At 40.2% G+C, this 71107-nt stretch overlaps 5 protein-coding genes across 8 annotated transcripts in view; 2 read left to right on the top strand and 3 right to left on the bottom strand.

The window, feature by feature from the left end:
* Positions 1-5898, bottom strand: part of LOC115042209 (phosphatidylinositol 4,5-bisphosphate 3-kinase catalytic subunit alpha isoform-like) — a 21727-nt gene extending 15829 nt beyond the window's left edge. Inside the window, exons 1-8 of the mRNA XM_029500279.1 lie at positions 5587-5898; positions 5071-5146; positions 1953-2056; positions 1684-1852; positions 1302-1428; positions 641-850; positions 230-324; positions 1-86 (exon numbers count right to left, since the gene is read on the bottom strand). The exon at positions 1-86 is cut by the window's left edge and continues 70 nt beyond it. Coding sequence (XP_029356139.1) covers positions 1-86; positions 230-324; positions 641-850; positions 1302-1428; positions 1684-1852; positions 1953-2008 — 743 coding nt within the window. The 5' untranslated portion in view covers positions 2009-2056; positions 5071-5146; positions 5587-5898. The remainder of the gene's footprint in view (positions 87-229; positions 325-640; positions 851-1301; positions 1429-1683; positions 1853-1952; positions 2057-5070; positions 5147-5586) is intronic.
* Positions 5899-8599: 2701 nt separating this feature from the next.
* On the top strand, positions 8600-18389 carry zmat3 (zinc finger, matrin-type 3). The gene is made up of 6 exons (XM_029500168.1): positions 8600-8717; positions 13784-14487; positions 14587-14727; positions 15237-15403; positions 16018-16109; positions 18181-18389. Exons 1-6 carry the CDS (start codon positions 8600-8602, stop codon positions 18387-18389), a joined length of 1431 nt encoding a protein of 476 aa, XP_029356028.1.
* Positions 18390-24887: 6498 nt separating this feature from the next.
* ankmy1 (ankyrin repeat and MYND domain containing 1) lies at positions 24888-35050 on the bottom strand. 4 transcript variants are annotated; one of them, XM_029499814.1, is made up of 23 exons: positions 34756-35050; positions 34152-34298; positions 33863-34057; positions 33609-33659; positions 33282-33520; positions 32962-33178; positions 32653-32814; positions 31970-32100; positions 31327-31774; positions 31056-31237; positions 30765-30936; positions 30483-30623; positions 30241-30348; positions 29778-29885; positions 29549-29671; positions 29104-29205; positions 28651-28816; positions 28447-28552; positions 28144-28292; positions 26886-27880; positions 26739-26788; positions 26527-26643; positions 24888-26379 (listed from the first exon to the last, which is right to left on the bottom strand). In XM_029499814.1, the coding sequence occupies exons 1-20, from the start codon at positions 34996-34998 to the stop codon at positions 27678-27680; spliced, it is 3393 nt and encodes a 1130-aa protein (XP_029355674.1). In that variant the 5' UTR covers positions 34999-35050; the 3' UTR covers positions 24888-26379; positions 26527-26643; positions 26739-26788; positions 26886-27677. The 4 variants fall into 4 exon arrangements, with proteins under 4 accessions (XP_029355674.1, XP_029355673.1, XP_029355675.1 ...); XM_029499813.1 differs by having other exon boundaries at positions 26739-26791; XM_029499815.1 differs by lacking the exon at positions 26739-26788.
* A 2134-nt stretch (positions 35051-37184) lies between these two features.
* On the bottom strand, positions 37185-47144 carry stxbp3 (syntaxin binding protein 3). Its single transcript, XM_029499685.1, has 19 exons — positions 47064-47144; positions 46127-46176; positions 45787-45868; positions 45584-45660; positions 45335-45407; positions 45084-45184; positions 44504-44649; positions 43875-43968; positions 43558-43682; positions 43337-43435; positions 43195-43252; positions 42996-43061; positions 42294-42374; positions 42038-42173; positions 41084-41190; positions 40844-40942; positions 39253-39338; positions 38628-38776; positions 37185-38179 (listed from the first exon to the last, which is right to left on the bottom strand). The coding sequence occupies exons 1-19, from the start codon at positions 47107-47109 to the stop codon at positions 38076-38078; spliced, it is 1779 nt and encodes a 592-aa protein (XP_029355545.1). The 5' UTR covers positions 47110-47144; the 3' UTR covers positions 37185-38075.
* Positions 47145-49087: 1943 nt separating this feature from the next.
* Positions 49088-57096, top strand: LOC115042131 (fibronectin type III domain-containing protein 7-like). Its single transcript, XM_029500177.1, has 13 exons — positions 49088-49110; positions 49684-49895; positions 50334-50594; positions 51720-51980; positions 52790-53053; positions 53354-53608; positions 53705-53962; positions 54867-55121; positions 55670-55924; positions 56019-56279; positions 56552-56581; positions 56709-56746; positions 57065-57096. Exons 1-12 carry the CDS (start codon positions 49088-49090, stop codon positions 56738-56740), a joined length of 2367 nt encoding a protein of 788 aa, XP_029356037.1. The 3' UTR covers positions 56741-56746; positions 57065-57096.
* The last annotated feature ends 14011 nt before the right edge of the window (positions 57097-71107 follow it).

Consider the following 71107-nt stretch of genomic DNA (forward strand, 5'->3'; position numbering starts at 1 on the left):
CCCTGGTATTCCTGAACACACATCTTTAGCTGCTCCGGGGATAGCAGCATGCTGCGTGTCTTCTTACGAATGGCCTCTGCGATCACCTTTAGTAGAGGGATCCAAAAAGAATGGAAACGGTACATAGCTTTTAAGTGTCCTATCATTTCCTCATATTGAATTAACAAATTAAATATGACATTTTGCTCCCATGAATGATTAAATTAGTTTTCTTTCATTTTATGCTCACCTGTTCTGGTACACAATCATGGTTGATCTTTAGTGTATACTTTTGTTTGTCATTGTTTGGAGAGACGATCACCCAAATAACAACAATAATCTGACCTGCAGAAAGAGACAGAGAATTAGAAATCGAGGCTTTTGTATTGAGAACCATACCACTTCAAGTATTGTTTTACCGTAATCGCATCACACTGTCAGCATTTTAATCAATACATTGATTAAAATATTCATGAGTATAGTTTCTATCCATTGTATATCCCTGGCTAGCTGACATTCGGTACTGTACTGATGAGAAGCTTCTTACTTCCATGACATCCTCCAGTTATTTTTAAGTGTATAGTTTCTCAAAAATATAGTAATAAAGATATTGTGATATTGGTTAGATTCAATGACAAAGCAGGCTGAAGTTTTCACTTACCTTTGTCCAGTTTGCTATAAATGTGTTTGGGAAGTTCCTGTGTGGATTCCACATTGGGTGGGTAGACGTACAGAGCTCGACTGTGCGGCCCACTAGCATCTCTCAGCTCTACAGAGTCTTTACAAACATTCAGAATGTTTCTCCTAAAGTCCTGAACTTCAGGGTCCTTCACAAGATCAAACTCGCACACTGGCATACCGATGGCAAACCCTGGCAGACCACAAAGCAGAGTCGTTGTTGTATTTGATCTTTTAGGGGAATTTTGACCAGATGTGGTAATTTAAAGAGGAAACAAGATTATGTTTTCTTCCTGTATCTACTGTATTTTCCTAGAACACATCAAACAATACTCCAAAAACAATGTTAAGTAACTTTTCAATTCTGCTTTTATACCCCAAAATAAAAAGCTCAGAATTCATCTAATAACATTTAGAGCTACTAAATATACTATTGAATTTGAAAATAGTTAAAAAAATATATATATTTCAGCTTCCGTTTAACAATATCTATCAAATTGTAATGAAAATTAGAATTAATATTAACCATTAAAATTTGTCATTTTCCAAACAAACACCAAGCAATCCACATTTTTTCAACTAACCAAAGTAATAAAACTTAAACAACCCCTGCCTGCAAGAGTACCAATTGAAGACTATCTTACCAATCTCTCTGTTGAGGATCTTTTCCTCTCTGTTGCCAACTGGCTCAATGACCTTGAGGAAAGGCTGGAAAAGTCTGAGATCACATAGCCTACGAGTCTCATCATAGAACTCCTCTCGCTCTGCTTCCTGCAGAAAAGAAAAAAGGAAAGAGACGAAAGAAAAAAATTAGGCTGTGTTCAATATTGGACTTTGCTTTCTCCCAAAGGGTGACTGGGTGTAAGAGCTGACAGTCAAGGATTCATTACAACAAATTCACGTTTTAACAAAACACCCCTGCCAGGGCAGTTTCTGTTCCATCGATATACATCATTAGATTTTCAGTAAATGATTTCTGTAGATGTCTTCAGATCAGACATTCAAATTCAGATTAAAAATTCTTACCTGTGTAACACTGACAAAGATGTATGATGTCTCCTCTTGTAGGAGGTGATGGAGGGGATATTTCCTGGCTTCCTTGAACAGCTCATGTTTGATGGTGATGAGCGTGGCCTCACGGAGACACTCCAGAGTCAGAATCATCCCATTGGGCAGCAGACAGTCGACAAGAATCCTGCAAACGCATCCACCATTATTATATAACATTCGTGACAAACTTCATTCTCTACTTCTCACTGAGCTTCTAATAAATAGACAGATCAAGTATGTCATACCTGGGGGGCATCAGGTGGATGCCCCATAGCTCCCCTGAAGACGGCCTGGGAGGCATCTTCTCTGTCTCCCAGCTCAGTCACACAGTCAAGCTGCAGACCACAACCTGAAAGACCACAACATTTAAAGGAGGTTCCGGCCCTCATAGTGTAAAATAAAGACTGAGGGACTTGTTCCATTCAGAGGCGATACAAAGAAAAAAATAGATGAATAGCAGCATGTTTATTAAACACATTTTAATTAATGCTTCTTTTCAGACCTTCAGAGTATAAGTAAATTTTCCAACTCACACACAGTTCTTATTAGTTCATCTATGAGTCCAAGGGAATGTTTGTGCCAAATTTGAAGAAATTCCCCTGAGGCATTGCAGAGATTTTTTTTTTCATGTGAATAAAACAGATTGACGTCTTACCCCGAAAGCCTAAGGCCTCTGGCCACGGCTGTCGCCACTGCATGGTCATAACAAAACTCTTCAGTATAATATCACTCTCTATTGGGGGTTTGCCAAAAAAAATAAAAAATCGATTCATATAAGAATCACAATTTTCATATACCACGATTCAAAAATGTCCCAAAATCGATTAAAAAAAAAAACTGCAGGCTGTCTGCCTCCATTTTGTAGGTGGGACGTCCTGACGTCACCACAGAGCCGGTTCTGGAACATACGCATGCATAGTAAGCACCAAAACACTGTAACCCTAACCCTATTTTTTCAAAAAATTAAATCAATGTCAAACATCAGAATGTTTTACACCAGCGTTTTTAAATACAAAAATACTTTATACCGAACTGAACAATTAACTGAAACAATAGAATCAGTCTCCCAGGGGCTTTTCAAAAGAATAACTTCTCACTCATTCCTCAAACAAGTCTGTTTGCTCCCACAATCTGATATCACAATGAACTCTATATTATGTCTTGCATTTTTTTGTTGTTCTAGCATAATGTTATAAAAATGACCAAGCTGACAAAATTCTATTAATAGAAAGTTTACAACTGAAACTCACTCACCCTGACTTCAGTGTACAGATCCAGATGCTGGTCTTCAGGGTGATTAGTTAAGTTTGATTTGAAATACTCTTTCGCATGATTTGCATACTGGCTTTTGTTCATCCTCACTGTCCCTGCTGATCCGCCTAAAATGCAAAATATGCGCAAAGAGGCTTGGTGGACCTGTTGCTGTATCCTCACTTATTGCAGCCATTCAACATGTTCTTATTGCTTGCCTGCAATTCATGTTTTCAAGTTTGATGTCATGACAGATTACTTAATGGCCATCATGTGTTTTGAAGTATTCAACTCATATTTTATTATTATTTTGACATTTACATTTCGCAATGAGCAGGAATTATCAGCCCATAAGCAGAAAAATAAGTAAACAAAAGTGCTTATTCTCAGTAACTGTGCTTTTATCAGTTAAGATTAGATCAGGATTGTGTCATCAAAGTCTTTTGGGACTTCACTGACAACTATTTTAGAAAGATATCTCATGTCCAAGACTCACAAACACAAAACAACACAGTGAGTCAACTGCAGATTGTAACACAGTGATGTGAAACTATGCATTTGCGTGTCTTCAAGGAAATTCCAACATTATAACTTCAGATGAAGACAGTCCATGGCCATAAACAGAAAGAATCAAAATGAGAAGTAAAGCAAAGTATTACTTAATATTCATTGGGGCAATAACCATCTCTTATTCATTCAGTGGACATCTAATCAACTAATCACACATATCCCTGGCAACATAATGAAATGCTTAAAAAAAAATAAACACCACTTGTTGACAGTGAATACTGGGAAAATATCAATAGCATATAGCATAAGAATATCAAAAACTGGCTTTGTACCACGTACCAGGAAACACCCAACAATATTGGGCAGTAGCACCTAGAATCCCATCACTGGGGTTTTATGCACTTTAGCCAGTTTACAAACTGTTGATTCACTGTCGACAACCCAGAATTTCACAGATTCAAATTGAACTGCCACTGCTGGCTTTAACATCTCATTTACCCAGCTGGAAATATAACTTTCGGGTTTCTGGATAATATTAAGAACAGGAAAGTCATCTTCCTGTGTTTGAGCTAGAATAATAATGCCTCCAGATAATTGTAGCATATCATATGAAGCTGGAGAAGTTACAGGCACTGCTGTATACATCATTTAAAGTTGCCTTGTACATGGCAGCTTTTAAATATGCATTTGTGTTTGACTAACATGGCAAACAAACCAACACTAATGGCAATTCACTCTGCTTATCAGGTCGAGGATCCCTCAGTGGGAGCCCCAATGAGCGAGAGGAAGCTGGTGAGAAAAAGGACAATGCCCGGCCAACACTGCTTGCCCTGCTGCCAAAACAATCCTGACCAGGATAAACATCGAGTTGTTGAATGGATAGAGAACTAACACAATGGGCAGGGAGACCAAAGTGAGTATAGTAAACCCTCTGAATTCTGACATTAATCCTCCAACTGGCAAAAAAATCATTAAAACATATAAAAGTTTAGTTATAACCTCGAGAGTAAGAAATACAGAGAACAGAAAATAAGAATCTGGGAAAAAAAAGAGTGTGCAGTGAACCATTGAACTTCATGAAAAAAAAAGTATTGAATACATACAAAAAAAAAGCTAAAACTGAACACCTTGAGTAAGAACAAACCACCCATTGAGTAGTTCTGTGATCTGTGACCCTGATCAGGATGCAGCTAAGCACTTTAGGACAAAAGAGGAAGCTTCCTCAAAACACAGGATGTGGGGAGTGGGAAAACAGTGGCCTGGACACAAGCTTGCTTTGAATACTGAAATACAACTGCACAATTTGTTGTGTGGGCAAGATATAACAGGCTGCTGGGATTAAACACATGCTCAGTGTGTACATCACAATTTATTTGTGGTTCAATGCAGTTCAGTCAGTTGGAGCACATTACACAACAATGTGGGTTTTTTTTTTGGGGGGGGGGCATTTATGTTACAATAGTACATTTCAATGTAGCTTCCTCCATTAAATTACGATAGCTCTGTAATTACAACAGTCACTTCATAACAATCTCATCATTGATACACAACGACTGCTGGACAGTCAACAGAGGGATGGAGAGGTGTATTTGTGCAGCTTACCTCAGAGAGAAGTCCTCTTATTACGAAGATGGGATACTTCTACCCTTCATCCTTCAATCATCCCCACACTGAGTCACTAAATATGTGTATGGAGGAGATTTGATTAAATTAAAAACACAAACAGCACACACAGTCATCACTGAGGCAGTCCGGGTGATCCGGGCTTGCTAGCTGCAGGTTAGCTAACGTTGGGTGCTTTGGGATGACAGCACAGAGATGACAGACACACAACACCGTAGGGTCCATACATATGTATGTGTGCGCTTGTAAGAATGACCAACCCCAGATAATCTGTTAACCCGTCAAACTGTGGGGGTTTCGCTTTAATACAAACATCTTTTTTTATTAAGTCCACCACTTTGGGAACGGTTGATGTTAGCTAGCGCTCCTGTTCACTAGCTAACGGCTAACGCGGAGCCTGTCATCACCTTGTTGGAAAATGTACCACCAACATCCGACACGAGCCGTTTGTCCACTGAAAGGAGAAACAAAGCATCACTAATTCGGCATACTGACCTACTCTGGGCGTCAACACGGAGATGTGTCTGGGGATGCTGTTCCTGGCTAATGCCAGTTAGCTACCCTTCCCACCCCTCCGGCTCCCAGCGGCCGGTTGGTGGTTCCCGGCGCCGGGCAGAGCAGCCTGTTATCAGTCGCCCGTCAGCCTCTGCGCCCGGTATCTGTGGCGGTACCCGTTATTCCACACCGACAACAAATCCTCCCGTCGTGGACTGCGAACTGAATATCTTTAGACGACGAAGGCAGACCCCGCATGTCCGGTGGGAAAGGCTGGACCTGAGGATGTTGCGAGCGGCTGAGCTGCTGGCGGACCGGACAAGTTGCCTCGCTGCGACAATGCAGCCACGCTGTCTGTCGGGGGGCCCTCCTCCCTTCCTCTAACACACACACACACACACACACACACACACACACACACACACACACACACACACACACACACACACACACACACACACACACACACACACACACACACACACACACACACACACACACACACACACACACACACACACTGGGATTAACAGGGTTGACAGATCGGCGGTGTAACATGTTCATACGGTTTCATTTAGGACGACACATCACATCTTCACTCTGAACAAACGATTGGATACGAGATGTTTCTCTGAACAGATGAGAAAATAAAGAAGAAGTCGCTCTCCAGGGAGGGAACTTCACCGTAAACACAGTCTAAACAGTGTAAACACAGGACAAACGGAGCAGCGCAGATTTAAATAGAAAATACAATACAAATGTATGGTAAAAATGGAGATTTAAATTTACACATTTCCAAGTCCCCGTATGTGTGTTGAGACAAATTGTGTTAGCTGTGATCACCTTTTGGATGTTTTTGGCCTTTTAAAAGAACTCCTTCTATTACAATGTCAGTGACAGGTGGCCAAACACAAAAGGGTCGAAACACAAGGACATATTAGATTGTGACAATGTTACTGTGAAAATTACTCCCGTTCTCGATTGAGCCGACATTAATTCAGTGTTTATTGTGATTATTGTGGATATGTTTTGGTGCTTTGGTGCTTTTGGATTATCTCTTAGTCAACCGATGACTCCCCTCTGTACAATTTAAAGTATTATTTAAATATGACAACATCTGAATGACATTTTCATAAAATGTCTCCTTATAATTTCAATCCAATCCCTCTGCCATCTAGTGAAAGTCAATTTGTGCAAGGACACTGCTTTAGTACACGATGGGAACAGGAAATGACACAAAACTGTCACCAGGGACTTTGGTTCAGTCCAAACAGAAACTAAAAGTTTTGTTTCAAATTTTACATAATCTGAAATATCATTGGGTTTTGTGTTTTTTTCACCATCAGAACCATGGGAGACAAAAATCCACAATCCTGGTCCTTGTATAAGATAGGAATATCTTCAAAAATGTATTTGGACAGTCTGAGTTGATGTGAGTAATCAAATCAAGTGGGTATCTTGTGCATCTATTTTATCATTTAAAAGCAAGAAGAACCTTCTAGTGTACATTTGAATGTTCCATGACAGACTTGAATGGCAGTAAACATAAAGTGAAGATGTGTTCCAAAAATCATGCCATGATTGTTGTTATGGATTGAAGTACACACAATTTTTCTTACTCCCATTCCTTTTTGAATTTAGGCTATTTTACAGTTTACAGTGTCTTCATGTAACCCCAGCCCTTGATGAGACAAGGGCTCTGTGGGCGCCAACCATACAGACCAGACCTGCAGTTCCCAGTTCCCATATTTGTGATCACACAGGCTATACAGTAAATTTCCTAACTAATTAGTTGTCTTGTAGATAAAAGTTCATTGATGAATAAGAAACTACACTGCCTTTACATAGTTAACTACATCCAATCCAGCCATTCATTTGTTCCTTTTTTAATATATATACAGTACAGGCCAAAAGTTTGGACACACTTTCCTATTCATTTGTATGAGAAGGTGTGTCCAAACTTTTGGCCTGTACTGTATATTTGGTTAATCATAATTTTTAGCAATCCAGTAATTTATGAGTCACATTAATGTCACACTACATGTCCTAAGGTTATAATTAACATGAATAATCAATCTGATAAATGTAATTTATGTGGCTGTATAGCACACTACAATGTGTACAAATATAAGTGATGAGTGAAATATTGTTCTTCAACAACAATAGCTACCCCTGCGGGCTTTTTATAACGAGGCCAGTTCTAACAGTTAACGAACACTTAACTTCAGTACAGCTACAAAATGCATTGTATTATGTTTGACCATTTACTTTTGTTTCTATATTGCTGGAAGCGTCAAATAGACTGTAAATATATAGCAGTGACATTTGGAGAAAGGTGTGAAAAATCTAATAATAGTAATACTAATGACTATTATTCATTCATGATCTACCGCTTATCCTTGATTATTGTTCTTGTTGTTGTTGTTATATAATTACCTATAAACTAACATCTTTCCATGGGCTAAATTTAGGCGCTTTTCTATTTTATTTTCCATGTTCTCTCATCATTTCGAGCAGGAGCGGCTGTTTTCCCCGCAAATTTGAGACTCATAAATAGCCACCTCGGCTGCTCTGAGTACACCACAGAGGTGTAACATATCTGTTCAATGTGTCATGATTGCCACCCATGCAAACCAGCAGCGGTGGTATCGGAAATGGACTGTACCAAAAAAAAAATAAAAAGGGGGGGGAGGCGGTGCTGGGGTAACCTCGGCAGGAATGTTTTTTTTTTTTACGTAAAAATAATAATAATAAAAGAAATCGCAAAGTGGCATCACGTTTATCGACATCTCACTGTGAAACAGTGCAGAGTGTTTTAGCAGTTGTGATTGAAGGCGTCCAGGTGCCCGGCTGTCCCTGTCGCCCCTGAACCCCCCCCCCCTCTCCCTCCGCTAGGAGCCACGGTGTGGGAGCGAATGGTACGGACTCTCATCCTGCTCAGCCGCCTGGCTGGGTTTTTTTTTTTTTTTTTTTTTTTTTTTTGGAGAGAAGTTGGCGAAGGGATGTGACTGCGATGATGCAGCTGAAGAACGGGGATGCCGCGTATTACCACAGCGCAGAATACTGCAGGAATTACACTTCGCCGCCGGTCAGCTACGGGGACAGCAGCCATTATCTCGCCCGACTGCCAGGTAAGCGGGCAGGCTTATAGGGATGATGACTGCCAGCGGTCCCGTGCGCGCTAGTGTGCGGAGATGGAGAACATTGCATTTCGCAGATGGTACAGAGGAAAAGAAGGTGGTCCTCATGCTGAAACCGGTTGCTCCGGTGCCGCTGCCATCATCATCATCATCATCATCAACACCATCATGTCATGTAGACTGGGGGGGGGGGGGACCAGCCTCCATTCCGGTCATCTTACAGAGCATGGATGCGGGGATGCAAAATCTGAGCTTGTTGGAGAGAGTCTAATGGGCTCCCGCACCGGCTTTGGGCTCAGATCGGTCTGTAATTTGAAACAGCACATAGCCTCGATGCAATGTTCACTTTCCTCACCCGCGCGTGGCAGCCGATCAAGTGATCTCTCCAGTAGGAGCAGGTGAAGAAATAGAAACTGAACGGGTCGCTCCAGCATTTTGAACAGCTCGCACAGCTGATGGTGACATGGAGCAGTTATACACCAAGTGTTTCTTCGTAGCACCTGCGCGGTCTCTCTGGCTTTAGGGACACGAGACCAGCCTGTGTCACGGATTCAGATGAGACCTGCTTGGTAATATCAGACCTCAGCCGTGGTCACTATCACATGGCATTAGTGAATAAAAGCAGTTATTGTGCAATATAACGCATGTTTGGCTGGTAAAGGACTGGATAAAGGGCTCAACCAATAGAGGAAATATGACATCTCAGGTCATGTTATAAGCACAAAATATTTAAAAATTTCTTTAAAATTTGCCCAAATAAATATAATGAAGATTTTTAAGGTGATAAAACTCTCATAATTTGGACACTGGCTTTCGTCAGTATCTCTAGAGACTAAATGGTTACACAAAAGAAACAATTAGTAGATGACAGTAGTTGTAGTCCTAAATATGCACATGCTTACTTCCCAGTAAGACATGGACCTTTTCAGAAGCTAGATATCTTGTGCTGCAGTTGTTTTCCATGAGATATGGATATTTTCTAATCAATATAGAAATAGCAACTTAATGCATAGGCTATTCACTGTATGTTAATTATTAAACCTAAGAGCACAGTGAGGGGCAGCTGCACTGTTAGGAACTCTTCTTAAGTGGAGGAGTTGGGTGAATGAGAGTCAAACCTTCAGAGCTACAGAGATATAAATGTGGACGCTCGGCTGCACTGTTCTAGCACAAAACATAAATTGCAAAGGACAGAAAGACGCATCTGGTCTTTGCTGCTCTCTGCACTTGTCCACTGCCCAGTGAAGCAGATGGAATAAGTGCAGGAGGCATGTGCTTCTCATTGCTCTATAATTGATGTGACACAACAAAGTAAGGCAAGAGAAACTCTGGAGAGAAAGAGCACTTGGCCTATTTAGAGATTCTCAATGGACGGCCGTGAGATTATCAGGCCCAAGAGCGGACGTTTTTCTGCGGTTTAGCTTGAAACCCACAAAACCAAGAATTTTTGGATCCAGGTAAAAGAAATTTGTCAAGTTTGGACCTGAAGAATAATTCCCAAGATAGTTTCCAGTGAGGCATTTATTTTTCCCCAGCTTTTAGGACTTTAACAACAGTATTTCTTTAAAATTGTGATGGACACTGCCTGGTAGTGACACCAGCAATCACTTGCAACCAGCTGGCCTGTGCTTCAGAGCAATGCTACGTAAACACAGTTTTGACTGTCAGTGTTGATTCTGAAACCTCAAATGCAAAAAGTTTGGAGTTTTCTGTTTTGTTTTGTTTTTGACTTTGCAGTAAAGTCCACCGCTGTGGACATGTACTGTATATGTGCTGCTTCTCTGTAGACTGCATTATGTGGGACTGGAAGTGGATCTGTGAGGAGCGAAGGAAACTGTCCTTGACCTATCTACATTCAGATCTAACAACCAAAATGGGTTCAAAAAGGAAATTGGAGTTTTCTGACACCTTTGCACTTGCATATCAAACAAGGACCTAAAGTCAAGGTATGAAATTCTTTGTAAAGGCCAAATGCAAACGTTAGTGTATAGTAAAAGCCATTTGGAATTCGTACACTAATAGCTGTATAGCAGTGTCTTTGTAGCACCGTCAAAGTGTCCCCACAAATAATAAGGTTAGGTTAGGTAAGGTTAATACCGTTATAGTAAACCTTTTCAGGACCTGTGGGAAAGGAAATGTGATCACAAGTGTATTTTAATGAAGCCCTATTTCCCACAGGCCCAATCAATCATTGTTCATGATACATATATTTTTTAATATTTTCATAGAGGTTCCCACCTGTAGTCTGATGTGTGTAACAGTTGCAGAGCTCTCTTGTTCTTGTAGTTCATTCCCTCTTTTTGGCTTTCAGGTAACGAGGAAATAATTGTACTTAAAATAACAGCAAGAACAAGGAGTCATTGGCAAATGATTTCTTTTTTTTTTTAATTCTCTTTAGTTCAAACCCAGATACTGTTAGGGTTTTTGTCATGTGATCATATTTAAGAGTTTGCTGTTGATGGAACATACAAGTGTTGGCCTGAAAGTCAAGATTGTAGAGAAACAAACTTGTGAAGCAGAAATGTGGCACTTTTAAATCGATATAAATCTTTAGGGTTTTGAAGAGGAACCTCTTTGTATTGATCACATCCAGCCGGCAAAATCAGCCTAGTTAGTTTCCTCTTGGCAGCAATCGCTATCATCTCATGATGCAATATTGTTTTCTCAGTAAATGCATGTTGTGGTGTCAACAATATGTTGAAGGGAGGCAGATGATCATAACAAGCCCAGCTTGATCCAACTGACATGCAGTGAATGCACATGTGGCAGCGCAATGTGCTCTCTGAACTGCTTAATGGATCGTGTGAAGAAAAAAGGGGTCAGCTGTCCTGCAATGATCTTTCCAAACTGCTGTGCAGGTCGTCTCAATAAGTTCTCCTGAGCCTGCTTGCTGCCAGCAAGATTAATGATGTGCAGCGTGCAGAGCCCGAATGGTGTAGGTGGAGATAATAGTGATTGCTGAACAATTTTTATGTTGGTTTCTTTTAATTGCAACCGAACAAATATAGAAGTTTAAAGTAGAAATCCACTGAAAATGTTCTTATCTAATAGCATTTTGTACCTATTTTAAATCTAAATGTCCATAGTGTTTAACTGTATAGTCATCACTATGTTTTTCTTACATTGTCTCCATCTCTATTGCGACAGCTGTCATAGCTGCGGTGGTGTTTCAGCACTGCATTTCACGCAGATCATTTGACAGAGAAAGAGCGCCCTAAGTGGTTTGGTTTATTGTTTTGTCGACGAAGCTTAAGTATGTGTTATGTATGTGCTTTTTTTGCGGTTTTAGTGCTGACTCGGTCCCTCTATTTATTACAAATAAGTGTTGCTCGACTCAAAGGATGCCAGAAAAAAATTCCATAAAAGGAGTTCCCAAGGTATGCAAATTTATTTCATGAGCTTTCATGAGTAGGAGCAGCAGCTAATAAGTAAAAGAAAACTTCTATTAATCAAAATGAAAGAATTGAAGTAATTGTTTTATTAATATATTGGCCACACATGTAACTATACCGACTCTGTCAGAGTCCCATTTTGCAGTTGTCTGTAGTAGTGAGCGAATCAGTGCCCTGTCCAGCATACCTATGTCCTGAGGTCAACCAGGCCAGGTGACAGACAGGCAGCCAGACAAACTGAACTGGCTGACAGCATGCAGCAGTCGGAAACACAAACACTCTGGGGTGTTATTTTGGGTGTATGATTCAGTCCCATTGGGTATCCAATCGGATTCCAGATGAAAGCCTCCACCACAGTGAGTTCTGAGACAGCTGTTGACCTATTACTGACCTGACAATATATGCAGTTACAAACACAGCGACACAGTAACATAAAGTGGAGCACGAGAATGGCACAAATGAACACACACTTAAGCAAAGCGCAATTCCCAATATCACCTTCTTCTTTTCAGTTTTTCTTTTGCAAACACCCGCACCCAACACATGTACACAAACATAAAATACTCTGTAATGCTTCTTCTGCCTATTCAAGCAGTCAAACGTCAGGCTTTGATCACCTCTGATCAGAGGGGCTTGAGGATTTTATTGTCACTGTCTCAGTTTGTGTGCACACACATGCGTGTCTATGCGATGTCCCGCATGCATGACTGCTGGCGCTGCAGGCTCAGCCTAATCTTTCTGATGCCCACTGGAGTGTGAAGTTCCTCTGTCCGAGAGTGTGTTTCCAGTCGCCTGTCTCTTTACATTTGGCGGCCTCGGGGCTCCAACAAGTAAATGCCTTCTCTTACTGCCACAGCACATGGGTCATTGGCTTTGTGTAGTGGGAGTTTGATGATCATAATTGCGAAGGAGTTTTCTCTTGTCCACCTGATGAGTAACTGAGTCAGGTGGAGGGGTCACATTGAGCTGCAGCAGTAAACCTTACAGGCCTTGAGACACAGCTGTGGCTGGAGCCCAAGCTGATAAACACAGACCTTGGATGGTCAGTAACAAGTAGCTCAGTGTACTAAGAATCAGCAATTGGTCAAATTTTTTCCATGCGTGTGGCTAATGAAATAATAGTGTAGTCGCACATCTCTCTCTGATATTTTCTCCCTCTTCCTGGGCTATTTGAACAAATATGGAGTGTAAACCATCTACAATTATCTCTTCAAATATATAAAACTATCCTCGGTCACCTATTCATATTTGAGGTGACATTGTGCAAAGAAGACTATATTGACAAATCCTCCTTTCTCCTCAGGCTTCAATAAACATCCTCAACATAAGACATCGTGGACTCCAGCACCTGCACTTGATAGATGATAGAATTTCCCCTAACAATAATATTCACTTATATTTGCAGTGACATAGTCAGTCTAAGCCACCAGAATCGATAGATACCTACTGCAATACAAGTTTATTCTTTTCTAAGCCGAGAAAGTGAGAAAGTGGGATATCTCCATTGCATTTACAGTTTTCTTCCAATTAAATTGAGTGTAAAGATGAGCAACACTGGACCAATTGCTCATGATAGTCAGCAGATACAGCACTAATAGTTGAATATTTGTATTGTGATGCGGAGCCATGTTAAGATGACCAGTGTTTGTGCTCTGATGTCAACAGGCCCAGAGAGCATGTTGAAGCCTCCTCTGAGTCTCTTCAGCCATCCTCAGCAGCCTTTCCAACACATGGACTCTCTGCACCAGCTGGGACCCCCACCAATGGCACCCACACAGCCTCTGGGACCTCCACCAATCTCTCTGGCTCAGTCGATCGGACCCCCAACGATGGCTCCCAGCCAGAATCTCGGGCCACCTCCCATAACTGCTTCTCACACATTGAGGCCACCACACAGCTTAGGGCCCCCTCCAATGGCGCCAGCTCAGCCACTGGGGCCTCCACCAATGCCACACACTTTGGGACCCCCACCTGTAGATCACACACAAGCAATAGTGCCTCCAACCATGGGCCTCACCCAACCATTAGGGCCTCCACCTTTAAACCCTGCACAAGCACTGGTGCCACCCCCTGTAGTGGCCCCCGGAGCGGGCCGATTCCCGCTCCCACCTAGCCCACTCTCATCTCCCCCAGCTCCTGGACCAGACCCTTCACAACTGCCCCCACGACCCCCAGGACCAAGCCTCATCCCAGGTCACCTTCCAGGTCAGTCAACCCCTGCTGGTGAGCAGACCCAAGACGAGGGCTTCCCGTTGGGGGTGGAGGAGCAAGAGGACTCTCTGGGACTGGAGGAACTGTGTAAACCTCTGTACTGTAAACTCTGCAACGTTACCCTCAACTCTGCTCAGCAGGCACAGGCGCACTACCAGGTCAGTTTAAGTACACAAATCATCACATACAGTGCTGAATATTAACACGTATCCGTACATTCTGATGCATACATTCAATCCTCTTATCTATCTTTATAGGGGAAGAACCACAGTAAAAAGCTGAGAAATTTCTATGCTGGCAGCCAACAGCCACCAGCCATTAGGATTCCCGAAGTCCTTGACGTGGCAGGCCAGACAACCCTCAGCTCTGGATCCAATGACAATGACGCAGGCAGACAGGTCAGGCTCAAATGCAACACCAGCCGAAATATTACGGTTGTGTAGGAGGTGGTTGTCTGCAGCTGAAGAGACCAATCTGCTGATGGAGGTCATTTCCATCTCAGGAAAGAGGGAACTGCAGAGTCATTGTGCTGCATTTAAACAGCAGAAGCTAATCACCAACATCATCCTCTCACCACCGCACAATTTACTGCATCTTCTAAGTTTGCACACGGCTGAATGTACCAAAGGCTCTTCAAAAGGGTGAAATGATACACAAGAGGACCCGCAGTTGTCTTCTAAACATGTCAAATCTATAATTTTGACTCTAGTTTATGGTTTTGTGTGTTCTTTCCAGAATCAATACATTTCATCAGTGTATATACAAATAGTGCAAGGAATTTCCATCCCTCCTCCCATCAACATTAAACATTTCTTTCTTTCCTTCTCCTCTATTTTCTCTTTCTCGCCGCTTACTCTCCAACGCCTCTCACCACAAACACAGCACTGCTTTGTCCATGTGTCTGCAGGCGCTGTATAAGGGGGCGACCAGGGTCATCTTGGCCACAGAGAATGACTATTGTAAGCTGTGTGATGCTTCCTTCAGTTCACCGGCAGTTGCACAGGCCCACTATCAAGGCAAGAACCATGCCAAGAAACTCCGGCTTGCTGAGGCCCAACAGAGCTCCAATAACATGTAGGTTTGGGAAAAGAGACTTTTTGCTGTAGGGGCTTTAGACTCTATCCACATCCTGCTCGACACACTGTAATATGTATAAGGGAATCAAATGAGAAATGCAATATTTGTTACAAGATATAAATTAAAGGTCTTGGAAATTATGAATCAAATTAAGTCAAAGTTCATTTGTAGCCTGAGAAGAATCATGTAAACTGTCAATTCATCTATTCATCCATTATGTAGACCTCTATTATGTAGTCCTCAATGGGGGGGGGGGGGGGTCCTGAAGCGCCTGAAGGCATTCGCACAAGCAAAAGGTGAACCCTAGAACCCTACACACAAAGGCCTCAGGCCCTGGGTTTGAATCTAGAACTACTGCTAACCACTTGCCCAGCTCATTAATATTACTTAATAATAATAATAATAATAACAACAACAACAACAACAACAACAACAACAACAATAATAATAATAATAATAATAATAATAATAATAATAATAATAATAATAATAATAATAATCATAATAATAATAACAATAATAATAATAATAATAATCAGGATTCATTCACATTGAGGACCAAACTGATGTGCTTTTGATTCTTGCTCTGCCTGTTACAGAGATGGCACCAGTGAAACCGCCCCAAGAAGAAACAGGAAAGATGGCAGCGAGTACAGACTGGTGAAAAACCGCCGCAGCCCACAGCTACCTGCCTCCATGCCAGGTAAAATATGAACAAACGTGAAATCAAAAGTCACTGTGCACTTTGGAGTTTAATATGTAGAGGATATTCAAACTGGTAAAACGAATTCTGAAGTAAGTTTAGTTAGCGATTATTAAGCAACGTCTGGTGTTACAGGAGAAGCTGAAATGTAGTAAGTAAAATTCAGATTACAGGCTGGACCACCTTAGGGAAACTGAACCGGACTCACCTGCAAACCTCTGATCCATTATGAAATTGTCAATGAGTTTCCAATTTGCAAACTTAAAAACTGGCTACAGTAGGATTTCTATGTGCAACAACACATCATTAACCAATAGTTATACATTAGCCTTGTTATGTAGTCTTGTAGCCTTGAATTAACCTCATTACATAATCGCAACCACGGTAATTATTACAACTGACCATATAGGAAGAATAATTTTAGATTATGTATTCAATAAAATGTGCCATCTGCAGTTAAATAGAAATGATATATCATGATTCATCGTGGCCTGAGGGAGTCACCCCTTCCTTTGTCACTGTGTGTTTCCTTTGAATTATCTTCAAAGAAAATGTTTCCCCACCTCACACTTCCTTCATGGTGAGTGCACAAGCTCAATCTAACGCTGCTGCTGTGCAACTATTTGCCTTCTAGTTAGAATAAATTAACAAAGAGCATAAGGAACGAAATGTATTTAGGTGTAAAAGAAAATTAATTCAACATTGCTTTATTGCTTTGTCACCTTATATTGTGTTGAGTGCAGCTTACCTATGCTATTCAATCGCTATCTTGGCACAGACAAAAACCCATGGCCACTCAGTTCAGTACAAAACAATATAAATCATACAGCAGAGCCAATTCCCTTCCCTCTCCCTCCTTCTCTCTCTCATCCACTCTCTTGTCACTCACACACACACACACACACACCCACTCTCCGCAATGTTCTGCTGATTTAATCAGCTTTCTTGATGGACAAACCCCAGAATAGCTGCGCTCGCTCTCTCCTGCAGTTGGGCTCTCGCTGTCATTTTATCTTGCTCCCTACCTCCTTGTTTTTCTGTCACATTAACACCCCCCCCCACACACACACACACACACAAATAACACCAAATAATTTTTTCTTAAATATCCACCTGGATGATATTGTGCATTTCTATCTATTTACTATAATTTCAGTGACAGTGATACAAGTCAGTGATACAATTAAAAGATGCTGTAAAATGTTGTCAAATATAGCGTTGGGTGTGTTTTTATCTTCACATTAATGCTTAAATTATTACCGATGAATTCATTTTAAGAACCAGTTAAGCAACAAGAATCTACAGCCATGTTATTATCTGTGTGAGGCATAACAGTATTCTGAGTTTATGCAAAATTATCATGCAAACATGCTCCAATTAAAAATGTTAACATTTGAATAGGAGGCAGGTGTGGCGTTTATCTTTTGCGTGTCAGCATTAAGTAGGTAATTACCATTGAACACAAAATACAGCTGGGTCTGGTGAAAAATGCTGCTAGTTTTAGAGCTAGTTCATCCTAACTGATCCGATGGTGTCATCAGATGCAAAGTCAAGCGAACTGGGAGTTACTATCATTCATTCTCAGGAGAATGTGATACCAGTACCGGATTTCATGTCAGTCTGTGCATAATTGAACTCAAAATCTGCATATGCTAATGGAAGCTTTTAGAACACAACTTTTAATAAGTAAGATTCATTCTTTTGGGGCCACAAATGTCTGGTCAGAATTCAATGACAATCCCGCCAGTGTGACTAAGAAAGCCAAGTATTTTCTTAGTTAGTTCAATTTTGGGATATTTTGGGACTGATGGCCAACAAAATAACCTTCTAAAAGATGCAACCTTAGCTGTGATGTGGACTCACAAAATTGAGAAGGTTACTGACTAAATGCGAAAAAGACGATGGAATCAACAATCTGTAGTGAACCTTCATCACACACAATCTTTGCCAACCAATAGCAATACAATGGCCAATTCTTCATTCATAGGTCTTTACAGAATGAGCCTCTTCATATGTGACTGTTCCTAACTTCTTTTCTCTTCTACTTTGTCTTGTCTCTTTCTCCATCCAGGGCCGTACTATAATCCCAGACCAAGGCAGCGCATCCCCAGGGATTTGGCCATGTGTGTGACGCCCAGTGGACAGTTTTACTGCTCCATGTGCAATTGTGGAGCTGAACAGGAGACGGACTTCAGGCAGCATCTGGAGAGCAAGCAGCACAAGGCTAAAGTGTCAGAGTTGAGATATCGCCACGAGATGGAGAATCTCGGATACAGCTAAGGAGACCAGTGGCGGGGGGGCGGGGGGGTGGGATTAATCAGATGGGAAGAGGATACAAGCTTATTCGGGCTATTGGGAGATGCTTGATGGTTCACAGTGATCCAACGAAGAGAATGTGAAATGTGAAACATTGGTGGTTGCAATGAAAGGCTGGAGACAAACGTAGTGGCCAACACTTATGGTCTGATTGAGGCTAATCACTGAGGATTTTAGTTTGAGCTTTTTATTCCACATCTTGTGTGTGACTCAGCCCCAGAGCCTATTTTTTTACAGGTCCTGCAACAGGACCACTAAGTGAATTCAACATCTTTCTAACCTGATACAGGTCATAAAATCCAAGGTACTATTTGCTAATTGAAGACAAAGCACAACAAACATCACCTGGTAGAAACAGTGTTACACAAATCTGTTAGCCTTAGCCAACCTCTAACTGGTCCTTCGGTGTGTGTCAGGCGAAAGGCTAAGCCCGGGCTAGCCTTGTTCGTGCCTTTAGTGGAAATAAGGCTAAAGAGTCAGCTTTGGCAAGCCATTTGGCAGTATATCAGAAACCTATCTGGGTTTTTCTATATCCTGTATTACCTTTCTTCTTGTAATAAAGCTACACCAATCGTATGTAAATATCCTCAAATTATTCTATGTGATAATTGTAAATATAGTATAACATACACAAATTCACCTGATTCTTTGGTTAATGTTAGCCTAGTATATACTGTAAATGTCCATAATCTATTTGATGAGTATCAGGAATCTTGTACAGAGTGTGCACTGACTGAATGTCGACCTATCCACCCTGTATGTTTGTGTGTGGATTTAACTGTAGGCCCTCCGCAGCACTCGTGGCGGTGCCTTTGTCCCTTGGTAAAGTAACTCCGGTACCATCCATCTGTAGTTAGAGGCTGTTAGTCTAATCGTGTTCTGACTGTGCAGGAGGACCGTATGCCAGAGGAGGCTGCTTCTGAAGCTCAAACCTCTTTACACGCTGAATCTTTGTCTTGACAAACAGCCAAACGGGCACTGTGATGGAGAAAGGCAAACACATCAAAAAAAAAAAAAATAAAACCCTCACAGTGACGCACGCAGCCAAAAGCATTTAACTCCGAACATCTAATTAGTCTGCAAATTGCATATGAGACTGCACAGGGCTTATGGACGTTTCAGACATATCATTTAATTGTCCTGGTCGAGTTTGATTCCCAGGAGGGAGGTAACCAGGTTTTACTCCAGTGTGAAAAAGCCGCAAAGGAGTGACATGGTTTCTGTCGGGATTAGCAGACAGATCAGTTTGTTTTTGTGTGTGTGTGTTTTTTTTTTTACCTTTGATTACCCAGGTCTAGCTGTTTTTCAGTGGTGAGCCCGTCCTTAAAAGACGAGTTATGTAATTTGAATCAAATTAGATTTTCTCTGTCTGTTTATTTGAGTTTCTGTTGCAGGTGAGTCGTGCTGAGCTGAACACAGCGCAGAGTGTTTGAAGTCACACACACAGTACACTGTAAATGAGCAAAACTGTGCCTTTGACTTCAATTGCATTCAAATGTAACAATGGCGGGGTCAAGATAGCGTTGTATGGATTTGGTTTTTTAAATAGTTATTTATAAATGACAATTATTTATTGCTTTGAATATTTATGCCTCAAGAAAACATCTTATGTAGCAGTTACCAGCTCAATTTTCAGATTTTAACATATTAAATCTATACAACATACAAGAATGTAACAGATCGGCCATTCCTGCCTCACTTTAAGTTTGGTTTTCCAACTTCTCAAGCTGAGCAGCATACACACACATTCCCATATAACTGAATTACTCAAAGGCCTAATCAGGTGGCATAATTACGTGTGTGTATGAAAGCGGTATCCTGGCAGGCATCAGTTCGTCCAGATGTTGTGAGGAGCGGCAGCTGTTTACATCGTGCATGTGTCTCCAGAGCACAAACACAGACCTGATCACACACACGAGGACACTCAGGAGAATAGCACTGTGAGGACAGAGTACCGTGGCGTTCAGGGATTTAAACAGAGAACGAGAGGCAGAGAGGAGATAGAGAAAGGGACACTAACAAAAAGAGAGAAAATTCAAATGCTCGGCTGTTTCAGTAGCCCACTGTGCCCTACGTTTTACTCAGAGCAGAACAAAGAGGGGCTGATGAAAGCAGAGCTGTAACCAAAGCTGCCAGCGGAGGAGATCTTCCTGCAGTTTGTTAAAAGCACTCCTCCACCTCCTAGAAATAACAGGCTTTGTCTTGCATGAGAGTAATGGTGGCATAACCTTCTATTATGCTGACAGGCTGCTGGATTTCTAACAGGAGTCACACTCCAGTGCTGCTACCGAACACCTTCAGCGAGTGCATGAAATAATAAAGTGAGAAGGAAATGGAGGAAATGAGGAGATGATAGGAAACAAACCAGCTCCCACACACAGACTTGAGGCTTGAACGGTGTTTGAGGTGCAGTAGGTGGCAGTCAGCTGTTTCTGTTTCTGTTCAGTCAGCTGTTTGGGGCCTTTAAAGCAGCGGGTCTCTAAGTTTTCTTGGCTTCATCAATCCTAAAAATGTGCCAACCAGAGACTCCTCGTCACAGGTTAAGGTCGACATGTGGACATGAGTTATAAAGAGCTCAACCAAAGATTTATAACTCTACCAGGTTCATCTGAACAAGACAATTACTATCTGGGCAAACTGTGCCAATCCCACTGGTTTCAAATATCAAACATGTTTTAGTTGATACTGTGCTAAGGTGCACACAGAAAATCCCATATCCCATAATAAACACAATACCTGCACATGTGCCGAATGTCCACAGGTAAAATATATGCAGATACAAAATAAAACACATGATTAAGACCCATTAGCAATTGGAACTATTTCAGGTACTGACAAAGTGCATGCAAATGTTAATAAAATATATATGCGTCCGAAAGCCTTTCAATATTTTTTTGTATACAGTCCAAAAGTCTGACACCAATTTCTCAGATTTACAAGTTAAGCATTAAAATGAAGAAGAAACACCTACATGGACATAGAATTTATATATATATCTGTACGTTTAAATAACATTCTTCATACATTTTATAATACATTTCATATTTTGTTATATTTCTACATCTAGAGGATGAGCATGTGATAATAACATTGGCCCTATAAGGCAACATCATTCACTTGATATGGACATATGTATGTCATATATTACATTTCTGGATGGGAACATTTGAGATTGTCTAGTAAATCAAATGAAAAGGGTCAATGGGAAATGAAATAGTTTTTTTTAATAAAATAATCCCTCTTGATTTAATAAAATCTTAAACTCAGGCTTTAATTGAAAAGAAATGAAAAGAACTGAATTGGCATAGGAAGCCCGATTTTTAGTGAATGGAGTGGAACCCTCCAAATCAGTGCTCCTGTTGTAGGAGGCTATTTTTAGATGCACGCTGTTACAGCTACAGTGGGCGCACAAAGAGAGCCATCAAAATCAACAAACCGCTGTGGTAAAACTGGCCAGAAACTGTTACAGGTTAAATATTTTGGTAATGAGCAAATCTTTGGTTTGCTCTGACATTGAAGACTGTAGACTCAGTTCAGCCTTATACTGAAATAGACAGGTTACTGCATCTGTTTGCTCTGCTCTAACTGGTCCTACTAATACTGATTTCACTGTTTTAACCAACGTTTGTATCTGAACGCTGATGAGTCTCAGCACTGTGTTACTGGGAGAACTGCTGCATATCACACTGTGGAAATTGTATCTGATTTATTTTGTGCATGTCACGCTTAATAACTGCTGAAAGATTTTTACTATGGAAAGAAAATGTGACAGTGAAAATCCTCCTCAGTTATGTTTCAGTGAGGTTTGAATGACTGCTCGGCCTGAATCGTCTGTATGCTGTGCCCCAAAATCTCCAAAAGGGCAATGGGAAAAGAAAAAAAAAAAAAAATCTGTGATTTCGTACTGAAAACGAAAAAGACACTGATGTTTATAGAGAAAATGATGCTCCCATACGTGTAGTCCAAGTGCACACTTGTTTCTGTTTATTTGCCATGTTTACAGGGCGGGAAGTTGAAGCTGATCTGGATCTGTATCATACACGGTATTCTGTGTTTTATCTGCGAGTTGCACTGTTGGACTAATCAGACCAGGATAGATGAGTGATGCTGAGAGGTTAAGTAGAAAATAAAAAAAGTTACACTGCAAGCTGTGAAATTAAGATGATTGCCCCTGAAACAAAGGTTAGCAAAGAGTCTATAAAGTTTTTGAAGGAGCGAATTCAGCGTATGGCCGGAGTGCACTCGTGTGACAGAATGGCAGCTACATTGGTTTCTGATGTTTCTGATGCCTCACATGAAGGCTCATGTATCCTGGTCTGCAGAATGTGTCAGTCCAGTATGCTGACAGAATTCAACCCCTTCCAACTGCCATCACCACCTCCATCTACAGTCAGCCACCCCAAACCCCCTACAGGACAGTGTTTATATATATATATATATACACTCCTGTGTGTTTTGTGGAAACTTCAGCACACTTTCAGTGCCTCTGAACAATCTTGCCAATATACCACTGACTGGCGGATATTCTGATATCTGAGCTTGTCTGTGTGTGTGTGTGTGTGTGTGTGTGTGCGTGCGTGCGTGCGTGCGTGCGTGTGCGTGCGTGTGCGCGCGTGTGTGTTTGCGTTTTCTGACAGATGAATAAACACACAGATGATATAAAGAACCGGGCTGCGTTCACAGTTATTACAGTAACTGTACGTGTGCACTCTTCTCCACAGCTCAGCTCACACTGCTCCGGGGGAAATAAGCGTCCTTTCAGCTGATGCCGTTATTGGCTCACAGGGAGAAGGCAATCTCCGTAGCCTACTTTCCACCGCACTGATAACCAGGATTTACTCATTAGAGCTGTTATTACTTCTGCCAAGAAAGCTGCTCTTGTGCCCCTGGTTGTTTCTTTGCCTGTCAGCAGGATATCTCACGAATCTTATGAACAGATTGCTGGAAATGTGGTGTACTGGCCTCAGGTTGAAGTTATCAGTTTTCAGTGATGGTCCCCAAACTTGGCTTACTTCCACAGAAATCAGTGCTTGAATTTGGGATATTTGGGTTTGACATCTGCCACGTTTTAATGAATGCATATGTGTAATAAGGGCATATACAAACAATGAAAGGAGGTAAATACATTTTTGCTTCAAAAGCCTATTCTTTCTACTCTAGAAAAAAATGAATATTCATCACAATTTGTGTCCTTAATTGCTGCAAATTTGTTGTTCTTACTTTGAAAGAGTCCACTTTAATTGAATTTAGTATCAAGCACTGAATGAAACTGATAAAGCAAAAATAAACAGGTTAAATAGCATTTCAGTTTTCAGTTGCAGACTCACAATTCTTGCATCTGTCCCTGTGCTTAAGGAAGAAAAAGTAAACATTTGCATCAAGCAAATAGTTGAAGCGGATGACAGACGGCACGCTCCTTCATTCACACATGGACATGAATTGTTCTTGCAGAAAGGATGTCGGAGACATAACACCGGGCTGCCATTGCTTTCTGCTCCAAATCCATTGGAATCAATAACTGGATGGATGTGTGACCAGAAATAGACCGTGCAGTTGCTTAACCACATTTAACATACAGCGAATCTTGGGTAGAAAGTTCAGTTTATGAATCAGCTCATGAGGCGCAACATCATCAATGATGAGCTCCTCAAACTGAAGCTCCATTTGTACATTACATTTATTTATCATGTGTATGAAGGTAACATGGAGCATTTACAGCAGGTGGCATGTAATGTGACACATCATTAGAAGTATTACATTTTGATAAATATTTGTGTCTGTGATTATAGAATCTACCTAAACTGTAAAGGGCACCAGTTTTTAAAAACTGCAGATATAGTGTATACTTTTTTTTTTTTTTTTAATAAATAAATATAGATAAACTTGACGGTCATATGCATATTTTTGAAAGCAGCTCTCTGTGCTTTAATCTGCGAAAATCAAAATGCCTGCAGTGAGAAGACTGTTGATCTAACACCTCACTGACTGGACTCATTACAGATTCTTTTTCTTCGGTCAAATCTTGCAGTGAATATCTAATGTCCACTCAGAAAGTATTTTGAGTCTATACTTTTTGCAAACTTTACCGTGTTATAGAATTTATTTTTTTTTTATTACAAAGATGCAATTTTTGCAAATTCAACAAAAACCAAAAAGTGACATCTTCCATTTTCAAACGCATCCAGACCATTCAGTTCAGCACGCTCCACTCCACTGTCACCAGGTGTTCTTTCACTTTCTTGTTCAGCTCATTAAGTGTAGATTATTGGGCGAGAAAAAAAAAAAAGAGGCAAATTTCTTCATTTGCAGTTATGTCAGCGCAACAATTAAGTGCTGGAAGAGAGCTTGATTAGAGATTTTATTTAAGCAGAATCCCTGCAGCTGTTCTGCTATAGGAGCTCATGCTTCCTGCAGTGGCTTCACCCCACTCATTGATTTCACTGCAGGAGCCTTGACTTTGACAAATTATTGCTTTACATGTGGCTGCACCGTGTTTGAAAATGTCCAACTGCATCAGTAGCCCTGTGTATTTCAGCCTGGATCTACAAACATCTATGATGTCTGAATTACTACAAAGTAAACAGATCTTCCTGCGCTGACAATGCGTTCTATTCTTGTACATTTAAGCCACAGAGGTCATATTTATGGTCGGCCTATCTTCAGTCCAAGATTAAATTAGGCATAAATTATACATATCCCTAGCAATCTGATGTGAGTTTAACATTTTGTTACGTTTAATTATGCATTATTTCCTTTCATTTTATTTTGTATTCACGGTGCTCTGATGCATCATGTCTTCTTTTGTACTTTATTATACCTCACATGTTCAGCAAAAAAGCCTTGACAATCACACACATGTGGAGCTCAGCAGTTGTGGCACTTCACTGTGGGCCAGTAACAGTTGTTTAGACATTCATGGGGAAGTGATGACCCCTGTGTGGAAACAGTTTTTTTCCCTGGATGGGATGCAGGAAGACACACACACTAAGAGAACGACAAGAGAAGTGTTTCTTGGCTTCATATAAGAGACAGCTGTAGCTTTCCAATCATGTCTATAACGGCCTGGGGACATGCAACTCTGGTCTTTGTTCCACTGTTGTGACAGAACAGTGGAAGAAGGGAGGGTGAGTCACTCAGTAAATAGATGAAAAGTTGAATGGAACTTCATTACAAGAAAATGAAAGGGTTTAAAAAGTGACTCCCTATATCCTGATTAGTAATGAAATGAATCTGCAGAAAAGCACGCAGAAGTTTTGCTGCTCACGTTATGATACTCAGCATTGAGAGGACTTCCCCCATTTTTTGTCTCTCAGATGGGAGTATTCAGTTGTTTCTTTGCCATTTGTGATAACACATAAAAAGCTCAACTTTCAGTTTGACGGGCATTTTAATCAGTCACACAATCAAAGAAATGACTGGAAGCTTGATCACAGATGAAAACAAACAAGTCTTAGTAAAACTTTAAGAGAATGTCTTGTGAAGTTGCTTCCATTCCGTTTATCCACCTCCTGTTAGTTAGCATCATCTACTGGTCATAATTGATTATGACAAATGGTGATATTTATATTTTCTTGCTTCCCCCCCCCCCCATATAAACTGACTAAACAACACACAGGCGCATCTGGGATAAAGACTCCAGAGCATGTACTCCTTCTAGAGAACTGATTTCGAACTGAGATGAGATTATTAATGATGTGACAACATAATGGACATTAACATTTTATATATATATATATATATTCAGCCAGCACAGTTATCACAACATAACATGCATGATGAGTTCCCTCCATGGCTGTCCAGAGGCTAATGGTCAAAGTGGCACCCACCACAAAGTAGAGCAGAGACTTTCCATAAAAAGTTTGTTTGCTCTACCTGGTGACAGCGCGGCAAGGCAGGCCCAGCAGCAACTCTGTCCACACTGAGAGCGTGTCATCTTGTTACATCCACTGTCTTTCTGCACAACACAAAAACAGATATTGGAGTAAAACAAAAGCCCCAACTCTGTCCCTTGAATGTAATATAAATGAGTTGGTAATTATTTGTTTAGACTCAATGGGCAAATATGTGTTTAAACCGAATGAACTGATGAATAAAACAATACCTCTGGTCGGCAGAAGCAGTGAGGACTCCAGTGCTCACTCAGACAGCCCTCCTCTGCGGCCGTACCTGCTGTTCGGAAGCTGCCGCTGGCATCGTCTTCCCACAGGACCTGGATCCCCTATGAGGCACCAACATCACCAAATGAATCATTATGGTTAACTGTCCTGTACTATAAAGCTCTCTAAAGATCTACAGTATTATGTAGATATCAACCTGCTAGGTTATCTGCCACCACGAAGATAGAGGTTGCTCGGTAATGACTTCTACTGTAATATGAATGCATAATTTGCAAAGCAATTGTCAATATTGGCAAAGGTTTTATGGCTCCATAAAAACAAAAACACACATTGCCTTGTTTACCTTGTGAATGTGGCAACAGCACATGGCCTTGCTGCTGGTCATCTCCTGTTCTTTCATACACTTTTTTTCCTGGCAGTCACTTACTCCATTGCCATCCTTGGTATTGCTCTGGATCATTTTCAAGTGTTAATGTTTGCTCGACTGGCGCTCCTGTGGTCATTTTACACCAACTATAATCTTGTTTTTCTGAACAGGAACAGACGTGACCTTGAGTTTGAGACTGCAGGCCTTCAATGTGGAAGTCAGACATCTCCGTGGCAGAGATAATGTTCTTGTTGATGCATTGTGAACATCTGTTTCTGAACAGTGTATTCTGTGTTAATCTTGTTTTCTCTTTTCTCTCTCGCAGCCTACAGTGTTCAGTAACTTAGGGTGGGGATGTTACATGCACTTCTCTGCATCTTACATGTCCGTGTTTTATCTAACAAGAAATGACAACATGATTACACAAAAAGAAAGAGCAGGTGAAAGTGGCTTACTGCGTATATTAATGAGATGAATATGACCATCTAAAATAGTGATATAAAATTCTGGATTAGTTTTGTAAATATGGAAATACAACCATTCAAGTTGGCAACACTTCTGTGGCAAAGACACAGATTGGGGCAGACATTATGACAAAACTATTACAAATTTGCAAAGCTATAAATATACCAAAGGGAAATGATTATGACAACATATTACCATCACAATTTAGCAATATATCTAAAGTTAAAACCAAAAATGAGAGAGCGACAAATGATTGAACAGAAGTGCATTGCAATGTCAGGTAGATAAAGTCAAACTTTAGTGTCAGTTGCAGCTGTAGTTTTCCTTCAGGTTGACTTGGCTTTCTGAGGCTGTCTCTGCCACTCTCAGGGGCCTTGAAGGGCTTTGGGATTTCAGCTTGACACTCAAGGGCCGGGACACTGTTTTGGGTTGAAACATAACAGGCAAGGGCCTGGGGCCTCTTTCGGATTTAAACGCAACTCTCTTCTGGATGGCATCGGCAGATGCTGAATTGAGAGAGAAAGATGACAAACACTGATGATCCAAAATCTAAAAACATATTTCCCAGATATTGTAAATGATTGATATTTGTCCAAACCACACAACATTCCAGTAGATCACAAATTCAAACACTATGACAAAGTTGAATATAGTTATTTTATTAAAAGCTTATTTTGTGATATTTGTGAACTGAGCTTCGGTGCAGGTGAGATTGGATTTGGGGGTTGGGACTGCTGGGTTCTAACTGTTGAAGAAAGACTGTTCCCACCTGACACCCGGATACACTCTGCCTTGTGTCTTTCATCCCATGCTTTCAGTTTACAGGCCCTGGAGCAGTAGAGGACCTTGTGGCAGCGGCTACAAGGGGTCAGCTTCACAGACACAGACCGACCACATTGATAGCAGAACTTTGGTTTCCTGTGGTGAGGGGGGGTTAGGGTTAGGGTCACCATTGTATTGTTTTACTTTAAACGCTCATCTAAAATTTGATTTAACTGAGTGGTATGACAGAAGACTGAATCAGAAAAGGAAAATTTTCATGTGCTTCATATGAATGTTTCTGTAAGTTAACCTGCGTCTTTCTTTCAAGTAAAGTTGACTTTCACAGCTGAGGAAGGGGCCGTCTAAGGAAGTGGCACCTGCCCCCATGGACATAAACCTCTCCTTGCTGCTGTTACCTGTTGGATTAATACAGTACACGTACATCTACACATTCGCCTACAATGATTCCCAACCATACTCGTGTTGCTTGTCCCCAGAATAACATTGCACTGACCATTTTGTGTGTGCTGCTGTTCTCTGTCTAAATTCTCTGTCTCCCACTGGTCAGCAGTCCGCCTCAGCAGATTTCTCATCGTGTTCAGCAGCTGGCACCGTGCTTTGAATGTTTCCCTCTCACGCATGTTCAAAGTGTGGAAGGGAGTGTTAGCTATACGCAAGTCCTAGATAGTAATATAGACAGACATTCAACTAAATTATGAAGCAAAGAAATCAGTAACTACATCTACATCTACAGCCATGAAAAAGCTGGATCAATACCACTGACACAGTCTGGTTATGTGAAAGAATGGACTTCAGTATGATTTATTGCAGGGCCTTTGTATTGTAAGGTGTGCTCAATGTAAAATAGGGTTAATGCAGTTAATGGTACACCATGTATGTAACAAAGAATGAATTAAGTTAATTGAATTCAAGTAAATGGATAGAGTTATTAGAAAAGCTGTATTACCTGGTTAAAGGAAAGATGTGCATAGTCTACTACGGTTCCAACAACATCTCCCACCATAACTGGCATCGAGATGTCAGCCCCAGCCTTCACTAACATTTCCAACTACATCAAAGACAGAAAGACATAGCTGAATTGCTCAAAATAGCACTAAAAGTTTATGTAGTCACATGAAGACAAAAAATGGTGAATCAAAACAAGTGATAAAATGAGATCATAATATCACAAAGTGAATAGGCTTACATTGTCAAATTATAAGGAAGGTACAAGTTGGAATATTAAGAAATGTGTGACAATACCACTGTACCAGAATATACTAAATAAATTAACTGTATGTCTTGAAAGCTGGCAAAAGCTTATTTTACACTCCTCATTGATTTACTGTCACGCAGGTCTTTATGAAGTATCTATGTGGGGTGTATGTCTGTTTGCCTGTGTGTATGGTTACCAGCTTAGTTCTGTTGCCTCCTAGATGGTAGTTAATATTTACAAGAGCACAGAGGGCACTGCCCACCCCACGACCGAGGGGGATGTTGGGATCTGCACCTCCTTTTAAAAGCTCTTCCACTGCCTAAGTATAAAAAAGGAAGGAACAGAACCAGGAAAAAAGAGCTTTTTACTGCACATATGTGACGTTTGTGCTTATGTGAGTGTGTCTGAGTAACTGTGGGATCTACCAGGTCATTGCCACTAGCTATAGCCAGGGACAGAGGGGAGTGACCACTCCAAAGGAGATTTGTGCTGGCCCTGTGGGAGAGCAGAAGGGCTACCACCTTACTGGCATTCTGTGACGGAAAAAAATATATAGGCCCCCAGTTAAAATATTACTGAGAAAAGCTCATTATATTTGTGGTTTTCTGCCTTACATTAAATATTGCACAGCTGTGGTTTTGGAAATAAAACAGCCTCTCCGCAAAATATTACTAAACAGTGAAATTCATAATTCATGCGGTTCAAAGTAAAATAATATACTCTACTTGTAGGTTTTTTCCTCAAAATGTATCCATTGTCATTCTATGTATAAACTCAAAATGATCGTGTTAGCAAAATGCTAAAGTTTTTAAGTTTTGTAGCATGAGGTTTTAAATTAGTGATGGTGGGTATTGTGTAGTTGTGACTGTGTGCGTGCACAGTACTGACTTGGTAGTCGCTGTCTCTCTGGCAGGCCACATGCAGGGCCGTCCTGCCTCCTTCTTTGAGACCTAGCTCCTGACCAGTGCTCAGTGGTTCCTGAGACGTCATTAAGATCTGTTAAAAAAAAAAAAAAAAACAAAAAAACGTAGTGAAAGCCTTTTTTTTTTTTTTTCAGTTTAATAATTACCAAACCAATTACTACTAAGGACTCAATTGAAGTTCAGCCTGAGAGAGAAGAAGACACACACTTTATCGGGTTCGTAGATATCATCATGGTCACATGCTTGTGCATCTGGGTCGGTGATAGTATGCAGCAGCAGCTCTGTGATTTTGGGGCCTGCTGATCCTGGTAATGCTGCAGCTACATGCAGAGGATAAAGGCCTTTCCTCTACAAAAAGAATGAGAGGTTGAGGGAAATTTTCTTATTTATTCAAATGATGGCATGGTGGCAGTGGCACAGTGGCAGAATATGTCAGCCCTGTGATAGATAGGCATTTTTCTTTCAAAGAAGTAAAAGACTAATTCATACCACAGTTGGAAGGGGAATGTCAGTACGAGCTCCACACAGCAGCAGTCTCCTGACAGCCTCAGTGTCAGCTGCCATAACTGCTAAAAAGAGGACAGGCATGGGAACCTTGGCTATGTTGGGGTCAGCTCCCCGTTCCAATAACAGCTTCATTGTTTTCAAACGAACACGGTGTCTGGTCAGACAGGCACAAAGAACATTTAACTTACACAGAGACACATATGTGCAAACTAAGCAAGTATCATGGGAACAGAAGGAGAACAGTACTAGCGAGTAGAGTCGAACTGAACTGACTCAATTTTCATAGCAGCCATTTTGCGTACAGTCTCCTGTGTGTCAGGGCACTGAGGAATCCCTGTCCGACTCAGAGCTTCTGCCGAGTGCTGCAAAGCTTTATCAGTGACCTGGACGTTATAACTGCTGACAGAGCAGGCAGAATCAAAGGTCTGATTTTGAGACAGTTCTTTGTCTTTGTCCTGCAGAAAGAGAGATGAGTAAACAAAAGTTATTTCAAACAAGTACCACCCAACCAAACCAGTTACAGGAAGGGAAATCTGATTTTTACCTGAATTATTTCTGCTCCTTTAGCTCGGTGTCCCTTCCACTGCACACTACCCAGTGCAATGTGTCCATCCAAGACCTGAATAGAGCACGCCACACTTCCTCTCTCCTCTTCATGTTGATCAGGAACATGTGTCACTCTCTCCTGTACAATTCCTTTATCTTCCTCTCTCAACTCAACATCCTCCTTTATTGACCCAACGTCTTCCGCAATTTTCTTTTCTTCCCCTTCTCGCTCTTCCTTGTACTTCATATGTCTGCTTTCTTCTCTATCTCGAACCTCTCTCTCACTTCCCTTCCCCTTGCTGTCTTCTTCCCTCTCCTCCATCAGTTTCAGTTTAGTTTCTACAGGGTTCTCTGATTCATTGATGCCAGGCCAGCTGTCACCGATGATTTCACTGCCATTGGACATAATGCTATGATGTGAGTTGTGTTCACGTAGTTCTTCTGTCCTGAAAAAAGTGCATATATAAAGCAGAGTTGGATTACAATTAAATACACAGTAATTTTTATAAGGAGTTTCAAATTTCTACTTGGATTGTGTTTACTATTAAAAGTAGGTGATTATCAGTCATCAGAACGAATCTGGAGAATGAGGTATACAGGGTTTATAGAATGAGGAGACTGGTGGTTCTTTCGATCCCTACTGATCTGAGAGGTGGCTCTGGTTGTTCTGGTCAGTGGTCTGAGGTCTGTCATGAAGCTCAGGTGTGTGTGTACTGAATTCCACTTTGTTGTTTAGGGCACTGCTCCCACATGCAGATGGAGACATCAAACCCTGATTACACATTGCAGGAGAGAATGTTTCATTTCAATCATCTGTGCACAACACAGTTGAATATTTATATGAGCTGCAAGTCATGAGAAAACACTCAGAAACAAGACTATGGTTCAACAACCATTTTCGGCATTGAGGTCCTGTAGTTAATTACTAATATAAATGTTAAGATCATGCTAACATGCTCACAATGACACCGAAATATTCCACTCTGAAGCAGGCTTAATGTTCACCACCACCATTATCACCATCTTAGTGTGTTAGCATGTTAACGGTTTTTGATTACCACTAAACACAAAGCAAAGGCAAATGAAAACTAACAAATATGTTGCTGGTTTTGCAGCTATTTAGTCCAACTAAAGTATTGTCATAGTCTGACCATGTTTGGTCTCCTGTAGTATATGTTGCAATTTATTGTTAGCCAAACTTGCACGTCAATCCATTCAAAAAGTTGTTGAAATGTCATTAAAACTAAAGCCCTCTAATGGTTTTGCAACATTTTAGTTTGGCTCAAAGTTGTGGACTTAAAACTACATTAAGTTCTGGTCATACTTGAGTTTTGGCAGGTGTATCCACCAGAGCAGTGTGCAGAGACTGAAAAGGGTAGTATAGGACATGGCACACAGCCAGGGCAGACATGCCTTCACAGTTCAACTTGTCAATGTCAGCACCCATATCCAACAATAGCTGGATCACATCATTATGGCAATTTTCCTGCAAGATGCAAGAGTTAAAAAAACACTTAAAAAAATATATATAAACTTTAATATTTACTGGATGATAATTAATGAGTTGAAAAATTAATTAACAAGCAAAAGGCAAAAAATTAATAAATAAATAAATCAAAGCAATCAATGTTACTGTGGCAGCGATTAGTGCAGTGTGTCCCTGTGAATCTGCTACATCAGGGTGAAGCAAACCACTCAGGAGGAGGTGAGAAACAGCCTGCAGTTCTCCCCGAGAAGCATGCTGTATCATCTGCTCTGAGCTGACTTCCAAAGGCCCTTTTGGACCAAAGCCTTCCCGTTTCAGAGAGACAACAGCATCCACATCCCAGCCTAGACTGTCAGCCAGCACTCTGAGAGCCAAGCACACACATACCTACACATTAGTTACTTGAAGTATTGTTTGGAGTCAGTAGTACATCTTTTGGTACCAATTCTATGTACTGTATGTCTTACCTGTGTTTGTGTATGTGAGCCTGCATGCGGACCTGTAAGGGAAGAGTGGCAAGTGGGTCTCGTTTATAGCTGAGGTGCTGAACAATGTCCAACTCCCACAGTTCACCATAAAAGTGTTGATCTAACTCTCTTCTTCGGCCGGGGGGCAGCAGCAAGTGGTCGCCATCAGTTGAGTAACTCTCCATGCCAGGCGGGTGGATGAAAATCTCATCTGACTGCAGCTCTTTGTCTGGACATAACTGAAAAAGATAAGGAGTTAACTGATGTGATTCAAGATAAGTTACAAACCCTGAAAAGACTGTTCATTATAGCATTTTTTTTTTTAACCTCAGATTGAGCCCTGGCTTCTGCGGGTAGACTGCTAGAGAGAAAGGGAGGCTGGCAAGGAGAAAAGAGAAGCCAAAAGGTTAGTTAAAGGGAGGTGAAATTATATTTTGTTTACATTATGACAGTAAGTCAGTAGTTGAGTTTTAGATTTCCTCAATAGGATCATTGTTTTAAAATTGTTACGATTTTAACAAAATATTGCAGCAGATCTTTTAGTGAGTTGACCTGTGGATGACCCCATGGTTAGCAAGTACCTGAGTCAGCATATCTGTGGTGGGAACTGTTTCCATATAAGCAGCATATTCTGGAAGGTTCTTCAGACTAAAGCTCTCTTCTGCAGTGGTGCAGAACCTTAGCAGCCGTTCTTTGAGCCATAGACCCACATCCTGACGGCCATCTGGATGGCTAACCACACCTGGACCAAATCTCTGGTCGAAATGGTACAAGCCCTGAGGGGTGTAAATTACTGGTTATTAACTGGCTTTACTGAATTAAACCCAAATACTACCCAGATATCAGTCATCGTTTATGCATCCAGTTTACCTGAAAGGTGGCTCCGTTGGGAAACATTTGCTGTCCATATCCTTCCTTTCTGTTGAGGTAGAACTTTCCAATGAACTTGTGGCCAGTGGGCCAACAGTACACTCCATCACCATGCCTGTAGTCTTTGTAGAAAGAGCCCTCATAGTACTACACAATGGAGTACAAACAGAAATCAAATGGTGACAATCCCATTTCTGTAAATACTGTTAATACAGCCAATTTCATTTTATGTTGTTTTACTCTATTCCTTTGAATTAATTTTAGTTTGCTTTTATTTGAAAGTTTTGAAGAAGATTTCTAAGAACACTTTAAAGATGAGGAATTCACAGCATAAAAAGTGATGAAAATAAGAGATCTTTACCAGAGTTGGAACATCAAAATGATCTAGAGGAATGCATTAATTTGTATGATCCAATTAACACACACTATATCATATATTATGCTGACATGGGTATAAAAGGACATCAAATCAAATCAGATTTATTTATATAGCGCCAAATCATAACAAAGTCATTCGGCATAACGGTTGCTTTTACTTTGATATACTTTTACTAAAGCACACACAAAATATGTTCTTATTGTTTTGTGAAGCTGCATGAGTTACCTCTCCGTTTCTCCAAGTGTACTTTCCTTTGCCGTGTTTGAATCCGTTAACAAACTCTCCCTCGTATCTGGAGCCGTCGGCCCACTCCTGAACACCGACTCCTTCTCGTCGCCCCTCGCCGCTTTGAACAGCCCTTCGGCCGGCGCTCTGTCGGCCCGCCTCCGGCTCCGGCTCCGCGTCTCGTCCTCCACCGTCTCTTCCCGGCGGGTCCGCCGCGACACCTCGGCAGGTCGTCGACAGCATTTCCTCCGTGACGGTAAGTCACCTCAGTCCATCGGCAGCGACGTGGGCACAGCTGAAGGAGAAAACTTCAGATGCGTCGCAATCAGATTTGAGTTTTCACCGCAACGTGAAGCGCCGGTTGTCATGACAACAGCAAAAACCTGTGCTCGGGGATGGGTTACATTCCCACGCATGCGCGGTGGGGGTCGATTCCCTGTGTGGGCACCTGAACGTGTCTGGGTTAAGTAAGGTAAATATATGAAGTACTCCACCGCTTCAGACACAACAACACACACAAGGAACGGGACATTAGGCGTTGTTAATGTTTGTTTGTGTGTGTGCAGAGTACCTGTATTCAGCTGAGTGATGAGGAGTTGGACCGTGTTGTTGTCAGTGATGTCCACAGAAGACATCCAAACTCTGGATACAAGCTAATGCGTGTTCCAGGTAATAATACGGCCGATGTATCATGAAGAATGAGCTGGTCGTTATGGAGAAATAATCCAGGTAGGATGAGGATTATACATCGTGGCCGTATTTTCACCTGGAACACGAACAGAGGTGTGTGTGTGTCTGTGTTACAAAAACAATTAAAAACAATGAACGAGTAATGTTAGACTAGGGCAAAAGTGGCGAGGAACGAGAGCATCCATAGAAATGTAGTGGAGTAAAAACTACAATATTTGTCCTTAAAATGTAGTGAGGTGAAAGTAAAAGTATCCCCCAAAAATAATACTCAAAAACTGTACTCAAGTAACTTTACTTCGTTGCTGTCCACCCCTGCTGATTGGCTAGAGATGTTATTTTGGTTGAGAGGCGAAGCTGCGTTACTCTCATTCTATCGACAGGCGAACTCAGTTGACTGCTCGATCCTGACAATATCCAGCATCAACAGGTTTGCTTTTTTTAAAACGCAGTCCAACGACAAATGTCTGCTTTATCCGAAAACCTCACTAATTCAGATGAAGGATTTGAAGTATGGTTGATGATGGTGCGTTTTCCCGACATTTCTGTAAATCATCAAACTATGAAGACAGAAATAGGTGGAAGTAGACCTTGGGGTTTTGGGGCCTACGGGAAGTTTCCCTCTGGGGCAGACAAACAAATGGCAGGACCGGAATCAATCACACAATTTTTAGTAATCCTACTTCAAGAATAAAGGTGAAATGAGATTAAATATAAACAGGAGAGTGAAAGTCAGTCCCTGTCAGAGAGGGTTAGTGTCCTTCTGTGTAGGATTAGTGAAGCAGGACCACCCTATAAGTGTGCATACATACAGTATGCCATCTGACACTTCTTCCTGTAACTGACACTGCTGCACCTTGTTTGAGCCGATGTTGTGGGTCATAGGTGGGTGTATGTGACGCAGTTATTGCTTGTATGGATATATATTTTTTAACATTGCCTCCTTGAGAGAACTAGTGTTCAGGTGTCTTTACATTTTTTTAAAGGAGCTGAGCGGCTCTAAACACAGAAATTACTTCAAAGTTGTCCTTCCTGAGAACTGCATCTTGAACCTGACTAAATATAGTTCATATAAAGTTAATTGAAAGCCTATAATGATCCTCATAATCACAGCTCCTTCATCCTGTAAATAGTTTTCATAAAGGTTGCGAAATTGCTCTATTACAGCATTGGTTCAGTAGCATTTATGAATGAATTAAATCACTAGGCTAATAAAGTTTTTATTTCTTTCCCCGGCTGAACAAACATGAATTTGATGTGATTCATACTTAAAGCTCAGTGTAAAAGAGCTGCCCAGTTCTCTAGTTTAATTACATCTAATGATCTCTGATATGCTCTCCTTCCAGCAAACATGATACGCTCTCAAGTATCATGCTTGTGTTCTGAGGAATCACATGAAACCAGGTTGTGATTTTATGTCCTGCCTTCTGGCTTTGCCATAAAGCAAGCAAAACATTAATTTTCATTTTGTGGATTTGAATCCCCACTTCAACAAAAATGAATGAATAAATAAAAATCCAATCATAAATGCTTTTGACCCATCTGCTTGAAGCCTCGGATACCACTATTATTATTGCTACTTTGCACACCAAAGCTGGAAGGTGATAATTTCTATAAATCCAACATACTCCAAGGCATTTGTTCCATTTATTGATGTTACAAAACCTCCTCAACGCTAACCCCCCCCCCCCACGTTCAGCCTTCAGAAAACAGGAAATATGGACACTTTCCTGCATTGTGCACAAACCTGAGTATGTACGTAACAATCTGAATGCCATGTAACTGAAGCATACCTGAAGCGAAGTAGGGCAGATTTGGCTTACAATATTACAGAAGACTATTAAGATCCTTGTCTCCTATTGTCTCTTCAGCTGGTATGAGCACAGGTGGATGACCCAGCTGATGGTTGAATTGAACAAGATGGCCTGTTCACAACATGGCTTGATTGGTGTTTTTTTGATGATACAGATCACATTAATATAGTTGTGGGGGGGGGGGCACAGTGATTAAGTCCTTTTGTTATGACTATTGCATGAACTATTCCAAAGCATGCATTAGTTTATGATATATTAACAGTAACGTAGACTAGGTTTGAACCACTTCATCCATTTATTAGTCAGTAGTTCAATAGAGAAAAAAGGTAAATATTCTATGTTAAAACACTCTTCAAAATTATATTAACTGTTTATAAACAGCAGTGGCAGGAAAAATCCAAATAGCAGAGCAGGGACTCAGTGCTTACATACAGTATATACATTAGCTTTTTGCTAATTCCCTCCAAATAATTTGTCACTGAAAGTTTCTCAGGTCTTTCAACGTGTAACATAACACAGCTTAAACAATTTTACTTAAAGGTTCTTAGTAGGATGAGGGCAATTTACTTTCAATATGATAATTGAAATACAAAATCAGGCCATTTATAAATGTCATTAGCAGAAAAACTCTTGTGGCAAAAGCTATTCAATAACAAAATCTGCTAGAAAGAGAATTTTGTCCTCACACCTACTGTAAATGAGCATTAGATTTAAAAAAAAATATTTAATCAAAGGTGAGTATGAGGCATATTCCCTTCACTCTTCCATTAAGGAAGTTGAGTTGAGTGCACTGTGCTGTGGTAAATGAGATAGCATGATTTATGCATTGTTCCTTTCCTCTATTGTCATAATCTCCATCGGGCCCTTGCTCAGGGCCTTGATGTCATCCAGGAGACGAATGGGGGTCAAAATGTGGGAAGACCCTGGAATGAAAACATAAGAGAGCGATTATATGCCAGATTAGAGCACAAATACTTTTCACATCTGTGACTGGCTGTAACAACAACAAAAAAGAAACAAAACAAAAAAACATTTCTTGTGCTTATGTACAATGACAATAAAGACACTCAACTCTAACAGTGGGTGTCAAATACCTCGAGATAAAAATCAGGCAATGCCTATTTACATTTCACTGCGTGTTTCCAGGGTAAAAGAGTAACTGAGTTTAGTGGTACTGCATCACAGTCACTGAGCAACCAAACAATTTCTCATTGCCAACAGGTTTACTAAAAAACACATATTGATTGATATCAACTTGACATGAGGTATAAAGTAAAGGCAAATGTTAAAAGAAGCAAATACTTGTACTTATGCCCAGAGAACCAACAGTAATTTAAACTGTAATCTGTGTTGTCTTTTTCTAATGCTCACCAATGATGACCTCGCATGATTTGACGGCCTGGGTAACCTCATAGGCTGAGCGCATTTCTGAGTGGCAGATTCCTCCTACTACAAAGATGATGAGGCGTGAGCCACTCCGGCGTTCGTCCTGAGCACTGCCTTTGTGCTTCTGACGGGCACTGTGGAGGATGGAAGGATTGATAAGGAATTAACTGACAAAACTTAAATTTTTTTGATGGCAGAAAACACAGGGAAAGACTGATAGATAGGTTTTCATTTAATTTGAGAAAAAAAATGTGAGAAACTTCAAACAATACCATAAAAACACCACATAGTAAAACAGGAACTGAATGCAATAGCAATGATTGCCACTGGATGGCATCAATTTATCACATTTTCATTTTCAGGATCTGTCTGTGAAACCAAATTCAATGTAAAATATGTTCCCAGGATTGTTACGGCATGTATTTTCTTAAAATGCATGACATGACATTAAAAAAAACCAAACTGTCTTTTACTTTGTGGAGCTGGTAGAATACATAAATACAAGATCTAAATAAAGGACGCTATTAATATCAAGCAGTATCATACCACTAATACTGTGAAAAAATATCCAAATACTGACATTTTACTGTGATCATTCACAGAAACCTACCTGACAGCCCCAGAGCCATTCCAGGCAGTGGGACACTCAGACTGATGTGGCCAGTCTCTGCTGTCCAGCTTGTTCTCTACGGCATCCTGAAAAAGACAAAAAAAACAACATCTGTTGACATTGGGTCGAACAGAAAATAAATCTCTTTGTCAAAGCAACATTATGGATTTAAGCGTTGCTTTTGTTGGTCAGGGTTTTCCTTCCTATGCACATAAAGCCATATTAAGGCATTTATAACAATGAGAGTTCAACAACTCATCGGACCTTGCTGATGTCAGGAAAGCAATGATACCTGATGAGCAGCAAAGTTCAGCACTTCTGTCTGACCAATAGTCAATTCTTAATTTTATTCAGTGGCGCTGTCCTCTTTTAGTTTGACATTTTGATTTAATGACTAAATAACATTATCGGTGAAACTACCACATAAAAAAAATCCTGTGCATAACTACACAAGTGTTACAGTGTGTTACACAGCTTAAAATAAAGGAAGTCTGCTGTCAAGCTTCGCTATCTCTGATACTTTGACCTTCAATTGCGGATCTAAAGTAATAAAGCTGATTGTTCTTGGTACCTAGAACTTTTCAATTAATAACGATTTTTTTTAAAAGGAGCATAATCGCTTTAACTGGTGTCAAGGAGATTTTGTGCTTCCCCACATCAGATTACACAACTGATTTCAGTAAATTAGTACTTGAGAAATAACCTGATTTTATGACCAAAAGGCATGTGAGCATTTCTGCCTTTCAGTTCCTTACTCATTTATGAGAAATGCACTCAAGAGCAGAGTTTAAAGTAAAACAGAAACATTACTCCATCTAGCTCATATAACCTACCTGATTCAAAACAAACGTATTCAGAAGACAGAGTGAAAAAGTAAATGAAACAACTGCATGTTCAATACAAGTCTTACAACAGTGAAAATTTTAACAATGCGGTAAGTGACTGACATTTGACCTGATATCTCTGTTAACATAATATATAATCTCAGTTTACCATAAAAACCTCTGACACAGGACACATTTAATGTACAATAAAAGTATTTGTGGATCTGCACAAAGATTAACGGTTGAAAGGAGGACATCATCCCAAGGGATCAACACACAAGTAGTGCTTTAGTTTGCCTAGCATTTGTTAAGATGGTGTCTTTTATAAATGCATACAGCAGAACCTCACAACAACACAAGCACAAAATATAACTGAACTGCTGAACTGATGACCCGAATTTGATAACCTCCTGTTGTCGTACTTTAACAGCTGTGTTCATTATAGTTCTCAGGAATTCTATTCAGAGGGTACTGAGGGTACACACTGACCTAGTTCGAACTGCAAGTATGATTTGCAACATAACTTCCATTGTGTCTGACTTCTTTTTCTATCCAACATCCTATCTGGACCCACATTTAATTACTTTTTCAAAGCCATCACCAAACCTTTTCTATTTGGAATTATGCTACTTTATTCATAAAGTATTTCCTCTTAAGCAAAAAACAAAAGGTATTATTTAATGTAAAAATTCATGTAAAATGCATTGCAATGTGATAGTAATAATAATATATGAATATACATTTTTTAAAAATCCCCCTTCACTGACCTCCATTATATCTTTTATTACAGGAGTCCATCTGGAAAGGTTGTATATCTCCCCCTGGGAACGGTCTCTTCTGGTGGGTTTCCGAGAAAACATGCTAGGCTAGAAAAAAAGTATATGGAACAATAAGCTGGACTCAGCTGGGACTGATGACAGAACAAGCACCGGATAAAGCATCCTTCTACGTTCAACTGCATTCAGAAGGATCAAAAATCAGTCGATCTTTTCTTCTTCTTCACATACCGTTGTAATGATAGGAACACCCAGTTGCTTCCAGTTGAGGATAAACTCTCGTTCATCTTCAATCTTAACATGTTGAATGAGTTTGTTCAAGTTCTCGTCGGTTGTTCCTGTTCACACACAACAAACACACAAATGTGTAAAAATGTATAATCAATCACTGGATTCTAATAACTAGTCATGAGGATCTTCGAGGCCAGGATTAATCAATTGAAATTCAAAGAGTTCCTGTTACTAAATTTCTTCCCAGCAAAGGTCCGAACCTCATAGTATCCAAAATTATTTTAATTTTCAAATGAAGTAAAAATGCTCATGCATTAGCAAAATGCTCTTTTTGAATAACTGCAAATGTACTTTTGAGCAGTTCCTTTCCTGACACAGTGAACACAACATCGGCATACATTTCAGGTTAAGAGAAAAGGCTCGAGGCCTACATTACATATATTAGACAACAGCACTGTGAATTTCGTCTCAATAATAAAATGAAACCTCTGCCCTTACCCTTCTTACTTTTGAAAATGCCATGTTTAATCTAGTCTGTTCAATCTCTTTGGGTAAACAATTGATTTTAATGATTCGTTTTGAGTGACCCTATGATCATAGTAAGTGGTTTTTGTATTAACTTAATTAGATCAGCCTACCGTTTGTAACCACATGCAGATAAAACAACATTTGGTGAGGGTTATCACACGTTTTGTGGTATTTATGAGGCATTGATCATAGGTTCAGACAGAACTGTCACCTGGCCCGGACCAGGTGACAGTTGGTGATGCCTGTTCTAGGTTTATGATTTAATCTGGAAAATTATAATATAGTCTCTTTTTAGTAAGGTACAGAACCACAATTTAGGGCTTTGGGGTCCTCATTCTGTCTGACAGTCTGCATTCTGAACAGTTCTTTGAAATCTAGATGGACTATGAAAGGGGGCCAGTCTGCAAAAGGTATAAAAATATGTACCGCTGAGGCTGAAGATGTAGAGCAGTACAGCTCTGATCTTGTCATGAGTGCTGAAAGGGGAGAGGAGCACAGGCAACAGGGTCCTCATAGGATCTTTCACCTTCACTCCCTCCGCATCTGCCCCCACCGCAAGGTCCTACGTGGAGTAGTAACAACATTGTTTTTTTAAAACTGACCAGTATGAAACCCACTGACTTGCTCAAACAAGGTTTAGGGGTGTATTGTTTGTTACCTAGATGGCAGACTACAGACTGACCTGTTCTGCTTTGCAGAGTTTCTCCACATTATTTGAGAAGTGTTGCATGCAATCCTCGGCCAACTGCAGATGAATGGTTTTCTAAAATGTAAACAGACATAAAGACTTTAAGCATGCAAGGCAAAATTATAACTTTAGCTGCTAAATGCACACCAGTCAAGCACATAAAATGATGCCCAAGCACAACATAATGATCACTTTGCTCTATAATCACTAGTATAAGGCAAATAATTAGGGATGTACTGATACTTTTTTTTTTTCCCCACTGAGTACGGGTAGTATTTTATTTTGTGTACTTGCCGATACCAATATTTCTACCTCAAAAATAACTATTAGGCTAAAAATTAAAGATGTTTTTTTTTTTGTTTGTTTGTTTTAAAGGTTTTTTTTTTTCTTCTCAACTTGTTGTTCTGGATTTATGACAAGCCGCCCATTGATTGTGGTCTTTAATTTAATTTCATTGTAAGGACTAATGTAATGAAGTGGTATCAGTGAATTTTGTGAGTATATGAGTACAGTATCGGTACAGTATCAATGCCAGTATTGGTAATCCCTACAAATAATTCTAGGTGTAACAATTGTCCTTAAATCTCTAGCCTGTCAAATCCCAAAAATATCCATTCATCCCTGGAAGTTAACTCGAGTTGAACAGATAATGTGAAGCTAAGTGCAAGTGATATAAGACTATTCATATTTTTATACCTCTGTCAGCTGTTTCCGGAATGAAGGCATCTTCTTCATCATTTGGGCCAGATTACTAATTGTGATCTAAAAAGAAAACGAAATGAAATTTTTAATAAACAATTTATTTTATATGTACACAATTCTAGGGAAGCCAGTACACACACACACACACACACACACACACACACACACACACACACACACACACACACAATACCTTGCCATCCGGTTGTTTCTTGCTAGCAGATATTTCTTTTACCATCTTTGGAATTTGTCTATTATGTTAAAAAATGGGCTCAGGATTAGATTCAGGATGGAAGGAAGGGGACAAATCAAATCATGAGGTCTTGTAGACTTACTCTGAGACCTCAGCGATGTGTTTGTGACGCAACTTCACCCAAAGCATGTCGTCCTCATTCAGCAGTGCCTGCTTCTCTGAGCCATCTTTGGACTTATACCTAGCCACAAAAAAGGCCAGATAATTGTTTTGAAATAGAAAAGCATTGTCTAAATTTTGGAAATAGTGTCCCATACGGTTAGATTATACATATTTGAGAATATAGAGAAAAGCTTATATTACTTGTAGGTGTCCTCCTGGATATCAATGAGATCATAGGCCATGGCCTGGTAGGTGAGCTCATGCAGGATGGGGCTAACGGGGTCAAAATTTCTCTCTAGTATCAGCAGCTGGGCCTGTGTTTTTCCCTGGTGATAAGAGGAAATATATGAAATATCACATTTCTGGTCAAAGGCAGCAAGACTTCAGTTTGCTTAAGGGGAAAAAAAAAAAAAAACCTAAACTGTCAGACAGGGTGGCACTAAATTTTATGTTTTCATTTACTTCCTTATCTTGCAACATTGCTTATACTGTCAACAGTCCTTTTTCAGTTGTCTCACCTTTTTCTTTCCACTGTCATCAAGGTCGTAGTGTACAGCCAGTTTATTGTCCACCAGCTCTGCCAGAATCTTGGCATTCTCCATGTTGTTATCTCTAGTTACGATGTAAATCACTTTGTTAGTTATCACAGTCCAAGTAACAGATTACGTTAGTTCACCAGTATCAGTATTTTACAGTTATGTTAACTTCACCATCAAACTGGCTTTGAAAAATGTTTATTTTCCTAGCCAAAGTGTTAGGAATTTTTGCCAGTTTAACTGTAACACGCAAACTACTGCTTGCAAAATTGTCGCTTGAACTTGCAGTGAAAACAAAGTATTTCTGTATACACCCAATGAGGTTTATAAAGCTATACCCTGTTGTTTCTTGACTTTATATCTAATTTAATTTTTCACTGAGACCAAGAGAGGGCAAAGTGACAACTGGTTTTTCACTTCTATACAACTCCTTATATTATATTATTGATTGATTTTAATGTGAAAAATCAAGTACCATAGTATGAATTCTTTCCAGCAGAGATGGTGTGAATGCTTATGGTCTCAGTTCAACTTTTTCCTGCATAAGGTCTCACTCCGCTTGGAGGCTGAGGTTTGTTGTAAGCTGAGAAACTGAATCTTATTTGGCTTACTTCTTGTATCTGACCCCTGGGTACTCATCCAACGTGGCACAGAGCGTGACAAGCTGGCCTGCAAGAGTCTCCAATGTCTTCTTTTTGTCCTGACTGTTTGAACCATAGATGTTCTTGAAAGCACTCGGATTATCACATGTAAAAACCTGAAAAGCATTTAATGTCCCAGTTTTAAAAAAAATCAATTGTATTTGCATGTGATCAAATGATAAAATGCCATATTGATCATTTTAATCACTAATGTGATGTATTTAATTAAATTCAATTATATTACCGCTAATTACTGAAAAAGTAGCACAAATAAAGAGGAATCGTGGTTTACCTTTCAAAAAATTCAATACCATTTAGAATTTAGCATGCAATATAGTTACTAAGTATATCAAATTATTGTATCACAGCTTTAAGTAGCAAACACTCGTTAAAGATTACTGAAGACTGCAAATTTGTTCCTCCCAGCGACAGTATATTCTTAACCACAAGAACACATAGGCAGTTTCCCTAAGTTAGCAACTGACCACAGATTCTGCATAAATAGGGGAAATGGGACATTAAGCAAAAAGGACACAGTGCAGCCACTCACCTGTGCCTCTTGTGGCATGAAGGATATGTTGAGTTCCTTACAGACTCGTATGTACTTCGCACAGTGCAGCTTCATATTGTTAAACAGGTCATCAGGGCAGTCTGTGGAGGGAATTAAAAAAAAAAAAAGATTTTGTGTCTTTATATGTAATGCTAAACAAAACATCATCATTAACAATGTGATCAGGTTAATGAAAAGGTATTTCTGATTTATTGGGCAATAATTTGAGTAGTTACTTTTTAGTTACTTACAGTCAGTAAAGTAAACATATGCTGCTTTATACTTGGGTTTGAGCTTGAAATCTGCAATAAAGGCTTCCACACACTGTAAAATGTAATAAAAAAAAAAAAAAGGGAAAAAGTAATTCTAAAATTTGTAAAAGTAAATTATTTAGCAGAAAATCATTGAAATGAACATCATCCAAAATGAAAACAAATTTCAAAGAAATGGAAACTTCAAACCAACAGCAACATGACCACACTAAGATCATATTTGCAAACCTTTTCGGTTGGTGACATGAAGTAGATGGCCTTCATTTCTTGGACAGGCTCTCTGCTTTTGAACAAGTCCTCCACAACTAGATATTTGAAACAAAGAAAAAGCAACAGTCATCCACATACATAGTTCTTGGTCATTCAGTCTATTACCAATAAAATGTTTAAAATGAGTAAAAATATTCCAATGTTATGGAAAGATGACCTACTTGTTATTTTCTCCGCCATCAGATCGGACATTTTGCAGCATGATGAAAGAAGCTTGGTGGTGAAAGAATCCAAAATCAATATCTGTGAAAGAGACACGTGAGTAGAAGCTGGAAGACTTATGCATCATCTGTGATATGCTGCTGTGCCACCAAACCCAATATTAAAAGTACACCAGTCAGAAGTTGGACACAATACTCATTTGAATGAGAAAGTGCGCTCAAACTTTTGACTGGTAGCGTAACAGACTTACAAATCTGTTTTTCAATTCTAAACCACAGTCATCAGTGGAACCAATAAAGAATTTGCCATTCAAGTAATTTAAATTACAGTATATCCTACCTTCCATACTTCAGATTTTCTGCAGTCTGCAATAATTGTGTCTTTTATTTCTGTAAGAGAAATAGACCATGAGTGAAGAAAAACAACCTGACTGAAACCAAAGGAAAAAAGCCAAGTCAGTACTAAGGAAAGTCCCCTGAAGCACTTCATGGTTCAATTGCTTATATAAATGTATTTGTTATTTATTATTTATATGCATTTGACTCTATCATCTTTTGACTTTGAGCTGCTACACCGAATTCTATTTCATTAATTATGCCAATTTCTGTTTTATTTTTTTTATTGTATTCCTCTTATGCACACAGATAAAACAACAAATTGATAAAAAATAAAGTTAAATAAATAAGGCCAAAAGGTGTATTTTAAAAGATTTACTGGACAGCACGATCTTATAATATTTCTATTATCTATTTGTGAAATTATGTAGACCCAAATGAAGAAGTACAGCTGGCGTGGGTGGCAATTCAGTCTTGCTTTGCCTTAACACGCCTAAAACGACAACGCCGAAAGACACACAAAGGATATCTGACGAGGAACCAGACTTGGACGGAGGTTTTTGTCGGGTTGACGTTAATCCGTGTTGTTTAACAGCAGTGTGCAGATACGAGGCGTTGCCACTGACGCGAGAAAGTGACCTCACTCAGACTAAAAGTGGACAACAAGAGTTAAAGCCGGAAACGTGATGTTACCAGCAACAACAACAACAAAAAACATCGGCAGCGTTGATTCTTCCCTTCAATGTACACTTGTAAACTTCTGTTGCCAAAAAAAACACAACACCCAACCTGCAGAATGAACCGTCACGTCCACTGTCATGTAAAGTGTAATATCATGCAAAGTCACAAACGAAGAAAGAAACGGGGGATTACTTGATAAGCCTTTCACTCGTGAAACGTTACCAAATAGGTGTTCATCTCTATTACTGAGGATAACTTACTTTTCCAAACTATCCTCTTCAGCCCGTAGTCTGAACCCGCTGCCATCTTTTTTTCCCTTCCGCGCCTCTTCCTGTCCCGTGTTCACGACCTCTGACGTCAGCTGCGTCAACACGTGCGCGTCACTGTGCTGCCCCCATTTAAAAAAAAGATACATTATAAAATGAAAAAGAAGGAATGGAAAAAGCACGAAAGTAAAAATAATTTATATAGAATAATTTCAAAGGCAAAAATGCAGGCTATATTTTAAGTCACTTAATGCAGGTCAAAATTAAAGTTTAATCAAAGCACGAGCACCCAACGATCTGCTTTATTTATTTATTTATTTATTTATTTATTTATTTATATTTTATTTTGTTGTTGTTGTTTCTGAAACGAATCGCTTTTCCTGTGCTTATCACCGTAAGCGTCAACCCTCCAATGTGTCCCATTGGATTAAAATGTGTTCACGTCCCTTTTGAAATTTAAACGCGCCTTAGGATTCAACTTCCTGCACGACAGTTGGTGAGCCAATACTACATGCCAAGACCTGTAGTCTCGTCTAAAAGGATGCCATTTATTCTGGAATTTGTCATGGGGAATTAATTATATCGACTTCTTATTTGGGGCATTATAGGAATTGTCGAACACAAAAAATATATTTTTATAAGACCTGAACCTGAACACAACATTGTCATATTCAGTTATAGTAGCGCTGATCAAACAATTTCTTTAGAATTTGATGACCCTTCATTCAGGGGAAAAAAAGTTTATTATTTATCGTTAATGTTTATTGGACAATCCTCTGTGAAGATTTCATCTAAAATACATTGGTACTTTGAATTAAATGCCAGTTTCATTTTGTGGTGAATACTAACAAACTGTGTTTTGGATGCACAAACTTTACTGACACTTGCCTCTGTCTCCCAGACGTGGTCTGTATGAAACGCTTGGTTTAACAAACATTCAGCTCTTTCCAATTTTCAGAATATGACAGACCAACTGAGTCAGACATTCAGCTGATACAACTGTGAAAGATATGCATTGTATTTGTCATTTTACAAGTTGAATGTATTGGATAAGACTGTTGTGAGTCATGACTACAGTTTTCAGATCCGTGATCTGTACAATTACATGACCAAAACATTTAATAAAAAAAAAAAAAAAAAAAACAAGTGTCTATGCAGCATTGGAGGGACTGTGGTTATAATTTCACCCTCTGTCAGACAAAATTGGATTTGTGTACTTGTGGTGAGTAACATGTTCTGACTTGTGTGCATTGCAAAGCATATGTATTCAAACAAAGTTTAAACTTTAATGTTAATGAAGAACGCAATATTAAGGAAGTATGTAGGATAAAAAATATTTATTCTTAGTCTTGAGATGTTAGTCACTCACTTAGTTCACTTATTTTGGCCACTTATTAAGTTTCTGATTTCCAATTTTATGACTTTTAGTGTTCTAAATGGTTTGTGAATGATTTATGTGATCTGTGTTTGACAGATTTTAATGGCCTTGAATAATATTGTTTTGCATGTTTCCATTTTTACCCTCTCCATAGAGGAATGCTTCATTCTCTGCAAGACTGAGTTTCACACTGTGCTATCCAGCTCTGATCTGAAGGGTCCTGTGTGAGTGTTAATCGACTGTAGATCATGACCACCTGAGTGATGGATTTTTATTTATTTATTTAGTTATTTGCTTTCAATTTTATTTGATCACTTATTTTGGTGACCCAGTACATGTAACATTTTTTGGAAAACAGCCATTTTTTTTTTTTTGTTTTTTTTTTTTTTAGTATTTGGTAACATCCAACACCTAACCTTTCGCATTAGTTTGAAAGACAGCATTTTTAGGCCCCTGGGCAGGGGAAGTCCAGGTCTTGCAGGACTGCATCCTTGAATATTGAATATCATGCCCTTAGCTACAAGGTGTTTCCATTTCATGCTATCTGACTTGCTCTTGCCTCAAGGTATAGCTCTCTGCCTCACTGCGATTGGTCAGTTGGAGTGGGAGTGGCCAGACGCAGGTATTTCAAGTGATAAAAATGCCACTTTTGTTTAAGAAAAGGTAAAATAGTTAAGAGTCAAGCATAAAAAATCTACCAGAAGCGGTGACCAGTGGTAAACAGTGAAGGGGAGTATATCCAGTGACAGACGTGAAGAATGGGCACAATGAAGTGGCTGGTGATTTTTCTCTTGCTGGGCGTTTGTTCAAAGGTACAGTTAAGAAACAAAATTTTATGTAGTGAGAAAATGATTTCAAAATCAGGCACAGAAATTATGCTGAGGAGAACAATGTAATGGAAAAACACATTCTTAATGGCTGAGTAGTTGCTGTGTGACTAGTTACTTATATATAAATACATGAAATTGTTGGTAACATTTTCTCATCTATATTTTCAGGGTGTGACTGCATCAGGTAGTGTATATTACTTTTTAATATACATTCCTTAGGGGTTTTATGTGGCTGCCACATATATGAGCACAAGCTCTTGATTATATGATATGTATATGTTTCATATGTTTTATTAATGTCTCAGGGTGATAATTATGTGCTCTAATGAGTTCCTTTTCTTTCATCACTGCTATCAGATATTCAAGTGTCCGTGTTCTCAACAACATCCAAGACTGTGATTCTCAGGTGGACTAGGTACTCTGGAGCCAGCTCATACAAGATCTCCGTTGCCCCCAAAAGCTCACCCAGCATCCCCTTTGCTTTTGCGCAGTATGGTCCCAACATTGTTATGGGCTCTGTCAACTCTCTCTCCCCAAACGTCAATTACATTTTCACAGTTGAAGCTCTGGACAGTTCCCAGCAAACTCTGAGCAGTGCTTCAGCTGAGTCCTTGACAGGTGAGGTCTAGACTTGTATTCAGTAACAGAATATTCTAATGAAAGCTTTGATTTTCAATTTTAAAAACGTGAGATTTAGTACATATTGTGTGTGTCACTGTTTTAAAGTACTTCCAATTTTTTTAAAGCACTGTTTAATTTTGTCACATATAGTGGATCCAGTGTAAGAATACATTGTAAGTTTATTAAATTAAGACAAATTAAGTGATCAATAACATAGACAATAGTAACATTCAATTATGACGATGATTATGACTTTCCCAAATTTACTTAAAAATTGTGTTTTCCTTCATTTAACTCCTAAGATCTGCACTCAGCATATGAGATCAGGTGGAGGCCAACACGCACAAATGAAATGTTCTTATCCTAAGTTAAATCTTATGGGTGCCCTCTCTTTGGATGCCAATGCTGATCAGAGTTGATTTTCACAAATTTTAGCCCCTGAGACGATGGATCCCATCCAGAGAGTGAAGGCAAAGGACAGCAGGACTTTGGTTGTAGAGTTCACCACCAGGACCGGGGCGACTCACTATATCATTCGCACCCAGGACTCCAATGGCTTCTACAGAGAAGACCAAGTGTATTCCTCTCCCTCTGAGATTCAGTGGCTCAGTCCATACACTGAGTACACACTCAGCATCATGGCTGCAAACAGCAGAGGCCACAGCCAGCCGTCTCTTGCTGTGACTGCAAAAACAGGTGATGGCGTTTCTTACGGATATTCGGTTCTTCCTTCCTTACACAGCTGGGTAACAAATCTTCGGAAATTGATTATAAGGACAAAAAATAAGACCTATGGATTCATATGTAGAAATGAGTCACACATTCCCTGGGAGCCAATGAGAACTTTTGTCATCACTTCAAATGCCCCACGGAAGTGATTTGATCCACCTCATTGTCCTATACCAGAGCCATTATACACAGCAACTGTAACATATACATTCATCATCTTCAGCAAAATGCACTTTTAGTGTTCCAGGTTTGTCTTACCCAAGAAATGCATCAGCATCCCTCAGGGCCTCCTCTCTATTGAGGGTAACTTTACCTGACCCTTCTATCTGCAAAACACAAAGAGCTGTCTTCATTCTGAGCCCATAGCTGTCACCTGTCACCTCCACCTCTACCTCAGGGAGGGCAATCTGATCCTTATGAGCTAAAAAACATGCAACAAGAAGTTTCACCATTTTAGCTTCCCACTTAGCAAATAGGATTTAAGGATTTTATCAAAGCCCACTTAATATCTCAATTCAAATTCCATTGTGACTCGCTCAGTTATCTTCTTCAGTGAAATCAGAATCAGAATCCCTCTTGGGATCACTTTGAAGACTTGCTCACCCTCATTCCAAAAAACAAGTTAAAATTAAGTCAAGATAAGACTTTAATGGTGTTGCTTTCATGTTACTGCTATTTATATGCTATATTCTCAAAAAGTCAGTCGGTAAGCCAGTAATTGTGTTGCCTGCGGCTTCTGAAATGAATGCGTCAGTAACAGCTAACATAAACAAAGACTCACAAAGATATAATGCCCCTCAAAAAGCAAAACAGAGTAACAATTAAAAGCAAAAATCATCTTTTTATCTCCAGTCTAAAACTCAAAAACTGAACTCAGTAAGCAAGGGATTTAGAAAAATATGTTTTCAGGGATTTTAACTTGAACTTTCTTAAACAGAAGTCTCTTGTTTTGACCCATTTAATCCTAAAACAATACTACTGAAGGCAAACCTTGAGGAGCCCCAGAGACTGCATATTTCTGCATTGGGACCATGTAAGTATGTAAGAGACAAAGTCACATAAAACACTTAATAACTTTCCTCTCCTCCTCAGTGTTGCCTCCTCCTCAGCTCTCCACCTCCTCTCCCAGCAATGATAGCATCATTGTATCTTGGGCTCCTGTTGCTCACGCTGTCCAGTACACTGTGTCCATATACAAGCTTGGCTCAAACACCGACCTGAAGCACAACACCTCTGACACCAATCTCACCATCTCTGGTCTGGATGCTGGCTCGCTCTACATCATCACGGGAGCCGCCTGGGACCAGGAGGGCCGAAAGGGAGAGGGCAGTGTTCACATCAGCCAGACAACACGTAAGGATGCACTTTGCGTTTCTTTTCAGAGTGCTACTGTAACCTATTATTAGTCCGTAATTATATCGACTGGAGAAACACAATACAGGAAGAGATATAAAAGCAAATTGGCTCACAGTTCTGCAGTGGCGTATCATAAAGCTCTCATCTGTGTGATATTGTTGATATGTGTAAGCTGGCCTATGAAAACTGTTTGGCTCTAGCTGCACACATTGAAAGCAACTGTGTCCTCCAGAGAACTTTTTTTCTAGAAAGTAACAGAGACTTTGATGCTCAGACAGTAGATGTTCAGAATCTTTACTAATTGCTAACATGTAGATACTACAACAAAATTAATAAATAAATAAATAAATAAAAATGCATAATTAGAAGTAGAATACCTAAATGTAAAGTGTATTTGAAAACACTTAAGTGTTTCCATTCCACTGATAACATCAGAACAAACACATTATTGACATTAAGCAGTGATTGGCTCATATAGATCACGTAAATCACAACAATTTTAGTCAGAATATAGATACAGACCATCGGAAATAAATTGTACAAATAGAAAATAACTAAATAATAAGCAGTGTGTAAATGTTGCTGTGGTGAGTCTTTTTGCTGGGTACAATACATTGTATTTCATCAAATAATCCAAAAATGTAATTTGTGATTAAAGTCCATAGAAATGTTGTGGTAAAAAGGGACAAAGCATTCAGTTTGTATTTGAATAATATACTATATATTGATTCACAAAGGTGTGAATAGTTAAGTATCTGTAGTGGTGCCTGTGTGTGCTCCTACCTGTGCGTTTCGTCTTTCATCAGGCCCTCCAGCACCATCTTCTGTCAATGTTTCTGTGGTGATGAGCAACGATGTGGCTGAACTCTCTGTATCCTGGGAGCTCGATCAGGAGGTTTATGGATCCATAGAGTATTTTGTGACGAGTGACCAAAACCTCACCTGTAACGCCACGTCCAGCTCCTGTACCCTATCGCCAGTGGGCTGTGGGGAGGTACACATTATCCAGGTCATCGGCTCAAATGATGCTGGACCCAGCTTCCCATCTATCCCCAAGGTCTTCATCACCTGTGAGTAGCAGAACTAATATGGTCAGTTTGTTGTTTCAGTGCTTTGACCTGCGATTCATTTTGACTTTGCTATCATACTAACATATCTCAGATTGAATGGGGCTGGCAGGTGATAGCAAACAGAATAGAAACAGATAGATGCTGTTTCTAATAAGACTTACTCAGGATAAAATAACAATAAACATTTCTTCAGACCAAAAATCATTATACACTTACACATCAGTGATCCAAAATGATACATCATTAGGCAACTCTAGAAACACTGTGAGGGAGACTTACCCTGAGGTGCTGTGCTGTCAGTCCCCTGCCCTCCAGAGTCTCTGGATCTTGACGAGTTGACGGAAGGAAACTGCACCCTGACGTGGAACGCGGTGCCTCATGCCGACAGCTATGCGGCCTTCATTAAGAGAGGTGATGGTGGCGAAGAGATCTGTAACACCACCACTAACAGCTGTGCTTACCACTGCCAGTGCGGCTACACATATCTGGTGTCTGTGCTGGCATTTAACCAGGCTGGGGCCAGTCCTCCAGGAGAGAATGTCAACTATACCACCTGTAAGTGGCAGCAGAGGTGACGGGTTTTAGGATTTTGAGTCATACCAGACAGATTTTCATGTGTGTGTTTATCTGTGTATGAACTGTGTATTTTAGTGCCCTGTTGTCCAGAGGGTGTATCTGTCTCCGTGGTGAACACTGACACTCTGGAGATAATGTGGACAGCTTCCCGGGGGGCAGAGCTGTACGAGACGCGGGCTGCTGACAGTTCAGAGGTCATCCTTTGCAATGATACCGCCCCAGTGTGCGCCCTGTCTGACCTCAGCTGTGACAGCACCTACAGCGTGGTGGTGACGCCCTGCAATGAAATAAGTGGATGCAACCATGCATGCGCTGCTCACACCAAAGACACAGGTACAAAAACCTTCTATTGATGTACATGTGTCTATCTAAAATGCAGCAAAAGCACTTTGCAGTTAAGTTCTGTTCTTCTATTAAGATCTGTCTTACATATTTGCACCGTGGTCAACTGTCCTTCCCAATAAAAACAAAGTTGGGCACTTTAAAGTCTTTATCCTGTTAGAAACACACATTAGCTTCAAAATGGAGTACAACAGAACCTTTGAATGTCTTTTTTTTTTTTTTTTGTCCAACATGGGGTAAGGGTTAACAGAGGGCTACAAAAATCTGTCTGGGTTAGCATTTTTGGCTTCACGTTTCATCTTAAATAAAGTTTCAGTAATTTCCTTTGTAAGAAGATGAATTAATAAAAGCTTTCTGATGGAGCAGTTCATAGTTTTCAGTGTCTCTTACCTGTGTAAGGAAAAGTCCACAAAAATGGTATACCACGTTAGACGAAGTACATTTCTGACGTCCCGCCCATCTCAGGAATACACGCCATCCACTGCAATATCATTAATTAACAAAAAGTGAATCCATCATCTTTCTGACAGACTCAACATGAGCGAAAAATGATCGGCTTCATTAAATTAGAAATTGTGGCAGAGTTAGTGGTGTTTGATTGCATGAGATGGCACAGGCATATCTAATAAAGCCACTGATGAGAAAGAGTGTGGATAATAAAGGCTTGTATATTTTGTTTCGATATATGTTTTGTATCGATATATCAGTTGTGCAGCATAATTGTTACACTGCTTCTTTGACTGACCTAAAATTTTTCATTTTGAATCATTGTTATTGTTTTGGAAAGTTTTTCATCTGACAAAACTACATCGAAACATTTAGACGGCAGCTTCAAAGGTGCAGGAGCACACTGAGAAAACAGCCAGTTTCTAATAACTGATCTCTGTCCCGTCAGCTCCCTGCATGCTGACGAATCTGATGCTGGACCTGAAAAACGCTTCCTGCGTCAATGTGAGTTGGGACGCGAACAACAGGCCTGCTACCTACGCTGTGAGTGCAGTGGGGGATGATGGCCAGCACACCTGCACCACCACTGGAAACAGCTGCAGCATCGCTGACCTTCCCTGTGGCTCCACTTATGAAGTCAGCGTCACAGCAAGCAGCGCTGCCGGTGAAAGCTTGCCAAGCTACTCTGACTTTGTGGAGACAGGTGAGGAGCGCTCGGCTTGGGCTGTCAAACAGGGCAGATTTATGAAGGATAAACTAAGAATTGCTTCTGAACATTTCAAGAATGCATTATAACCCCTTGTCACTACTTTGCAAAATCTTCTCTAACAATATGCGGTAGGGTCCACGATCATGGCTCATCTTTGTCAATATCTTTGATATTGTACTTCAGAATAACTTAACATTCATTGTGGCCTACTTCCTTCAAAGACAACCTCCAGTTAAAAAAAATAATAAAATAAAAAGGTCATATAAGCTGATCTCAATAAACTCATCTATTTAAGGCATCAGTAATATATTTTCAGCTTTTACTTAGATCTGGCTGGATGCGATGTTTTGATGGTGGGGTTCAAATATATTTTACCATTGTATTATTTCAGACACAATACAATACAATATGTTTGATTTATAGACCATTGTATGATACATGTAAATGGCATTGGAAACCATACAGTCCGGATTCAGACCCATATTTGGGTGATAGCTTTGTGTTACAACCTTAACGTCTACATATAACTTGTTCTTTTACAGAGCCCTGTTGCCCTGTGAATCTAACAGTGGCTCAGGTAACTCAGGCAATGACCAACGTCTCCTGGTCTCACGCCAAAGGGGCGTATTCATTCATCACTTCTCTGACATCCCCACGTGGCCACGCCCGCTGCCACACCCAGGACTCCCACTGCCTCATGGGATGCATCACTTGTGGGACAAACTACACCGTCACCATGGAGGCCTTCAGCCACAGTGGGCGCAGGGCCAACTGCACGTATGAGGGCTTCTCATCCAGTGAGTTTAGCTGTTTTCTACCAATAACCTACTTTCAAAGAACGCTAGCTGTTCAGATTTATTTGATTGCTGTCTCTTTCTTTGTGTTTCGAAGGTATCTGCTGTCCCTCAGGTGTCCGGCTCTATAAGTTGTCCAGTAACTCTGTGCGGCTGTACTGGCGCAGTGCTGGCAGCAGCCACGGCTACATCACGGAGATGGTGGGCAGCAGCAACAATTACACCTGCACAGCATCTCCTGGGGAGAACAGCTGTGATGTCGCCAACATCCAATGTGGGGCCATCTATCATGTGGTAGTTGCCCCGCTCACAGCAGAGGGCAGCAAAGTCCACTTCTGTCCCCAGAGAACGTACTCAGGTATGATAGTCATGTCTGCTAATAGAAAAAGCTGATATATAGATTTTTTTCAATATATAAATGCTAATAGATTGTGCTGTCAACATAATTTTCATGATGCTTAATGATACCAATGCACATTAATTTATTATTATTATTATTATTATTATTATTATTATTATTTTATGGCAATGAAATTAAAATGGACATATAGCACAGCATTGTGTAAAATTGTGTAACACACAGATGACAACATTTTGACCAAGTTTTTGTTGCTGTTTCTGCTCTCATAGTCACCTGCTCTGACAGCAACATTGGCACAGGTGAGAATGTTAAAAATCTAGATATATTTGATTCTTTAAAATTCAGGTCAGTCACCAAAATGAATAGTTATGAGCGAACACTGTGCAAATGCAGATGATTTTTCTCATGTTACTTCCATCTGTCCAGTCATTTACAGAGGGAAGAGAAGTGTGGACTAGCATATGGTAAGAAAATGAATTACACCTAATAAGTCATGAATGATATGTGACAATCTAACAACAGATTAAGAAAAGTGGAAGACATCAAGGCACAAAATACATTTTTTAAATTAAAGAAAAAGGCAGATTTTGCTGGATTGTTGGATTTAATGAATTTGTTTTTCATGGTTAAATAAGACTGCGTTACTGTGATGTGTGGACATTTGACAGCAATGTCCTGCAGCTGTAGGTTGATGTCACAATGAAGCCCCTCTAAGAACTGATACCAATTTAGAACCTGCTTGTAATATGTGCTGTTTTGTCTTCAAATTCTCTTCACCTCAGAAACAACAACAACCTTCTTCATCCTCCCCCACCCTCCTGTATCATCGGAGAAGATGGTGTCAATCTGATGAAAATTTAAGTAAACAGCTGTCTGCCTCTCTGTTGGCCACAATATAAAATGACAATTACATAAAAGTTTTTGAATTCTAAAACCACACAGTATCATGGCCAGAAAATCATTTTACCCCAATAGAAATGAGTACTTATGAGAATATGAGAAAAACAGGAGCACATTTTGTGTTTTTAGACAAAATAATGGATGTTTGAAAAAAAGGTTTATTCACAAACAAAACAAAAAAAAACTTTCATGCTGCACTGATAAAGTTGCAAAAGTTGCAAAAAATTGTTTATCCAGTATTCTTGTCTATTATTGGATTAAAACACAAAAAATAATTGATCCGATAGATACAATTTTTTAGGCAAGATGATAACTACCCAAACAGACATTCAACATCATTCATGAAAACACGTGCCCCTTTATTTTAAGAAGTACAAACGAGAATGAGAGAAATGACAAAAATTTGCATTTCATAGCTCCGGCCCTAAGTAGGAAGCCTCCTGATAATGTGTCACACGTGGCCTCATATCAGGATGAATTGAAAATGTTGGGATATGTGTCCCTGTGGTTGTGCACACCTGAAGCATATTTCTGCTAATAAAGAATTCCCAGCATTGTCTGTATGTTTTGTTTTTTTGTTTTGCACAAACGTATAGACTTCACAATTTACTTCTCAGACCCTCAAGGTATTTGCCACCATATCAGAATTTGTTTTTTGAAACAAAACAAACAAACAAAAAACCCCAAGATGACTACAAAGTAGAGTAAAACAATTGTGGTCTGTTATCCCGGCGTCTTGTGTTGACTTCATGTTCACGTTCGCCCTCTCTGATTTGTCACATTCTCTGTCATTTTGCACCAAGATGTGATGGCATCTTCCACAATGACCTGATCCAAACTTCCTGCCTATGCAACAAATAAGATTTTAATAAATTACCTGAAATAATCCCCAGCAAAACGAAACAAGCCTGAACTTAATCTTTCCCACTTTCCCACCCAAAGCAGGAAACATAACACAGGCAAAGCATGAAGCAGGGTTTTTACATAAAAACGGGGCTTCAGTAATGCCAAAGAGGAGGGGTACCTTCTGTTATTCAGCTCAGCTGAAGTGTTGTGTGGACAGTGTCCAACATCCAGTGGAAGCCAAATGCAATAATGATTGCACATAAATAAAAGCAGCAGGGAGTTAGTTAATTTCGAACTAGACATCCTGTTTTATCACATGAACACACAAAGAACACAAGGCTAATATCTATCACACTAACATGAGAATGCTTTTTTTTTATGTGCCGTTCTTTTGTTCTCCCAGGTTTCTGTTCCTGTGTGACAGAAAGATAATGCAAAATCAAAAGTCATCAGGATATTATATATAAATACATACAAACATAAAGCATAGATATATGTTGAATTTCAGAATTCCGAGCTTTGATGTGCTGTGTTCAAGGTTTATTTACTTAAAGAAGCAATACCAGAAAGCACCCACAACCATGAATGACTTATGAGTGACAGCACAGGGCCTAACTAAAAAGTACTCAGTATTAACAATGGCAAATAAAAAATATTTTTATATATAATATAATGTAATGTTTCCAGCCTAATCCTTCTTACTTACTGAGGGCTACTGTGCTGACCCTGTGTGGTATTCAGACAGACGACTATCTTCATTCACACACTGACATGTGGATCTTATCATGCAATGATGTAAAAAAAATCACATTCCTGGAAAACAACAGGATACCTCTCACTTTACCTCTTCATTTCCAACCATGACGGAGGAACTATGGCAGCCTTCAAGTGATGCAATGCAAAAGGCCACCTGCAGAGCCACTGATTAGTTTGCACAGTCTGCTCTCCAAAAGCTGACCAAAAGAGCACAGCAATTCTTAGTTTGAGGGGAGAGCATAATTATCACTCATCCTAAGCCATACAAGGAGGTCGGAGCCAATCCCAGCTAACACTGTATTGGCTGTGGGTGGGGGGGTGACCTGGATAGGTTGGCAGTATATCACTCACATATATCAGCCAGGCTAATAAATACGCCGAAAAACGTACTCATGGGTCCCACCCAACCACCACCTTTACAGGACACTATTCCCAGAAAGATGTGCCACCCTGAAGCTTTTTCACAACACACAAACAACAGATTCCATCTGGCTTAAGTCCCTGGAAACACAAAAGGCAAGGTTCTGGTATCATCCTGAGTGTACTATAAAGAGTATAGGTTATCAATAATGATACTGAGGTGGATTCTCAACGGGGAATAGTTGCCATTCACAGCTAGAATATAGAGCATGGCTCCGCCAAAGAGGTGACATTTCTTTGAAACTCACAGATCACGGAGCTCTCTCCACCCAGATCGGCATGTCTTATATCAGCTTATGTAACGTCCTGCTGCAGAAAAGTGAGATTGCTTAATTCACATCTCTTGACCCAATTTGCAAGGCAAATGTATACATGGAAGTCTAACTTTATGTGGGATTTCCCATTTATTAGGTAGACAACAACAAAAACAACATGGACAGGAACTTCTTTTGGCTTATTTTTAACCTGCTTTTCCTACGAGTTGAGAAGATATCTGACCTCATGCCAACATGGTGAAATTTTTTGTCACAGGATAATGAGTAATCTGAGAAGATGGCTCTCACATCCAAGTTTTTCTCGGTGGTTCAAAAATGTTCACAGATGCATTTTAGTGTTTATTTTAGGGTATTTTTTTCTGTAATAGATGGGGGGCCGTACAGTCTCACTAAACCCTCACCTTCACCACGAGTCTTTTTTTTTTTGGTCCTATTTTAGTCACACTTCTGATTACTGCCAATGATCAGTTTAGCTTTTACTGAAGAAAGTTAAGAAAACTTCCTCTCCATCAAAAAAGATGTTGACAATGCACTTAAGATGTCCCTCATCATACTATGTTAAGCTGTTCGTTAGAGAATTTACAATTGGTACCTTCAGCCAGTTACTATTTTGTTTTTTTTTTTACATATAGTTGATTCATATCTCCTGCTCAACAAAGTCTGTACTGGTTTGTGACGCAGTTAAATCCAAGTCTTCGTTTTACCAAACATCACCCCGATTGTCAGACAGTCCACTCAGGTGCCCAAAGACTACAGTGTAGCTGTGTTTGCCCTGGTAAAGTGTCACTAAACATCCCATTTGTGCCACAAAGCAATGAACTTCTAGTTGCAAAGATCATGCTCTACTAACATCTAGACCTGTAGAATAGTTTACGGTTTTCCTTGACAACATTGCTCCATTTTGAACATCTACCTGATTCAGCTTTGGGATTGTGTTGAGATTCTTTCAATGTAATGTAAGGGAAAATGATTGAGCACATGGCCTCTTTGCTTTTTCATGTGTAACACCTGATGATGACTCAGCTACAAATAAATAAAAAAAAACAACCCCCAACTCATAATGTAACTTCTAGGAAAGCGCTACAACACTTGAAAGATTAAGTGGTTCAACAACCTGTGACCGGTAACTGGGTCCAATTCAGGACAATATCACAGCCACAAAAAAAAAAAAGAAAAAACATGAAATATCGAGGTGTTCACGTCACTTGTCCTTAAAAAGTTCTCTATTGTTTAGGTGGGGGAGCTAAAGTTTCCTGCCAAGTTTATGGCCCATATCCGCTTTCACGTTGACTTCTTTTTCTTTCTTTTTTTTTAATACAAGATGAGGAACTAGGAGGTTATAGTCTTTTATTCTCCTCTGATAAAAGATCCCTTTCAGCCCAGCATGCAGCCTACATGAAGCCACCATGGGATTAGTCTACCTTGGAGAAAAATGTACATTAACTTAATCAACATCCAATAACCAAACACCTTTAAAAGTGCACAGTGCAATTAACAAAGTACTGGTTCCAGGCCTGACATGTTTTGTAAGCACAGCCCATTTAGATAGAGTCCCACTTCCCAAGTTTGCATTCTTGACTTTGGTTTCAGTGGGACTCATCTCTTTTTCTCGGACGTCCCCTCCCATGCCTTTATCTTTTGAGTTCAGGTCATTCACTGTGTTCTCATGTATTGTAATAGGAATGAAGAAAAAAAAAAAGAAAAGCAGAAACATGTCCACGTCTGGAGTCGCTGCATGCCTTCAGATTTCTGACATAAACTATAGCTCAAATGGGGGAAAGGAGGGAATGGACAGAAACAAAGTGTTAATCCTCAAATAGAGAGAAGTAAACAATGAGAAACAGAGAAAAAAAACAAGAACAAATGGATGTTGATGTTTTTTTAATAGAACACACCCTTCCTTGAGTAGCTTGAGAAGAGTGTTTGTAGGTCAGTAAAGTCACTTGCACGTACGCAGTGCTGTGATAAGATCAATGTTGTCCAGATGGCAAGTTTAAAGTAGATCATCTTCCTACATTTTCCTTTGAGTGCTCAAACTCTGCAGTTCACACTTAAGTGATAGAAAACAAAAACCTGTCACATATTGAACATCTTGAACAACTCGAAATGTTTTCCATCGAAGTTTAATGGTTATTGGTTGTCAAATTCTCATAAAGCAACACTAATTGTTTACACATGAAGAGAAATTCACAATATTTCCACATTCTGTTATGCTCATTATAAATTCTAAACATTTCTGGTGTGTTGACTGGTGTGTTGACTTAGTGTTGACTTATAAGTACATTTTTTTGATTTACCCCATTTTCTCATCAAAAGGTAAAAAGCTGAATCTATGTAGGAAGCTGCAAAAAGAGCTGACACCTGAGCTAGGTGATTTTGTTTAACTTGTGTTTTGTTGAGATTGGCACGACTTTCTCTATATTTAAGATTCCACAGACTCAAATGTGAATTCTAAGCACAAATATGATGCGAAGAATTAAGTAACCGAGTGTATTTTCCTTTTTATCTGACTTTAATAAATGTAGCATAACTAAAATATTGAAGTAAGATGAGAAAATGCTCACTGTTATGTCAGTATTTTTGGATTTAGATCGTGTAGAGTAAAACAGTGCAGCTAACATCAGTCACAGGTAGATGTTACACTGTCTGAGTGCCCAAATGGAATTAGTGCGTAATATTCTGTGAGTCTGGCATGAGTCTGAAACCTATGTACGAATGATCAATTCTGATTAAGTTTAATAAGATTTGATTCAGAGATGCTGTGAAATGTATCTGAGAGTGCACTGCAGCAGTGGGGCTTTCCTACAGTTTGATCAGACAGGGGTCGAATCAGCCTTGGTGGAGCCAGAGACAGTTGCGCCACAGCCAGTCTGAAGGAGAGAGACTTCCTTTTCAATTTCAACTACGGTAAATTCACTAAACTCTCATCCATCCATTCACCCATCCATCCACCTATCCATCCCGCCCTTTAACCCGCCCTACCGCTGTGTTCTCAGGGCAGCTCTGACTGCCCGGGGCTTTTGGTGGGACAGCCCATGTCCATTTGGGGAATACTGATTGGTTCCCATGCACAAGTGGCTCAAGCTCAAAAGAATCCAGAACACCTTTTGTATTTGACTCCCTTGTATACTAAACTAAATGTAATCTCACAGTCAATCACAAAGATGGGATTGCTGGGAGCCATAAGCTTTTCTTTAGCATTGGTGGCTCTAATCCAGGTAAAGATCATTTTTTGTATTAAACCCATGAAACTGAGTGGATGTGACCTATTGTGGAAAATATTCACCATGTTGCTGATTGCATTATTTTTGTTATTTACAGACACCCAGGAGTGCAGAAGGTAAGTAAATCCAACTGACCTGATATATTCATTGGATCTGAATAAATTTGATTTATTGTGATTTGATTTGATTTATCCAAATGTTTGCTGAAGTTAACTGTAGTTAGTGAACCCAGCTAAAAAGATGGCATCCGTTTTAGGGTATAGGATACATTTTTCCTTTCAGTGGTGATATTTACTTTCATTTTTTCAGCTCTGTGTCTTTCCATCTCTCACAGGGTGCAAGCTGCTGTCAGCCACAGCCTCTGGCCCCTCGTCGATTCTGGTGAAATGGGAAAAAAGTGATATGGCAACAAACTATTTTTTGGACCTTCGGGTGAAAAACAATACAAACTTTGCGCCGGTTGTGGTCACCCTGGCGGCGACCGCGACAGAGAAAAATGTTAATGGTTTACAGCCAGGGACTGAGTACAGTGTGACTCTCAAAGTCTTCCACTTCTACTTTGTGGTGTGTGTGGATACAACAGAGGCGTCCACAGGTAAAGAAGATGACAGTCAACACAGCATTACATCTCAGGACGTGGTATTTGGCATAACTTCCTCGTCCTCAGGCATAAAATTGTAACAAATATCTATCAAGGAACACTGCATGAAATACACTATATTTAATTTACTGAAATAGTTATTTGATTAACCAGCTTCTCATGATAAGTTAACTATTCCGGCTGCGCCTTTACGCGCAGAACGCGTCTTTACGCACGGACGTAAACCTTAAACGATGCTTCCTCTCCTGCTCCCTCCTCTCAGTTCCCGCCACAGCTCAGATTAAAGTTGGACGAGCCCTGTCGAGTACATCCATACTTATAGAATGGACTGCAGAACAATCAGCAGAATACTACTACCTCCAGTTGCGCTCTCAGGCCACCGGAGAAACCACCAACTTCACCTCTACCAACACCAGCGCTGTGGTGGAGAACCTGCAGCCCTTCACCAACTATGACTTCTACGTTTACACGGTGAACCGCGCCGGCGAGGGGCAGCCCAGTAAAGTGAGGACCGTCACGACCTGTGAGTGACCACTTTCAGTCCGCCAGGGGGGTTTGAAGGCTGAGGGGAGGGGTGGATGCTCAGCTCCTTCATAAATTATGGCTTAAAGCAACCTGTAGTCAAGAAACGTACTCAAAAAGAAAATGTTCTGGTGATACTGACTACATACATTGCATACATCCACATGGCAACAGATCCATTTACAAATTGTATTGTTACTGTGCTGTAGATAGCAAAACCATAAAACTATATATTATCTTTTGTATGTTAGGGGAGTTCCATGAATAGATCTGTTTTCATAAATAGGAAAAATAGGTGTCAGGTCATTGATGGTGATGTTTCTGGAAAGACATGTTAAACCTAAATCCTAAATTGGGTGGTGATTCAGACCTTTCAGTTTTTCGGTTCTTGTTTTTTTGTTTGTTTTTGTTTTGTTTTTAGTGGTGCAGCCTCCAAAGAACATTACAGCAGTGCAGACTGGCCGAAGCACAGCGAGGGTGACGTGGCAGGCGGTGAAGGACGTCCTCATATACAGAGTTACCATCCAGAACCTGGACGAGCCCAGCAGCAGTCCTTCTGTGGTGAACGTCTCAGACACCAAGCTGGACGCTCAAGGCATCCTCCCGTGTTCCACCTACCTGATATCCGTGTCCTCATTCAGCATGTTCCTGCTGCCGAGCGAGCCCACAAAATATACATACTCCACCAACAGTGAGTCGGCAGAACCAAACCAATAACTTTGTGATTAGGATCTAGGTCAGCTGTTCTCTCCCAGGCTTTCCTTTCAGACATGCAGAATATGAGCCTCGGTTTTTGAGGCTGACAATGTAAACATGAACTAGATATGCTATGTTATCTTTGTCTGCTCTAACTGTATCATATCATTTACCCTTCATTAACCCTAACTAGAGTAAATGCAATACTTCTGAACAGCCACTAATGCAAAAATCACCACCTGACACTGAAATATGTCAGTTTAAGGAAATTTACAGTGATGCTACAAACTCAACGCGATTTTAATCCCCTTTATTTTTCCTGAAATACATAATGTGTACCATATGAGATACTATTAGATCCAAATAAATAAATTGTACTCTTCTTTTCAACTGCCGTATAAACTGAAAACAAGCTAGCAAAAAAATCCGCCATTAATATGTTGTGTGATTTTCAGAGCTGATACCAGTTTCATCAGTAACTGCCGACTACAGCTGCGCCACTCAGACTGTTGGCGTGCGTTGGTCAGCTGTGTTTGGGGCCATCTCCTACAAAGCTACAGCGCTGACCGAAAATGGCACGCAGCTGACGTGCACCAGCCGGAGCACCAGCTGTGACATCAGTGGACTTAGCTGTGGTCAGAGCTACGTGGTGCACGTGACCCCCCTGTCAGAGAACTGCAAGAACACGGCGGACAACACCTCAGTCACTTTTCACACCGGTGAGAAAGAAAAAAACAAAAAAAACCAAAAATGTTCACTTGGAGATTGATTAGACACAGACAAATAAATAAATAAATAATAATAATACACACACGCACACACTGGCATCGTCCATTTTAGCAAAGTTAACTGAAAAGAGACAACGTGACCCGCTCATAACCAGCCAACTGAGCCGTGGCCCTTTCTTTGTAAATGACTCAGCAGGATCTGTTTGAGATAAACAGCTTTGTTAAAAATTCAAGCTGTGACTTCACTCCAGTGAGGTATTGAAAAGCTGCTGCCGTGGTACATCTAAATCGCCATCACGAGCCGATCTTCTCTTTCCTTATTAAAACCCAGCAGCAGCTTTCATTAGACCATCATCACTTGGTAAACACCCACCTGTTTTAAAACCTGCATTTACAGCTTTTAACAAAGGCCAACTTTTTCATCTGATAACCTCCGACGAAAACACTGTAACACCATAAGGAATACCTTAAGTAAAGTTAAAGTCTTCCCTCTTATCTAAGGTCTGCCCAGAGCAATATAGACAACCAAACAGAAGTACAATAAAGGGTAAAAAAATGAAATCTTTAAAATGTTCTTTCTCTTCTTTGGAAGACCATGTTTTGATGTTCATGGGATTATATTTCCATTGTTGGTTTTTATGTTTAAATCAGGGAGCAGGATTTTGCTGGCACAGAATCAGACATTTTTAGAATCATCCACGCCTTAAATGCCAGTATTCCTGAAACGACTGTAATGTGTGTACATGATAAATACGGGTATTTTAAAGTTTTTAGGTAAGCAGTAACTCAAACCCTGATCTGGATTCAGTTGTGATTTTGCAGAATAGAAAGTAGCCTGACTAAAACAGGTCCTCCTTGGAACTGGTCTATGTAATTTGTGGATGGCAAACACTTGTTGCCACTCCACCCTGCTGTCTATTTTGTAGGAGCAGTTAATCCTTTCATCTCACATATCACTCTATTCTGTCGGTGAGTCTGGTCTAGATTTTCTGTCTAACCACACCCAGGGGGCCGCCTCGTAAACTGCTAAGCTGCTTAGACTTGGATGATGCTGAATGTGATTTGTGTGCCGAATGTGCACGTCAAGAATCATTTAATACGCGGGTTTAAATTATCCTCAAACTGGTGATAAAGAGATTCCTTGGAAAAATCTAAAGGGCCAGGAAAAAGGACACAGTGACATTTTTAGAGGATTTTTGAGCTGTCTGTATAAGAATTCAGATCTTATCACAATTGCGTAGACTTTGAATAAAGTCTATAACTATAACTCTAGTTTTTCAAGATAACAAGCCGCAAAGATCCACTATTGAAACAAAATGTTAACTTGATAATTAAATGTAAGTTTAAACTGCAGGTTTGACTTTAACTTTCAGGATTCAAGATCAATAAAAGACAGTGATGATTTGTTCGGATAAAAATGCGTCAGTTTAATATTAATATCATATCAGAAGTCATTTGGGAGTAGCTGTTTACCACTTTTTGTCCCCTGCTTTTGTTTGGTGAAGTTCACGTTTACTTGAGTGCATCACTAGGTGTCTCCTTTGAAAACTGGGTCTCCCATTGAGCTCGGCTGTCTATATCATATTGTGTTGTGCTCAGGCCACTTAGAATGAGCCTGTGTTTGTGTTAAACCTGAAACCCCGTACAGTGAAAAGCAACAGGAGCGGACTGTAATCTTCAGTATCAGGGCGTTTTAACCTGAAACAGGATTTGAGACGCTCACCTTTGATGCTGACATTTATCTCGACTTTTCTGTCTGTCTGTCAATCTGTCTCTGTATCTATCCATCTAGCAGGTTTACACACTTTAAATTAATGCAGAAATATCTATTTCCTTCCAGTCCCATGCCCCCCCAAGAACCTGGAGCTGGTGCGAACATGTTCCAGTGACGTCATTGCCTTTTCCTGGGAGCACACCAACAACACAGACCTCTATATGGCCAGAACAGTGGACTCCAAGGTTTCCGTTCCTTATCTTTTTTTTTTTTTATCAGTTTACTGAAAATGAATGCATTAACTGCAATTAGGTACAGTTTATGTAAAGAAATTGACAGGTTTGGGATGACAAGATGATTGTGACTATTTGTTGAATACAAAGCTGCAACAAACCACCAGCTAGCTAAGTGTTGCATAAATGGAGGGGGACAGTTTAGGCCTTCCCCAAGTCTAATCACTCTACGCATTTTATAACTTGGCAATCGTAAGTTGCGGCATTATAGAGAATTAAAGGGTTATTCTTTCCTGGCCATAACTGTCTGCAGTTTCTTTTTCTTTAGGCTTTGGAGGGAAAGATGAAATTAAATATAATGAATTAATTATTAGGAATTTGAAGTGACCGATACAAATTTGGTCCCATTTAGACAGAAGCCTGCTGTTCCATCTGTTAATGTCTGTTAATGGTGTGTGATTTCTCTGTGTCCAGGGAGAGGTCCGGGAGTGTCTGACAAAGGACAACATGTGTTTATTCACACATACCATGTGTGGGCGACATTACTACTTCACTGTTGTTTCACAAACAGGGGAGTGCAGAAGCGAGATCAGCTCCACCGTCGACATTCGCACAGGTATGACCTCATACTGTATGTACAGTACATCTGCTCTGTAGGATGTATTGTACAGAACAAATATTAATGAATTCATTCATATTTAAACATTTCATTCTGAAAAGATTCTTAATATGAGTATTCGTCCGGAGGAGTTGATTTCAGCCCGGGGAGGTTCTTCATGGTCATGTGAGCGCCCTCTGGTGAAAAAATTGTATAATCCCATCAGGCTAGTTTATGTCCTACATTTATCTATAATTGCATACTAAGAACTTCACATTATCATTTATTTATTATTATTCTTATGAAATAAAATGCCCTTACTTTCTTTCTTTTTTTTTTTTTGTTTCTTCTGTTTCGTCACGATTTATCTTGGGTACAGACAACAGGAACAAAGCTTCAATGTGATCTTATAACACTGGAGATATTGAGAAACAAATGTATTTGGCACTTCAAAATGACTTTAAGAAAGTGCAGTGTGATTGATAGTATTGACAATGGTTTAGATGACATATGTATGATGAATAGATACTGCAGTCCGCCGCAGCTACTGCAATATAAAGACTTGTTTTGCTTAATTTTTAAAAAAAATTGCTAATTCAAATAAAAATGACTAATGATAATGTTTTGGCTGCTCCTGTCCAGCACCCTGCATACCCCAGAATCTGCAAACATCGGCAGACTGCAACTCCAACGCCCTGCTCAGCAAGTGGGACCTCGCGGAGGGAGCCCTGCACTACACCGTGGAGGCCTTTGGCAACAAGGGGAACAAGACCCAATACAACTGCACCTCAATGTCCAACAGCTGTTCCATAGAGGGCATCCAATGTGGAGAATATCTGAGCATCTACATCACGGCTTATGACGATGAATGTGCCAGCCCAAGGACACTGGGGCCTGTGGCTGAAACAGGTGAGGCAAAGTTGGAAGTGTGCATCCAGCTCCTGTGAAGCTGCACGTTCACCCAGCGTTGACAAGAGCCCTGTGAAATCACCGACAGAAGCGCTTTAGATTTATTGTTCCAGTCTTTTTGGAAGTACACTGTTTCTTGTAAAAAATGTGTGGCTTTCACTGATATTCAAGTTTATTTTCCTTTTCTTTAGATACACTTCAATACTTAAGACTTTTTCATTACTTCCTGTTTTTTAACAGACCAAACGAGTAATATATGAATTGATAAAATATTATGCAGATCAACCGTAAATAAAAAAAAATTCTCATGGAATTTAAGGCATCATTCAGGCTGATTGTGGGTGTTAACATCAGGGTAAATTGTCAACAATGTGCTCACTTCTAACAGAGAAAAGCTTGAAACCTGGCATTTATTGTCTGAATTCCTCCTCTCTCTTAGTCCCATGCACTCCTACGAACGTAGCAGCGATGAAGGAATGTGGAGCTGACTCCATCACTGCCACATGGAACCTGTCCCCTGGCGCCATTTTCTACATCGCCATTGCAGAAGACAGCGACGGTGTCATTCACAACTGTAACTCTATTGATCTGACTTGTGAAATCGAGGGCTTGAAGTGCAGCACCAACTACACAGTGTACGTCATTGGCTCCAACTTCATGTGCAACAGCTCTGAGAGCGAGGCGGTGACTATCGAGACAGGTACTGAGAGCACGCTCCTTTCCTTTTTCTGGGTTACTTTTTTAACCATAAATATGCTCATGCAACTTTTCAAGTTTCAGGCATCAGTCTTAATTTAGTTTTAATGAAATGTTAATACATGTTGGCGGGGTATATTGAGAGAGCTCTGAATACCTTCCTTTTAAAATTATGATCTCAAATTACCAATTTTCCTGATTCAATTCTGGATCTGTGTGTCAGTTGAAATAGCTTCAAAGTCATCAGTGTTTCCATTCTGCTGCTTGTCTCATTTCAGCGGCTTGCCCACCGGACAATGTCAGTGCCTCCCTGGACTGTGGCGCCAACGAGGCCCTCATTACGTGGCGTGGCCAGCCTGAAATGAACTCCTACACTGCCACGATTGTGGATGAACAGCAGGGACTTCTCAGCTGCAGCTCCACTACAACCAGCTGTCGGGTCCAAAACCTGAAATGTGACAAGCTCTACACTGTCACCGTCAGCCACCATGACGGCATCTGCCCCAGCATGCCCTCAGATGCCATCTACTTGGAGTCAGGTAGGAACACTTTCATCTTGCACTAGAACTCGTCCTCGTCCTCTGTAAATTTGTATTGTTCTTCCTGTGGGATCTACGTGAAGATATCTTGTGGGGCTGTGTATGAAATTATAGTTATTTAGTGTTCAGCTGATCACAGTGGGCAGCAAAAGCGTCTCAGCCTGGAGAATGAGTCTGCAGTAAGACCCTAAGAACTGCAGCGTTTGGCTCGTACATCTATTCTGTACTGTAGGAGCTGAACTTTAGATCGGCGTGTGAGGCCAGCAGACCTTTGAATATTGAATTACTCAGATTTCTTTTGCAGTTGCACATTGCCAGAATGACTCACCCAGCTTTGCTTGTATCTCTGTCCAGTTCCTTGTGGGCCGGCCAACTTGCAGGCTGATGTGGACTGTGCCTCAGGAGGACTGACCATCGGCTGGAACGCATCCAGAAACGCAGAAGGGTACATCACGCTGATCTCAGACAGCAACATGCAGAAGACCTTTAACACCACAGAACCTAAGCTGAGCATCGACACAATGGAGTGTGGACAGGCGTACACAGTGAGGGTGACATCCTTCAATCGCACCTGTGTCAGTTTTCCCTCCGTCTTACCAGTCAAGGAAGGTAAGAAAAGTTCAGCTGGTAAAGAGTTTGCAGTTTTTCATCTGGCATTAGTCTGTGTAATGTGCGTTGTTGGGGAAAAGAGGTTGATAGGGCCACTATAAGATCTGTATATTTTGGTGTGAAGTGATGTAAGATATTTTACATCTGATCAGGAAGCTAAGTATTTGTAAAAGGAGAATAAATGCAATAACCGTACAGATGATGAACTGGAGTGTTCTGAAAATATATATAATTCTACAACTGAGCCAGCCGGATGTTTTCCGTCTTCTAGTACCATGTGTGCCTACTAATGTGGTGGCGAAGAAAAACTGTGGCCAGAGTTTTATGGAAGTGACGTGGCGAGCCAGCCGCGGTGCCAAAAGCTACACCGCAGTTGCTGTGGGCGCCGACAGCAGTCGTTTGGAGTGTGTGTCCAATGAGACCATGTGCAGCCTGGAAGGCGTAACGTGTGGCCAGGTTTACACTGTCACTGTGGTTGCTGTGGGCGAGACCTGCAGCAGTATGCCGAGTCATGCAGCGGAAGGGCCGACAGGTAAGACCGGCAAAAATTTGGAAAGTT

The sequence above is a fragment of the Echeneis naucrates genome, chromosome 4 (genome assembly GCF_900963305.1).
Source record: "Echeneis naucrates chromosome 4, fEcheNa1.1, whole genome shotgun sequence".
NCBI classification, from domain to species: domain Eukaryota; kingdom Metazoa; phylum Chordata; class Actinopteri; order Carangiformes; family Echeneidae; genus Echeneis; species Echeneis naucrates.

Coding starts and splice junctions, on each gene's coding strand:
- zmat3 (XM_029500168.1), top strand. CDS start 8,600: ATGATGCAGCTGAAGAACGGGGATGCCGCGTATTACCACAGCGCAGAA. Junction 8,718..13,783: donor TTATCTCGCCCGACTGCCAG/GTAAGCGGGCAG, acceptor TGATGTCAACAG/GCCCAGAGAGCATGTTGAAG. Junction 15,404..16,017: donor CAACAGAGCTCCAATAACAT/GTAGGTTTGGGA, acceptor AGATGGCACCAG/TGAAACCGCCCCAAGAAGAA.
- ankmy1 (XM_029499815.1), bottom strand. CDS start 34,998: ATGCTGTCGACGACCTGCCGAGGTGTCGCGGCGGACCCGCCGGGAAGA. Junction 33,660..33,862: donor CCACAGATATGCTGACTCAG/GTACTTGCTAAC, acceptor TCTCCTTGCCAG/CCTCCCTTTCTCTCTAGCAG. Junction 28,817..29,103: donor CACATCTTTCCTTTAACCAG/GTAATACAGCTT, acceptor ATTACTATCTAG/GACTTGCGTATAGCTAACAC.
- stxbp3 (XM_029499685.1), bottom strand. CDS start 47,109: ATGGCAGCGGGTTCAGACTACGGGCTGAAGAGGATAGTTTGGAAAA. Junction 43,683..43,874: donor ATGACAGTGGAAAGAAAAAG/GTGAGACAACTG, acceptor TCTTATCACCAG/GGAAAAACACAGGCCCAGCT. Junction 39,339..40,843: donor TAATAAAAGATATAATGGAG/GTCAGTGAAGGG, acceptor TGTCTTTTTCAG/GATGCCGTAGAGAACAAGCT.
- LOC115042131 (XM_029500177.1), top strand. CDS start 49,088: ATGCCACTTTTGTTTAAGAAAAG. Junction 56,280..56,551: donor TCCCCAGAGAACGTACTCAG/GTATGATAGTCA, acceptor CTGCTCTCATAG/TCACCTGCTCTGACAGCAAC. Junction 56,582..56,708: donor TGACAGCAACATTGGCACAG/GTGAGAATGTTA, acceptor CCATCTGTCCAG/TCATTTACAGAGGGAAGAGA.